This window comes from Cyrtonyx montezumae, unplaced genomic scaffold (genome assembly GCF_038088225.1).
Source record: "Cyrtonyx montezumae isolate F1298 unplaced genomic scaffold, pur_monq_1.0 scaffold_13, whole genome shotgun sequence".
In the NCBI taxonomy this organism is placed as follows: Eukaryota; Metazoa; Chordata; class Aves; order Galliformes; family Odontophoridae; genus Cyrtonyx; species Cyrtonyx montezumae.
Window position 1 is genome coordinate 12,660,564 of NW_027071859.1, and position 72,089 is coordinate 12,732,652.

Consider the following 72,089-nt stretch of genomic DNA (forward strand, 5'->3'; position numbering starts at 1 on the left):
GTCTCCATCAACTGTACAAGATCTAAGATAGCCTTCCTGCAGAAACCTAAAGTTGAGGGGGCTCAGCCTACCCAGGCAAAGTGTTAAAGGAACAGAAAGTACAGAAGTATTTTTTTCCTGTCGTATTTTAAATATACAGATAGCAACACAATTTTTCAGATAGAAAACTTGTATATTTGCATGGGAAAGGATTTTCTGAGAAGATGAAGAAGCTTCCCATCAGCCTACCTCCCAGGCAGCAGTCACAGCAGCTTGCAAACCTGTCTAAAGAACTGCCACTCTTGATGCTTCTTGCCGGAGAAATAAGCTGTGATGCTCTGAAGTAAGTGGAGAATATGTCACTCTTTCCTATTTCAGATTTTTATCCGGATTGGTGCAGAGATGTGTGAGAAGAGCTGTACTGTCCCTATCCCCTCTCCAATTCAGGATTGTTCATTTAAGCATGTGCATGCACACCCTTATGCACACATGCAGGCATACAGACTCATCCATCTCCATCTTTATGTAAGATCCTGTTTGCTGAAGAAAGACAGAGAAAAGGTTCCAAGCCTTTTATGTATTCTGAATATGATTTTGCAACAGTTCTGTGTGTAATTCATCATGGGTGATGGGGTTGCAACATCACCAGTGGAGCAATTTAGGTACTACAATACCGTTGGCTAAATACAAATGGACAGACAAGATTTTGCTTCTATTTTTAAAAGAAGAGAGTACAAGTATATCATTGTTTGGACTTCATATCAGTATCATGTCAGATGCAGTCTTTGATATTCTTCTGATGACAGCTGCTAGTTGTTCCAGGGTAATATAGAGATGAGCATGCACTAAGTGCCAAGCTGGGCTGATAGTAAATGGAAAATTTTCTGTTATTTTAATACTATCATTAGGACTTTCTTCACTGTTGATAGAAGTGCTTTTCCCCAACTGCACAGAAAGGATAAAAAAGGATAAAAAACCCCACATGTGCTTGTGACAGCTATGGGATGGCTCAAGCTGCAAACCTAGCCCTGATCATCAGTTGCAGTCCACACTCATCATGTGTCATGTCCACATGTTTAAATCACAGGAAGCATGTACATGAAAAACTACCATTACAACATTGTTTTCATCTTTGAGGACAGAAAAATTAGTGTTAGATTTTCAGCAAAAATGTAACACCAAATAAAATATTATGTAAGGACAGTGCATAAACGAGTTATAGAAGGGCAGAATAACATCGTTAAGGGAAAGTATTTGTGACTCATTTAACAGTGAGTTTTCCTAATGTGCAGTGTACAATTGAAATAAATGGAAACTTTAAGAAATATTCTACATAAGACAGAGTCCAAAAATGCAGAAGGTTATGCAAGGCTAACAGTAAAAATAAGCAGATGAGTCCTCTAAAATAATATTGCAACATTTTTTGGCTTCCATTTATTGGTTGCCATAGGATTTTTACTCAGTGAGCAACTGCTAAACACAAGGCTGCCTCATACCATATCTTGGCTTTTAAGAGAAGAAAAACATTAACATTGTTTAATGAATACAGTTGTCTGGAGAAGTATTAGCAAATGCTAGTCCTACTGACTGCCTAAACCAGAGAGATTCACAAGTGGTGTGTTTATGCTGCTGTGATTGCTTGATTGGAATTTTTCTCTCTGACAACATGTAGATTTCTCCTTTAAATAAAAAACTACTTGTTTTAGCAGGAAGTTCTGAGGGGAGAAAGTCTGAGAGTAAACAGGTTAAAGAGCCATGTACACAACAGGAAGGATCACAAGGCATCTTTAATGAGTTATTTGAGCTACACTAGATGCTTCTGTAGCCAGAGAACACATCTTCTGGTGGATGCTGTAAGAAAGAAACGGATCTTTTTTTTTTTTCTAAAACCTCTTATTTCTATGCCTAGCAGGTGATAGTTTTTGATTTCACTAGATGCATATCCTACACTGAGGTGCAAGAAGAGGAAAATAAAATAGTGACATGATAAAAAAAGTAAAGAAATGCATTTTTCTCTTAATCTCTTATTTAGTTTCCCAATATAACTTGATATATCAACATCTGTGGCTACCAATTTTTTTTTTATTGTTGATGATATATGCTGTTTCTGCAGTTGGGTTTATTTCTGGGTTTTGTCCAGTGACTGCTTGAGGTAAAAAGCTTAAAGCAGTCCACGTGTGCCCATGGCTGAGCACTTACTCATAGATTACGTAAGGGTCAGGCCTCCAACTGCCTGAAATGCTTCTGGGCCAACAGTATTTGCAATCTTATTTTGCAGTGACCATTTCTGAAGGGGAAAGGAGAGCACTTGTTGGTATAAACTACATGTGAATTTATATTTCTAAAGGTACTCAAGTGTTGACACCTAGACAGCTCTCAAGATAGTAGATGTACTCACCTAGTGCCATCTGAGATGCCCATGGTCATCCAATGGCATCTCCTGCTGTCTCTTCACAAGAGGTTCTTCCATAGCTCACATCTGCAGGCCTTGTGTAGATGTCTTGAATACCTGGTGTGTCTCAAAAGGAACTAAACATTTCTGTGCATGTAAACAAACGGGGGCCCTGGCAAGAAGGGAGGATTAATCCCACCTAACTTTAGACATGTTTGAGTTAGTCACACTGAACTCCTTTTATAGCCAGCAGAGAGAAATATAGTTGTCAACATTTAGGTGGATAAATCCCACCCCTAAATTCCACTTGTGTAAACCATAACTACCTGCTTGAATAGCACTAGTTGGTCTGAATCTTGTCCTTGTTCTTTCTCTGCATGTAAAGCTGGCAGTGGAGTTCTCACTCTACAAGGAACTTAAGAACAGAGAGGCAGAACAAAGCTTGTGTTTGTCTTTAGTGACTCCAGAAGTATGGCCAAACTCTCCTCCTGTGCCCTGACAGGGTAATCTTTTGTTGTGAAAACAACCTTGGAACAAGATTTGAAACTGCCCTAAATATCACAGTCTTCATTCTACTTCTGCAATAAAAGAATGATTTCACCCCAAACAATGAGACCTACAGCCTATCTTCTAACATTGCTAGAGAAGGTTTTCCCTGGATCTCTAGGAATAATATCTGTTATTGATTTTGCTGTTGGGAGCTCACAGTAAATTGATGGTATAAAGAAATCACAATATTCAAACACAAGGTTTGGACACATTTTCTACTCTTCTGAATAACTGGCATCCAACATATACAAGGTTAGTGATATTAATTACGAATGGGAACAGCAATATTCACGTTTTTAATCCTACAGTACCATTTAAAAGATTATGAAAAGCCTTCTATCCTTCAGACAAGTTTGATAATTCCGAGATAGCTTTTGGATATAATCCACACATTTTTCCATTACTTTTACAGTGTGCCATGGTGGCCCTCCAGTGAGTAACCTAACAGCACCAAGGTAGCAAGCATCACTTACATTTACAGTCATCCCAAACAAAAGCAAAATGTATTGGCAGGAAAGAGAAAGAATATAATGCTGATTAGACACATGACCATAGGATTTTTTTCTTTGTTTTGCTGTTTAGGAAAACAGAATGTCTGAAGGCTAAGTTTGCTTGCATAAAATACCACATAACTTCTGCTTTTTTAATAATTGTGTCTTATTTTTAAGCAAGACTAAGACCTAAAAACTTATCTCTCAAAGTATTACAGAAAAATGTCAAAGGAGAATTGTAGAAGAAGCTTGTTAAATTATGGGGGTATTTTATCAATAGCTTTCAAGGCATTTTGCAAGATCAGTTGAAAAATCCCAGTTTACTGAATGGAAAAAATTGTCTTTTTGAAAAGCCTAGACTTTCCCTTGCTCAACTAGCAAATAAGTAGTACTCAAAATATTTTTTTGCAGACCAGGTCAGGATGCAGTCACACTGAAATGAATCAGCTGTGTTGCTTCTACACAAGGGTAAGGGGGATATTACTGCCTTTACACATGCAGACAGACTACTCTGAAAGAAAAAGATAAAGGTCACAATAACTCTGTACATTCTACACTCTAGGGACATAAATGCAACCTTGGCCTTGTCCTGGCTGCCTACATGCAACTCTATTTCTTCTGGCTAAATTTCATCCTGCAGTAAAATGTGGGTCATCTCATGGGCTGATCAATCAGTGGGGATGAAATCAGACTATTCTGACTACTTCAGTTTCATCAGCTGCACTCAGTGGTGAAATGTGGAGTTCTCTGAATCATGGATTTCATGCTGCCTGCTGTTCCTTTTTTGAATTAAAAACAGCACATTGCTAACTTTCTGACAAATCTTGCTTCTGTCCTGAGGTTACATGAGATCACTGGTTATTCATGTTAGCAGCTCCTCAAACACTGCAAAGATTTGATAGTCTACACAGTAACAAGAAAATGAATTTGTCAACATCGCTCATCGGTTTGAAAAGACAAAAAATAAAGATATTCTTTCTCTGCCATAAAGCCTGTGTTGCTATCGTGCTATTGCTCTTCCAAAATGCATTCATTTGACTGAATTATAGTTATTATAAAGTAACTGTTGCTAAAAGATGCATATACTTACTCATCTTGAGCACATTGATTTGATTTGCCTTGAGTAACCAAAGAGAGTGGACACACTATGTAATTTTTGAAGCATGCTAATAGAAAGTTTGTATGCAGTAAAATCTTTTTACTCTAATACAGGTAGAGCCCTGTCAGAAATCTGGTACCCAGCAGGGCTGCAATTTTTACTCACAGATCCATCTTACTTCTGCTCTAAAGGGTGTTCTAGAGGGTGATTAGGCACATTTCTTGCTATTGTGAAAACTAACAATTAGCAATTACGAAGACTTGGAAATTACAAATCATTTCTAATAACCTGCAGTTATGGTGGTTACACATAGGAGGGAGTAGAATGCAACAAAATACAAAGTAATGAAGAGCCCATTGGCATCCAGTAAGTATGAGCTCCCCTTTACCAGGGTGACAATGAGCTCCCAAAGTTAAACTGAAACTGCATAGATGGAACTGTGCTTCAACTCATGGTATTCAAAAGATGTCTAAAATGAATGCTTAAACTTTATCCTTGTATAAAGTGATTGAATTAGACCAAATTTTAACTATAAAGTGTTATGAAAGGAACAACAAGCATAAGGAACTAGTAAATTAGTTAAATTATTTAAACTAGTTTGCACTGGCACAGGCTGCCCAGGGGGGTTGTGGAATCTCCTTCTCAGGCAATATTCAAGACCCGCCTGGACGCCTACCTGTGCGACCTGGTGTAGGGAACCTGCTTTGGCAGGGGGGTTGGACTCGATCTCTTGAGGTCCCTTCTAACCCCTGTGATTCTATGAAATGAAAAAAAATATAAGACTGAAACAGAGCCTGATTGCATCAGGCATGTGGTTGCTAGCTGAGATTCATGGTCCACATGGAGCAACAGGACTTCTAGTGGAAGCACACTCAAGCTTCCAAGGTACTCACTGAACACATCCTTTTAAGGGTAAGCTCAGAACATAAACATGTACTTAAAGACATCTCCATTTAGCACTGGTGTGGGTGTCAGAGTCCAGATGTGCCAGCTCTCAGAATGATGAGTCAGAAATTTGCCTGCTTCTACCTGTAGAGTAAATAACTCCTAATGACGATACTCCACCAGGGAATAGTATAGAAGATGGTATATTTCAAGTAGTTCTATACAAACAGTTATACAGGTAATACAAAAGAGAAGATGGCTCACCTTTAAGATGACAAGGCTCGCAGAGGACTCCACATGGGAGGGATCTCCAAGAAGAGATCCTTCCCTGGTGGTGGTCAGCCCTTAAATGGGGTTTGAGAGAGGAGGAACTAGGCTCCACCCCTTCCACCCACACAGGTATATCACCTTCACCTGTGCCCCCATGGCTGACTTGGTGCTCACCTCAGGTGACCAATCAGTGGTTCAGGCCGTGATTCAGCAGTTCCCATACACTCCACCCCTTCACGACATGAACCACTGATCAAGTAACCATAAGGTGAGTTCCCCTTGATACAGAGACCCAATACATCGCGACGCTTACATAATTGCCCGTCGCAACGCATGCTGATGTAATCTGATATGAGTGATGATCGGCGCATCCGTCGAACTCTTCTTTGGGCCAGTGCTCGGTGGTATCTACTGGAAGCATGTAATCATACAGTGCAGGTCCATCTTACGTGTCATCAGTCCCGGTTAGACCATCACCAGATGCTTCACATGGTCTTATAACAACTCTGGAACACTGCAGTATTGTTTTGATTCCTTCTGGTGATTCATAGACTTATGGGGAGTAATACAAGTGTTTTAGAGGTACCAAGAGGGGAAGATCCGCTTTCCAGGGCAAGATACAGGCCGTATTCCTGTCTTGGGTTAACACTTCAGCTTGTACAGGGGCACGCCCTGGTCGCCTGTACCAAACCCTTTGACCCGATGTCTGTGGCTGTACGACTATATCAGGCACCAAAGGGGGTGTCCTGATCTGCCACAGAGACATGATAGGGGTCCCCTTAGCAATGAAGACTGGAGTGTTAACCATTATTTCAGTAGGCCATGTACCTATAACCGGAGGAGCTACCGAACCCCCCACCTCCAATAATCTCCCCCAAGGTGCAAGTAGGCCGCACCATCGTGGTCCTACCTGCACCTTCCAGGGCCATTTTATTCTATTGGTACCTGGTTCTAGGTCCTCAGGGGCAGGGAGCAGAAGGTTGTTCTCATTGCCAATCTGAGGTTTCACTTCATTATCGGTGCCCGTAATTTGGATCCTAAGTGGGGAGGCCCATATTGTTTGTAACATTTTCAAGGCACTGGGTCTGCCATCTCTAGGTCTTTCATTCAGGTCCCGCAGGGTCTCATGGAGTCTCTTTGTCCACCCCTGCAGGGACTGAGAGTCTGTCTTCAGGGCAGCCTTGAGAATACCATTGTAACGTTCGATAAGGCCTGCCCCCGTTGGATTATATGGCAGGTGGAATCGCCACTCAATATTATTTTCTTCTGCCCAGCGTTGTATCACTGCACCCGTGAAATGACTTCCTTGGTCACTCTCGATGACTTGCGGTGTCCCGTAGGCAGCCATCAACCTTGTGAGTGCCTTTATAGTGTATGCCTGGTTGGCTTTTGGTACTGGATAGGCCTGCATTAGCCCACTCGCGGTGTCGACACAGGTTAGGGCATATCTCGCCCCCTCAGACCGAGGGAGAGGCCCAATATAATCAACCTGCCACCTCTGTAGAGGATTGTGTCCTCTAGCAAGATGGGCTGTAGTTTCAGGCAACGACCTCGGTCTTATCTTAGAGCAGGCGTCACAGTCTCGGCATGCTTGAGCGATGTCCGATAGTTGTACGGGCAGTCCCCACGCTTTAGCGGCTGCCCACATGGTCTTCTGCCCAGCATGCCGCAGCTTTTGATGTAGCCAGTAAGCGATATTCTCAGATGGAGAGTTCTCAACCCATCTAACTCGGGCCAGTGTGTCGGCTTCATCATTTCCTGGTGACTGTAGGGGTTGATGACCAGAAACATGGTAGACACACACAGTTCTGTGTTTGACTGTATTCCATATGTCTAACCACATATCTTTGCCCCAGATCGGTCGGGAGTGGATAGTCCAATCCTGGGTGGCCCACTGTGCGATCCAAAGAGTGAGCCCCCGATACACAGCCCAACTATCTGTGCAAATATTCAGGATACCATCACCAGGTTCTTTGGTTATAACCATCCACACCGCCCGCAGCTCTGCCCACTGGCTGCTTTGACCATCCCCCTCTTCGAACCAGATTGTGTCTGTGGCAGGATGGTACGCTACTGCTCTCCACTTACTTGGGTTGCCCTTGCTGGACCCATCCGTGTACCAGGCATCTTCAGGAATAGGATATTTTCCTTCCTGGACGGGACTCTTCTGTGGTGGAGCAACCAAAGTTTGTTTTGGTGCATCACTATGATACGTTACTGGGCCAAGAATCTTCTGAAGCTCTTCTTTCAACGGTGAGGAAGATAGACTACTCCTCTGACTGAGATAGGCAACCCATCGTGCCACCGTCTGTGCCTGGGCCACCCCCGTCTTAGGAAGGTGGGTCAGATCTCTTACCCACCCCTGGATTGGCAATGTAGTCTTGACTATAACTTCGGCCGTTTGGGTTATTGGCTCTACCGCTTGTAATGCAGAATAGGCAGCCAATAACTGTTTTTCAATCATACTATATCTTTCCTCTGCTCCATGCCACACCTGAGACCAAAATCCAATGGGGGTCCGAACAGAACTCTGACGTTGCCACAGGCCCCAGCCAAAGCCATCTTGAGTTACGTGAACATCTAGCTCAGCTGGAAGGGTAGGATCAAATATACCCAGTGCCTGGGCTTGTTTAACTGCCTGTTTCGCCTGTTGAAAAGCATCCTGTTCTGTTCTCCCCCAGTCCCATAATTGGCCCTTTTTGGTAAGTCTATATAAAGGTCTCAGCAGCTGCGCCAAATGAGGTATAAAGGAACGCCAATATCCCAATATACCCAGGAATTCCTGCAGCTGCTTTGGTGCTGTAGGGACTGGAAATGCCTGAACCTTATCTATGACGGCATCAGGTAATACTTTGGTCTTTCCTGACCAGACTACCCCTAGAAATTTTACGGACAGTCCTGGACCTTGCACTTTTTGAGGATTGATAGCCCATCCTCTTTCACTTAGGTAGGCAGTTAATGAATCTGCTGCCTCCCCTACTGCTTCCAGTGAGTCGGATGTTAACAGGAGGTCATCAATATAGTGGTATAGGTTCACACTGTTTGGTTTCCTCCAATCAGCCAGGTCACGTGCCACCAAATTATGACAGTATGTTGGTGAGTGCACGTACCCCTGTGGCAAGACCTGAAAGGTCCACTGCCTGCCTCCCCACGTAAATGCAAATTGATCTTGTGATTCTTTAGCAATAGGTATGCTAAAAAACGCATTCGCTAAATCCAGGACACAATGGTAGGTTTTAATTTCCCTACTAAGAGTGTCCATTAAGGAGGCAATATTGGGTACGGCCGCATGGATGGGCGGCGTGACCTTATTCAGTTCCCTATAATCCACCGTCATTCTCCATGTTCCATCCGACTTCCGTATTGGCCATATGGGGGAATTATATGGGCTGTGTGCAGGCCTTATAATACCTACTTTCTCTAATTCCTGCACTGTTTTTGATATTTCTTCTTGTCCACCCGGGAGTCTGTACTGTCTTACATTAGTAATCCGGCGTGGTTTTGGCAAACAAATGGGCTCATGTTTCGCATGGCCCCTCAATATTGTCCGTATTGCCCGGATACTAATGTACCTCTGCCGTAGTCTGAACTCTCCCACAGTTGTCTGGAGAGCCAGACCCCATAGAATGTCTATGCCCAAGATATATTCTGGAATTGGGGCAATCGACACCTTATACTCCCGGGGCGGGAGACGCCCAACCCCCAGTTTCAACCACGTCTGGGTGACTGGAATAGTCTGTCCCCCAAACCCACCAATCATCACTCTATTACCCTTAAATTTCGTTGGGTCTCCATATATAATCGATGTTTCTGCGCCAGTATCCACTAGAGCCATCACCTTCTGTACATTTGTCCTGGACCAGAATATTGTTAGTTCTACATAGGGCCTCCGGTCACAGCTAGAGGCCCTATGGGGACCAGAATTTTCCGTTAATCCATGAATTTTGCCAGATCTAAATCTTTTGCCACAGGTGGCTCAGGCACTGTAGCCTGTGACACCTGTGGATATTTTTTCCTTCTGTTCGGTATTATAAAGTCAGCCAAATTCCAGGTTGTTGTTGGTGTTTTTTCTATAATTCGTACTCCCGATTTTCTGGGAGCACTCTGAAATTTCTGATCATTTCTAAGCTGTTTCCACAGCTGTAACAAAACATGGTTGGGTTGCCCATCAATTTTGGTAAATGCAACCCCAGCCCGTATGAGATCATTAAACATAGTCCTCCGGGATACCCGTACGGGGCCTGATCGGGGCATCCGTGGAGCAGGCTTTTTAGTTCTAATAGGGAAGGCCTCAGCATCTTCCACTATACGAACATTACGCCTGGTTCTTACGCGCTCCGTCTCCCCTAAGTCTGCTACTAACTGGGCTGCCTGCTGTACGATGGCTTCTGATGCCACCAATGGATTTAATATGGAAACCAACATCCCATATAGGTGGGAGGGGGCCTGCTGTAGTATTAGATCTCTCATGCCCGCTGTAAATTTTTCCGTATCGGGGCTTTCAAAAGTGTCCGCATACAGAGCCTCCCTCATACCCAGTTCTCTGATATAGGTCTGGAGGTCCTCCATAGAGGACCACAAACCAGTATTAAGAGGGATATCGGTTTTATTGGGCCATGTTAAGCGGCATGCAGCCATCAACCAATCTATAATAGAATGGTTTTCCTCATTATAATGGACAGCTGCATATAATCTTTGTCTTAATGCCGGGTTTATCGTTATAGATGCTAATTTTGACATTTCTGTTCCATTTACTAAAACACTTTCAGCTCCTGCATCCCATAACCTTAGGAGCCATGATGGTATGCTTTCTCTTGGTTTCCGATGGAACCGTTGTACTAGGTCCATCAACTCATTAGCTGTATATGGACGAGCGGTCACATGGAGGCAGGTTTCTGCAGGGGGCCATTGGTCAGGAGGCACCCCTGCTGGTCTATCCTGTACCTTCTTTGTTTTTTGAGTTATAATAGGCCGAATCTCGAATGGGTCCATCATAGATGGAGTTTCGAGATCTGCCTTAGAGATCTTTTCCCCTGTCATATCAGAGTCTTCTTCCTCTGATTTTGGGGTGTCTTCTACCAATATATTCCTTATTTGTCTTGTGGGGACATTTAGGCCAGGCTTTTTGGTTGTTAACGTACCCAGCTGTTGTTCCAGTTTCTCAATACGGTCTCGTAATAACTGATTTTCAGTCTCCATATTAACATTTGCGACATCTAACTTGAGTATGGCCATTACTAATGGCCAGGCTACTGCAGAGGCAGCTAACCGCCGCTCCTTGGTAATAAGTATGTCTTTATCTAATCCTACAAAGTAGTCAGTCAAATAAGATGGAGAAGGAGCGGCAGTCCCTGGAACCCGCATGGGTCCCCATTTCTCAATAACGGATGCCAATCCATAGTAGGGTGACCCCATGAATCCTGGAATTAGACCAGGGATTGTCTGTTCTAGGGGGGTAACGTTCTCCCCCTTGGCCCATTTAAATATACTCCAAATAAACGACATTATGGATTTAGTTAGAGCTGCCTGGCTCGCCAAATGTAGAGTAAATAACTCCTAATGACGATACTCCACCAGGGAATAGTATAGAAGATTGTATATTTCAAGTAGTTCTATACAAACAGTTATACAGGTAATACAAAAGAGAAGATGGCTCACCTTTAAGATGACAAGGCTCGCAGAGGACTCCACATGGGAGGGATCTCCAAGAAGAGATCCTTCCCTGGTGGTGGTCAGCCCTTAAATGGGGTTTGAGAGAGGAGGAACTAGGCTCCACCCCTTCCACCCACACAGGTATATCACCTTCACCTGTGCCCCCATGGCTGACTTGGTGCTCACCTCAGGTGACCAATCAGTGGTTCAGGCCGTGATTCAGCAGTTCCCATACACTACCTCATACTGTGAAGAGCCCGGCTTGACCCATGAAGAACATTAGCCCAAGGTATCCTCACAGATACTGATTTCAATGTGTGTGTCTGTTTCAAGTGTACATTCCATCATAACTGAAGGGGAGAAGGCAACTATCTTCTGCCCTCCACATCTCAAGCGCGTGCCTGGAGACAGCTGGCTACAGCTCTCCTGTCAACTGGTGCCACCTGTGGTAGAGGGATTGCAACCAGATGATCACTGTGGTCCCCACCAACCAAAACAATTCCATAACATGCAGAGGTCAAAAGTCCAGATCTGGATTCCGCTGCAAGACGGGGCTTCCGACACCTAAGTCAGATAAAAGCTATGTTTAAACACTGATGTTTGGAGATTAACACAGAAAAAAGTCAAGCCCAGTGGCACCTCCACAGAATTTTACAGGAACCGTGTTGAGCAGCATGTGTTTCGGTCTTTCCAAGACCTACCACAGTGTAAGAGAGCAAGTGGGAAGCAGGGACAACCACACCATTTCCTCCTGTGAATGCTGGCTGTACAGTATGCATTTTACTAACCTAATCAGATGAAGATAAACACCTTGCAATACAGCGTATAACTGACGTCAACTTCATTTGTGCGCTTGGGATGATGTCAGCACCACCTCTGCAACTGCGTTTTAATCTCTTTGAGTAGCAATAAATGCAGCAGCTAACCTATTACTTTCCACAAGCTGCCACACCAAGATTATTCTATATTTCCCCTGCAGGCTACAGAAGTTGTGCAAAGGAGGTGGGAAAGCCAGAACAATGGGATCTGCTCCTGTACTAAGGTCATTTCTCTTGAGGAATCTAAATGAAATCTAATTGAATACTAACTAGAATAAGTGACACCTCACAGCACACAAGTCAGGCTCATTTAGGCCCTTAAGAAATGAATTTCAGGCTCATTTACATCAGTGCAAATAATATCAAATTATTTTTTAAGGACATACACTGCTATTGCTGAAAGTAACTTTTTACTCTCAATTAAACACACTGACCAATATACTCAAAACTTTCCAAGCCAAATACTGAGAGGGGCTGAGATTCTAAAACTTGCATAAAGCTTCTGAGGGGAAGCAGATATGCTAAATTAGCTTAAAAGAAGAATTAGCTTAGAAGTCAAAAATGCTGAAATGAAGGCATGGAAACTGGTACCAGGAACATAACTCACAAGAATATTTGGAAAGGCAAAAGTTAATGCCAGAACTAGTTTAGTTTCATCTTCCCCCCCCCCCCACCGAGAAATTCTTTTCAGTAGTTTCTCGTGTTCCAGTGGAATTACATTATACTACATTTATACAGGTCATTTATACCCCGCTTCTCTTATACTTTGATTTCAATTTGTCTCATCGTGTTACCAATTTTCAACATTTTCTTCTACTGAGAGAGTTGGAAAGTTACAACTGAACTAAGTTGTTAGCTGTACTCTCTCTTATTAAATTAGCAAGTTTTTCATAGAAACCTTAGACAAAACTTTAAGAACAAAGAACAGATCGATACTAATTCTTTTGGTATTCATTATGCTATTAGTCACAGGGCTCACTCATACATTTCCAAATTTTAACATAATCATTTCAGGATGAAAAGTTGTTTGGTTTTTTTCCCCCTTCCCAGTAATTTTTTCTTGGTATCACATTTCACACTCTTCATCTCTGTCAGGAAAGTGCAGTTCAGGGTTTTAGGATCTCATTTTTTAGTGTTGCTTTTTTTTTTCTTTATATATACAGGTTTATCAAAGTTGCTGCTTCCTTCAGAGGATGTCTTTTTAATGGTTTGTTTATTCCCTTAGAGCATACACACATCAGCAAGGCAAGGGGATCAGGCTATATGACATCATATTGCCAAAGGAATTGTTGTAACTTGTTTGTACCTCCCTGAAGAAGAGCTTGCACCTTGAGTACACTACCATGGTACTGATGAAATTAAAGTCAGATGAATAAAAGACACAGGTTTGTTTTGCATTATTGGTGAGGCTTTGAGCTTTTTTTGTTTTGTTTTCACTGGGGAAAAACACAAGTGTAGAAAAGACATATTTGGAGGAAGCTCTGCTCCTGAAGTCAGCCACAAGGTCATGATCAGGGATGTGGCTCAGTTTGTGGACACCAATACTGCACTCTGTTCAGCTGCAAGGTGCTCAGCCCCTTCCCCCACACCGGAGGAAGGCAGTTGAGTCCGTGCAACAGATAAAGAGGAAAAAAAAAGGACAGAAATGAGCTGTTTGAATCACAGATTCTCCTCTAGGTTTCACTTCAGTGAAGAGGAAATCTCAGGCAACAGGGCACTCCTTCCGCATCAGAAGAAGCTGACTGCAGCTGCCAGAGGATTCCTCTGAAGCAATACTAAGAAAGCTTTTGCCTTCGATATAAAAAGCACTGAATGAGCAATCATTAGTCAGACACATTTTTCATATAATTACTGGCAGTGAAAAAGCAAGCATGCAGGTTGCTGTAAAATAAGGTCTAGCTACTTCCACCCAAACAGAACAGAAGCCGTTCACATAAGTTTTAGTGGAGGAGAGGGAAATCCTCAGCACTTCCCCCTCCCCATCCCTCTATGACTGATTACAATCTGCTTTTTTCTATAAAGCACATTTATTGTGGGAGTTTGATTTGAAAGTGTTTCAAGTAATTTAAACTTTGGCTGCATGCATGCAGATCATTTAAAAACTGATCTCCAAGTGTTTCTGTAAGTTAATAACATTTCTGCTTGGTGCTATAACCAATAGTTAATTTTCAGTCTATCGGTCAAAATACTCACGTGGCAGAAATACCTGGACTGAAATCACAACGCACGAAGCTAGGCAGCCTGATAATACTCCCTGCACAGTTTGGGTGCAATATTCTGCAGTACAGCAGAGTAGGGCAGGGGGCTGTTTCTTCTGGGGGAAGACATCTGCTACCTGTGTTTTTTTCTAACTCGAGAATTGACAAAAACAGACTGCATCCTCATTCAAATCAAAGGCTTACTCAAATTGTCTTTCCATAACGGGCCAAGACTCATCCATTTTATCCCACATGGACAAAGCACTGTGTTACTCCACGTGCATTTCTACATAATCTCACTATGCATCTATAAATTATTATTCAGAGTGAATGAAATTAGCAGAACCTGGCCTTAAATAAAAGGCAGTACAATAGGAGATGTTATTCCAGATCCAACCTTTCTAGAATTGGAAGGCAAGTGCAAGATGCGTGTTTTCCTAGGGCTTTGGCAAGTAAAAATGCCAGTTTGCTCAATTTTCTTCTCTCTCCATCAATGGATGTGCCTCCCATTACCAAAAAGATACAGATCTCACTGCATTTCAGAACCCTCCTGAATAATATTTAATAATGAATAATGATAAATGGTAGGGACAAGTCAAAAAATCTGTTTCCTTCATAGCAGACTGTAAATTTTTTGATGAGAAGGCTCACGGCATTACCTTGTAAATACAAGTGCTAAGCTTCCTCAGATCACAGGTCTGGTAAGGGCACAAAAATAGCAGCAAAGAAAATAGCAGCTAAGTGACCCTAGCAGCTCCTTAAACCTCCAGTAAGAACATGGTTCACAACTGAAATCTAGTTAAATATGCACAATTTTATTTATTGAAGAGATTAGGACAAAAACATTAAACCAAATACATGACAAAGCACCAGAGGCAGTAAAACCCCACCATGCACATCACCAATCTTTCCTCCTATAAGGTATTTATAAAATAAAAAAAGTCCTTCTTGACACAGCACCATCTTCAGAGTGTAAAAACATTACTCCTTTATATTCTTAGTTACCAAAATAGAACCAAGGCAGGTCAGCTGCAGCTAGCTTTGTCTCTTGATAAAGAACTGTGAAACATCCTCTTGAGAGTGGGACCATAACTTTCCTGCAAGGCAGGCAAATAGCATCCATACGTCAAATGCCAAGTAGCTGTACGCACATGCCACATACTATAATTAAGCACAAATTCAAGTAACATTTACATACTACAGAGTCCACATGTACCTACCCAAAAAACATGACCACTTCACAAAACGTATACAGGCAGTAATATCAGAACAACTGAGGTACTGGAAACACAAATATTTATGCCAAGAGATTTCAATATCATACAGCAATATAAAAGCAGTAATAAAAACATTTGCCAGTCTAAATCAAATAAAGCTATCCAGAAAAAAAAAGCTAAATAAAAAGTTATTTAGGGACAGAAATACCTGAACAGAAAAGAAGTGTGTTAACTACAGCATGTAACATGTCATCCCAAGTCAACCCGTAATTGAAGTACTGGCTTAATACATCACTACTGTGACATTTTTCTTCAATAAATAGAATAAGTCTTGACAATACAAAAGGTGCATATTACTGTGTATGTTTCAAGAGGAATATCTGTAATATAAATGTTCAGCTTATTAATACCCTCTTATTTCTTATTCTGGACATAATAATAATAAAAAAAAAATCAAACCCAAACAATTCTTTTCCCAAGCTGAGAGGAATTCAAAGAAAAAAAAACAACAACAACAAAACCCACAATACTCTTCTTCAATAATAAAGAGCCCTCTATTTACATGTGGGCCAGTCAGGTAAAGAAGAGATCGGCTCTCAGATAAAGACACAGTTAAGGGCTTTCTGTCCTCTCTAGTCATATACGTGCAGCATGGCAGATATGGAAGCCAGTATCTCATATCTTTTTTAAAAAACTTACATTTTTTTTCTCTCCTATTATAGCAGTAATGCATCTGGAAGTTCGAGTTATAATAGCTTCCTGCAACAAACCATTTGACACAAAACAGAACAGCTTGTTAAATGACAGTTACTTCCCCTTAAGGGAACAAAGCATTAAAATGTCATTTCCTGACAAGAATATTAAGTAGTTTATTTAGAAGAAATGAGTTGAAAATAGCTATCAAGAGACATGAACTGAAATTTTGTTTGTTTTTAGCACCCACTTTTCATGTCTGTCTTTGTGCACCTAATTTTTTCTTAAATTAATCCCATCAATTATTAGACATCCGATTAAAAAAAAAATTAGCCAATTGTACTTTCCCTGAATAATGGCTGAAGTTAAATATTTAACAGTGCGATGCCAAGATGTGAGCTGAGGCAAAAAGTTTCTATTTGTTGTGAGTTACCACTGTTTTTAATGAAACAGAAACAGGAGTGATATAGCTGCACCAGAATTGGCATGTGCAGTCTCCTTGGCTCCAGAAAGGTGAGAAGCTACAATTGCTCCATGCTGCCTTTTCTCCTCCAAATCAATCTAACCTGATAGCAAGCTCCCCCCCACCCCCCAAGTCTGTCCCCATGCTACATTTGTTATATTAGCTCCTTGTGGAGGTTCCTTCTCAATCCAAGGACCTCCAAGTGTCTTTTGCTACCAAGCTAGGCTGATGCAGGATGTGATTTAACACCATCAGGAAGGGCTCCTTCATGTGTCCATCTCCAGGTCATGTACCTTCTGAACACCAGTCTTTGTGCTCAGTTAAAGAATGGGTCCAAGTCTTCCTCCATGTTGACATCAGGCACCAGCTGATCTGATACTTCCTTAGCACCATATCCTGAATTCGATACATTAAAATCTGTAGAAAACCATGGATGGTCCAGAATTTCCTGTGAAGTCAGCCTTTCTGATGGCTCTCGACGCAGTATGCTACGTATGAGGCATTTTGCCTTGGGGGACAGAGTTTCTGGAATGTTAAATTGCCCACGCCGGATCTTGCTGAAGAGGGAACTAGGCTCAATGTCATGGAAGGGATAGCGTCCGACTAGCATGGTGTAAAGCATGACACCTAGACTCCATACGTCCGCTGCTTTGCCAGAGTAGCTGCCATTTGTGTTCAAGATCTCTGGACTCACATAGGCTGGGCATCCATGCTTATCAGAAAGAGAGTCATCATTTCCTCTTAAAATATAAGCGTCTTCTAAGCTTTCCAATTTCACTCTAGTTCTGCAGGCAAAAAACAAAACAAACAAAACAAATAAGGTAAGCAAACATCAGGAGACATATTCTGGTCTTCTAAAGTTACATGATTGTAATGAAAATACTTTACAAAACTCAACCAGCACTGAAGTACACAAGTTTAGATTCCCACTCACAGTACTTGTTACAGATGACTTGTATAGATACCAGTTAAAAAGACATACGAAGAATACTGTCATATACAGTTACAAGATGTCAACTGCATTTATGTCCAGTAAACACACTGGTGAGGTCTTATAAAAATCTAGAAGTAACTGCCGTATTCACGTGATTGATAAGGCTTCCATAAACATGATTTCCAAAAGGAGACAAGTCTCATGATTATTTGTTGGCTGTACTCCAATCCTGTTCAGGACTCATGTCCAAATTCAAGTTGAGCCCTAAACAGATGCATTCTGACCACCTTCACATTGGTGAACAGCTACTTGCACCTGTAATCCCACAAGGCAAGAGTAGAATAAACATTTCCGCTCTGACCAACCAATTTTTTTTTCTTTATCCTTATATTCATGAAGAACAAGTTTAATCAATTTCAGTCTTCCAAAGCAGACTTTAGTCCAAAGAGAGATCAGATAAACTGAACGCTGAGATGAACAGCAAGCTCAGCTACTTGGCCAAACCAGAAGAACATCTCACACTGGAATGAACAGAAGCTATTGAAGAGTTTGCAGAAGGACGGCAGGGATGCCTTATCATGATTGCAACTCTTTTCTGCCCACAGATTGCTGTGAACTTGTCATTGTGCTGCAGTAATTACCTCTGCAAAAGCGTTTTCTTCCATTACAGACACCACACAGGGACAGAAAAAAAAGGCACCAAAGTTGCTTGTCATGGCATGAGATTAACATAACCCTTCTTTCCTTTTTATTTGGACAGCTAGCATCTGTAACTATATTTAAAAATCCACCCCTTTTACAGGCAACCCAAAGGATTACCAGTTATCCTTTAGACTACTACCAGCAATAGTTGGCTTTAAGAGCAGAATGAGCATCACCGCAATAGGATTTGTCCAGTGCACACAGATGGAAGAGTGACCTAGCAGCACTGCAGACTTTCAGCAACTCAGGGGACAGCTGAGTATTCCTGTCCTCATCCCTTAACCTCATGGTTCTCTGTGATCACCCACAGCCCCATGTCGTGACCATACCCTTCCCTGCATCACACTCACAGGCAGAGCCCGAACTTCATCCCAGAAAGCAGAACTTGTGTCTTTGGACTAAAGCACATCATTTCACAGGCATTAAAAACAGACAAGGAGAGCCCTGTTTCTTAAATGTTTACTGAAGAAAACACAGCTTGGGCTTGAGTAGTAAAAGACAGCTGAGCCAGCTCTGGCTGGAACTTGGTTTCAGGGCAGCTGAGTGCTATCATCTTTGAACCAACAGAAGAGCATTTTACTCTGTGGAGTACTCCAAAGGCAACTGTGCCATAAACTCTCATAATGACACTTGGACCTTTTCAACAGCTAGAGACATTTCCTAGCAGAGGTGAAAGCCCCTTTGGCAAAATGCCTTGGATCAGGAAGTCATAAATACAGAATGCAGGATACCTGGCTCCCAAGCACAGTGTGTCCAAGCAGCTCCTTCCCTCATTAAATAGGCCACTGTTCTCTCCACCAGTGTGGATGCTGAAGGGGTTTGTGCAACACACCTGCGTCCTGATTAAGTACCCATTGCCATCCTAGCAGCACCTCTTCTGGCAATAGACAACAGCTTGTTAGCACACCAACAATGCTTTACAGCAACAATACTTCTTCTCACAGGAAGCTGACTGCAAGGAGAAACTGACTGTAATTGTCAAGATCACAATTCCCTCTGTACACAACTCAAAGGATCCCAAATGAGGGAGCACCTAGAGAAGGGGGGCTGGCAGCATGCTCAGCTTCATCACAATCCTGCACCTGCGTGGCACAGGAAGAGCAGCAAGGGGAAATGCCCAGGGAGAAAAAACACTCCTATAGCAGAGCAGAGAACAGAGAGGAAGAAATGGAAGGCAGAGACACGAGCTGTGGCTCCACTTGCCCTGCCCACCTCAGTTTTTCCATAGAAAAGTATGTGTAGCAACCAAGTAGAGAGGCCAGCTACTCAAATGCACATTAAATCACTGAATAGCCAGCCAGGAAAGCATGGGCTCACTGCTGCTCCCAGAAGCAGAGCACACAGAGGGAATGGGGCAGGGTATGCTATTTATAAACAACTTGCAGGAGAGAAATCACCCACACACACAGTCTTGCCACTGGAGTGTCAACAGTGCAGGGAAGCGGTGTTTACTCTCCTACCCTGTTTTACATTTCTGATCGTTGCCAGAAAAATTTAAAGCAACAGCTCACTGAGCAGCTGTTATACTGAAGAACATTTATTTTAATTCCTAAATCTTTTCCATAACGAATGACACACAAAACTGGAAAAAGCAGACAGCAAGGTGTGTAAAAAATGCTCACAACCCATCTTCTCCCAGAGGGGAAATATATTGCTAATAAACCAGATGCAGCACACAAAGGCCGTATCCCACCCTCGATTTTCATGCAAGGTGCTGCATCCTGCAGCCAGCAGTCCTTTGCACATGCTAAGGCAGGTTTTGTTTAAGCAAGCAAATGGAACAACAGCTGGCCTTTATCTGCCTGCTCCTCCATAATCTGTAACCAAATAAAACAAACACTCAACCAGGTTTTTCATCCCACTGAGCAGTCAGACTTTGAGGAAACAAAAGGTCCCAAACCAAACAAAAAGACAATATTCAGCCCTTCTGCATTTCTAACAAGCCCCCAAACCCTCACGCAATAACACCCTGATGTTCAAGGTAAAAAACAAGGAAATGTCTCCTTCACCTGGCTGCACCCCAGCATGGGTACTAGATGCCCCCTCAGTGCACAAGGATCTCCATCACAAGCTGCCACTCTTCATCTCCTGAGCACCCACCCGCTGGGTACACAGCCCAAGCATGACACTCCCCTTTACCACCAGAAACAACTGGGATGTTCTTGGTTAGCTAAGGGTTGGGATGTTCGGAAGGAGGCAACCACAGCCCATGTATAAAAACAATCATGAAATGTCTTTGCTGAAGGCCCTGGCTGTGCTGTTCTGGGCTGCCTCCTGTGACCTGGAGCCAGGTTAGACCCAAGCCAGCCTGGCTTCTTAAGTGACAGTGACTCCATGCACCTCAGCCTTGCATATAGCACAGAGTCACTGTGCAGTTGGGTGGCACGCTGCTATGAACTGCAAGTATCACTCCACTTTTTACAGCCGTTTAATGGTTTTTCAGGCAATTGAAAAGGAGCAGCCTGGCTTAGGAGCTGCTATTTCCAACTGTACAGCCTCTCCGAGAGAAACAGATATCACTGGCTTCCAGCTCTGGCTAGCCTCCCCTTCCTCCAGATTTCAAGAACTGCCTGAAAGAGCTCTGTTTTCTGCAAGTCTGGGATATTTTTTTTTCCTCTAGAGGGGTGGAAAGGGGGGGGAACAACAGGAAAGACAGAATCTAAAAACAGAGAAATGCTCACAGACACTCTGGACGAGCACTGATTTCTTCCCCTCCACCTCCTCTCTCAGAGGAAGCACTGAAATAAAATATCCAGGAAAAAAAGAATAGAAGCCAACAACAACAAACAGACCCTCAAAACTGCAAGGAGTTGCTGAGAACACAAAACCTCTGTAAAGGCTGGAAGCGCATCCAACAGACAACCCAATCCAATTTAGCCCTTGGCAGGCAGGGGACAGACTTGAAACCAAACACTGAAATGTGAAATCACAATCGGCTTTGAAGCACTTCCTATTACTAAGAAGAGAAGGCACAAACAAAAATAAAATCCTTCTACTTCTTTAAAGTCACATTTCTAGAAAACAAAACAAACACCCAACCTCTCATTCTTTAAATAATTAACTCACATCAGCCAGCTGAAGGACCCCCACAAGAGAAAAGTTTTCCAAAGCATCAACGTTTGAGTTTGACCATTTAAATGGCAGCAAAAAAAAAAAAATTAATCCTGAAGTTGAAACATAAACTACTGCCAAAGCCGGATAAGAATCACTTTGTACATACGCTGTAGGGCAACAAAGACTTTTGTCACGGCTTACGTAATTACAGTACATAATTTCAAGTTTTAATGCAGACCCTGAATAAGCGCTTGGAAAAAGAGCATTATGCATCTATCAGATCACTGATAAAACACTGCATTAGTCTAATGCGTTAAAAAAAAAATAGAGCCCTGAATCATGGCTATTTAAAAAGGGGAAGCTATTCTGCCTATGAATGCTTTCCCATTACTGGTGAATGAAACCACAGAAGTGCAATCAGAGGGCAGCAGCAGCACTCAGACGGGAAATGCGCCTTTGTCCCCATAGAAACCGTCAGGGAAACCCACGAAAAACAATACCACTCTGAATTTCTTATCAATATGCCATTCATTACTTGAATGCATTCAGACTTTGCTCTTCAGTAACGTAACAAAACCTAATCAATTAAACGTCTTCCAGAAGGTTCTTCAATGCAGCCTCCTGAGTTAGCACCCCTTTCTGGCGGACGGCTTTGTTGCACATCCTACACCTTTTTTTTCCAGGGTGATTCACACAATTCCTCCCTGCAGAGCTCAGAGGTTACCAGCAAACTACTCCCCTGCCTTTTGACACCGAAGTCAGAGCTGTAAGAACCAGGCATTCATGCTTGCTCCGCTCTTATTCTCCAAAAGAAAACACAATTTCCATATCAGAATCAGTGGAATAAATTCAGAGGGCTCAAAGCTCATGAGGCAGGGGGAAAAAATATGGAACATTTAAAGCAGAAATACTGACTGGAAGTCTGAGTGTTTCAGAGGAAAATATCTTTACTATTGTTCATTCACTGCAGTGGAGGAATCCATACCTGAATCAATGAAAGCAGCTGCTTCCAGCCTGTCCCCGAAACCATCTGATGGGAAATAGCACCTGAACCACAGCCGAGCCCGTTGTTACCATTTTGGGAATGCCAATTGCAGGCTGAGCCAGAGCATCCAGCATCACCTCCAACGGGACGGCCAAAAATCGGCTGCTCTGAAAGGAAGCACCCAGCTTCAGACTGCAGGCACACCAGCAACCTGCTATTCAGGTAGGATCAAAATGAAACAATCCCGCTTTACAGATCCTATAGAGCAGCCTCATGTCTCCTAAGTTCACAAAACAACCATCGGCTGCATTGGAATTGCCATCCAAATTGCCATTTTACTGATACGGCTGCAGGTAAACATAAAACAGCAACTTCTAAAGAGAAGAGGTGACTCACAGCATTCCCCCCCTAAATCAGCCTACCCATAAAACAAAAACCAAACCAAACAAAGGCACTCGAGCAATCCTCTCTCATATTTCAATATTATTCTGACTGAGGCCAGGAAAGCCTTTCCCTAGGTGAAGGCACTCAAGTCATCAACAGGAACCCGTAACTGCCCGAGAGATCAGGGATTGCTCCTGTGTGGCCAATAACTTACAGGTCATTTAATCAAGGTCAGTTGCTAGCACCCCATCACAAAGATAAGCATGACTGCAATTATGCCATCAGGCAGAAACAAAAAACAAAAAACAAAAAAACAAAACACAAAGCTTGACACTGGAAACAATTCTCTTTTACTAATTGATTATTTTAACTAAGGGAATCTCTCCTAAATAATGCAGAAGCAGGCTGCCTTTGTGGAGGCAATGAGATGGGGATGGCAGGTAATGAAATCCCACACAGATGATTTGCAGCTTGGTGCAAACACACATCCTGAACTTGGGAACCACCCAACCTCCTCCTAGGGCAATGAGGCGCTCAGGATCAGAGGGGAAACATTACACCATCAATTTAAATCCTGTTCCTTTCGCTGCTAAGATCCCTTCCAGCACATAGCAGCACACAGCCTGGAAGTTCACTGCACAACATCCTACGCAACTCCAGGAAAAAAAAAAAACTGCACAGAGGCTGTCAGACAAACTGTCTCTTGCATAATGAAACAGGCTCAAAGATACGTTTCAAAAGGCAACTGGGACTTGCAGGCAGTAAAGGTTTTACAGGATGAACCTTGTTCCTAAGGGAAGATTCCCTCACCGGTACTTCCGTGGAATAAGGAAGCCTCTAAAAATTACACATCCCCCCCACCCTTCCTCCAATGGGATCCTATCCGGCCTCACATCCCCTTGCCTACATGTCAGATTTAGGGCTTTTAACTTGACTTTAGCTGGTTTCCACTTAAAAAAATGCACCCAGACCTACCATCCCTCACGCTGCTCCAGGTAGCGCTGGAGGCCCCATGGCTTTGGTCTTACAACACTCAGACAGGATTGCTGGCAACAGCCCAGCCTGTGCACCATGAACTGAGCTTCTTCCATGTCTTCACTGCCTAAGCTGAGGACAAGCTTCCCAAAAAGTTGATAGGAAGGCAGTGATTGCTACTGTATGTGTGGGGTAAGGGCTGTGAAATCCAATGCAGAGTCTCTCACAGAGGGGCCTGGTTACAGCCTGGCAAGGAGGCCATTATATGATAAGCATCTGGCCCACAGCAGCTACTTCATCTTGCTGTTACTTTTTAAGATAACTTTTAAAGGGCTCTGCTGTCACTTGTGCACCATGTTGGGTTTTTTTGTTTGTTTTTTCCCCTTAGGTCAGTCCAAACAATGCATGGTGAAGGTTCACAGGGAAAAGAGTCAAAACTTTTTTTTTTTTGCTCATGTAACCACATGTTGCAAATAAAGCCCCAGATTTTTTGTTGAGCCTGCAGCAGGACCCCAGCACCTCTAAAGTAAAGCAGACCCATTATTTCACAACTCAGCTTGGAAACCTTCTGCTTAGATGATTGTAGCCTGTCTCTAAGCAATACATATCTACTAAAAAGCATGTGCTAAAAACTAAATTAAAATGCCTGGTTGATACCTGTTTACAGTCTGCTCTTTTCCTTTCTCACTCCCAACCCCGAAGTAATTTCACAGCGTGATGATAAAGACAATATAAAATACATGAACAGAATTTCACCATGGCAGCTGCCACTAGCCAGGTGTCTCCCAGCTCAGAGTCCTGTAAACTTAAAAATCAACACAGTATATATTTTGCACCAAGTCTATAGATGGAGGCTCAAAATGGCCAGATGTTGAACTCTCAGTGCAACATCTCTCAAGAAACATCTTTTTCCAGGGACTGCAGAGAGCATGTCCTCAGAGAGAGCAATCTCACAATAGACATCAAGTGATAGGCACCCAACCATGCCAACCAATACAGCCAACATGCAATGCAGAATTCAGTCAGAGACGACTTTTGGAAAGTCATACAGAAGACCAGAAAGCCAGCATGCAGTTCTCACAATGGGGGGAAAATGTGACAACCGTTGCAAAAAGAGCTTTCCAAAAAGCTAGAGATCATGAGAATGGTGTCATTCAAACACAAATACAGTGCTGAGCTATCAGAAGAAGTGATACAGACACTTGGCAACATAAACCACCCCAGCTCACAGTGAGGAAGGATCGTCAGCAGCAGAGGCAACCTGCAGCCTGAAGTAAATGTAGGCCCCTAGCAGGGCTTTGCTTTGCTCCAGGTTCCCCACAGGGCTGCATTCCACACTGCCCTTCTGAAGGGAGAAAAAGTGTTACGTATCCAGCTACTAATCAAATAACATTAGTTAGCACAGTCCAAAGGCAAAACCTGCTGCAAACTCCTTAGGTACTACATCACATGCTCTAACCACTCATGGTCTCACTGAAGGATGCTGAATGTCTGGACTCAAGGCCCATCTGGAATTTGAGATTCATCCTGGGGCCAACCAGCAGCCAATTCTCTCTGGCTTTTACTTTCATTTATGACCTAAGGCACAACACTTAACCTCTGTGGCTCCGTATGTCCTCAGGAGATTTAAGCACTTCACAAAGCTGATGTGATGTTTGACATCTGCAGATAGCCTCCCACACCCCATCAGGAAAGGCATCGCATCGGCAATAAACCCATAGCACAATGATCTCAGGAACACTAGGAGAAATGAGGAGTTTTGCAACCAAACTCCAAGACGGCAACAGAAAACACAAACCTTTCTGCAAATAACAGTTGTGAAATTTCTCCTACATCCGAAGTTTGACAAGAGTTTGCCTTCCTACCCATATTTCAGAAGAGGCAAAATAGTTTGGGGGGGAGGCGTTGAAATTTTACCTACAATTCTCCGCTATTCAAGAAGTGGTGTTATTAGGGCCCATGGCATCCATTAAGGGTAAGGTGAAGAGCTTAAACAACAAAACAGGTGAAGATTGGCTTTATTGGTAATACTCTTGGCATTTGAAAACCAGAACTTAAGGAAAGCATTAACTTACCTCTTCTTTATTTTATCATCAGTAAATCAAGAGACTCTAACACCACGGGAAAAAAGTGCTGACTGGATTACAGCTTGACAAATACAGGGAAATAAATTTACAGCTAACTATCAGAAAATGAAATTTCTACTTGGAGAAAGGTGGGCATGTGCAAGCATTCTACGTTTTTTGTGGGATCAGGTTTGTACCACTAGGATTGCAGATAACATAACTAGGTCACTAGCATCATCCACTTAAAGCTGAGAAACTCAGGGTGAGGGGAGGAGAAAAAACAATTCCAAGAGCATCAAATAGATGTATTATGCTAATACAATTTGTAAACTGGCAAAAGTACTGGCTGGATTCCCCACATACAGAGCAGAAAGCGTCAAATAATATTATTCATATTAAATCCCACCTGCCTATCAATCACTCTGAATATTTACTCAAAGTATATGGGAAAATTATGATAACTAAATACCAAAATTATTTTAGTTTTCCCCTCAGCAACTATGATGAATGTTCAAGGTCTTTAAGCTTCAAATGTTACGACAGCTAATATTATAATATAATTAAAGGCTTAAAAAAAGCACTAAAGAAATTAATAATTCCCTGACAGCAGAAGCGTTCTTGTATTAAGAAAGCCATTGGAACAAGAAGAGGATAAATGCTTGATTTAATTCCGAGATCTTTGAGGTGGCTCTCTCAAAGCATCTGCTGTACATCACACTGATGAACTGCCTTATTAGCTATACTCCAAATACTGCTATTTTTAGCACAACCTAAAAAGCCCTGCCCATTCTGCAACATCATTATGGGAATGCCAGAAGGGCAAAGATACTCTGCCCAAAGGCCTATGGGAGCAGAATGTAAAACTGTAAATACAAGTAATGGGAATAGAGCAAAAATAATCAAAAGATCACCACAAAGATCAGCAGCAACACTGACCCATCTTCATATCCAGGATGAGAAAAGTGCCTGACAAATATGGAAGTAGAGAACATATAACAGGAAGTTTCATCCTTGCTCATCTCCAATGTATTGGATTCAAATTTCATTTAGAAGCTTAAGGATCCAATTTTTAAATAGTCAATAATCTAATAGGTAATTTTAAAAGTCTGGTGAGACCCAATATGGCAAATTAGTGTTTCCCATGCTTTCAGTATTCTGACGGTCACTGCCCACATTTAATAGATGTACTGCTGCTTGCTAACCCACTCTTAGAAAACATTTCCAGCCATGTGGTAATGTCTTAGATGCTCTGCTTCATCAAGATCAGCTGCAGGTTTAAGAAGTTTAACTCTGATATTTCAATACTTCGCTTATTTTGTCTACAGTTCACAGACAGAAAATCATAGACACACTTTCCCCCAAAGCAACACCTTCCAACATTCTTTCATATGAAACAAGCGAAAACAAAACACAAAAGGCCTAAGATGTTTGCCAATAGCACACATCATTTTCATGGAATATAATCTTCAACATTTCTGCAGTTCAAGATTAAAGTCCTAAGACGAAGCATCTTGAAGCAGATGAACTGTTTGGCCTCCACGGTGTGGAACTTCACATTTAAGTCCTGATATACTTATATACACACAATAGCAAGATGTAACACACCATCACAGTCTAGCTTTGACTTAGCACATCAAGAAAATGCTGCTACTAAGACCAGAACCCCTACAAAACACATAGCACCATCAGCCTCCAACAATTATTTTTTCCACCATCTTACTTTCTTGTTTATTACTATTATCAAAAGGGCACTGTAATTTGCAACATTCAAATAACATGCATTCTTAGCAGTGACATCAGCATGAGCAAAGAGCACTCTTTACTAGATTAAGATCTTGAATCTTTACAAATTCCAGCTGTAGTATAGATAATGGGATAAGTGGGAAGAGATTCAATGCTGTATTCACCTGTCTGCAAAACTCCATAAGCTCTGATTTCATACCCAACTACCAGGGCAACGTTGGGATCAATGGAAGGAGCATGTACTATGAAATCCTTTAATTGATTTTCTTTTTTAAACAAATGGAACTGCCTTCATCTATCCTTCACATTCTTACCAGCTCCTGCACTCAGTCTGGCAACTCTCTCTTTATAAAGGCTGGAGGAAATAGTCAGGAAAGGGACTGCTGAAAAGAAGCTCCACAAAGGAACAAGTGACACACAGCAGCAGAGTTCACAGATATTTCTTAAAAAAAAAAAAAAAAAAAAAAATCGTTTTCTCCTTTTTCTTTCTCCCTGCATCACCACAGGTATCAAAGAAAAGCAGATTCTGCAGCACCCATCTCACAGGCAGTAATTTCTGAACACAAGGCAGCTCAGAATCATTATGGCTGGAAAAGCCCTCTAAAGATCACCTAGCCCAACCGTCAGCACACAAACAATGCCAGCAGGCTCCTGAACTGTGAGCTCAGATGGGTGCGAGCAATGCACCAACACCACTGTGAACCCGGAAGGATCGGGAAGATTTTTCAGCCTAAATATAGCAGCTGACTGAAAGTGATGACTGATTACAGTCTGACGATCAGAGCATGTGAAAAAGCCTGTCGCTGAGTGGTTCTATTTCCATCTCCCACTATTTCATCTCACTGTTTATTTAGCGGAGAAAGGATTGCAATACCTCTCTACATCTAAACCAACACCACATCCAGAAGAAAACCACATTACAGTTACCTTAAAAATATCCGGCAAGTCATATTTGACCTTTAAAGTAAATTACTGTACAATTAGAAGACACTGTTCAAAAGTGAGCAACGGTGTGATTTCGCAGACTAGTTATGCAAAAAGCATTCACGAACGCAAACACTGCTATTATAGTACGCACCACTCTTCTTGGGTGGCTGCAGGACTTGGCCTTGTGCCGTGGGTTGCGTTCAGTTCCTAGTAAGCAGCAGGGTAGGAGTTCAAAAGTATTCAGCACGGGCCTGCACCCGCCCCCACTACACGGCTCTGAGCTCACGCTGCCTTCGCTCACAGTGGAAAGTAAGTCCCAGTCCTGTCCTTCATACAAAACCAGACAAGTTTCTGCATATCCCCAGGAAAAATTCATTTTAATGTTAGGACATTATCAGCTACAATAGAAATCCCCACCTAAGCCACGCAAGTTTCTTTGTTATCTACATCAAAGGTGCTGTAATTGTGTTTAATTATTAAACTCAGAATAAAAGTCATGAAAGTGCAGCCTACATATACTTGCTTTGCATTTGTCTCTGAATGGACATAAAGCCAGCTGCATTTTAAGCTTTCTTATTAGAACGTAAGGAAACTGTAATCATACATATTGGGTCTGCAGCAAGAAAAAGGGAAACAGCTCAGAGTTGCCTGAACTGAACTAAGAAACAATCTTCTACTTTACTCCTTATAATATCTTTACAAGCAGAAGTACATTTTAGAAAACACATATTTTAATAAAATTTAAGTAGAGAATATTTAAACAGGATAGAGATTGTCATTTTTTATTGTAGGGGCAGAAACTTCTCTTTAATGGCTGAACTGTCTATTAGCTTTCTGTCACTTAGACCACGGACTTCTTGAGCCTGCAGAAAACTCTGCTTTTCTTATAACTCTACAAACAGCCCCAAATAGAATTGATGCACATTGGTTATTCTTAATGATGCTCTCCAGAACATCTACTTCTCCCTTCCTGATCTTGAGCAAGCTTTCAGACAACTTGTGGGATTGAGTCAGAAGGGAAAAAGTATCTCCCCATCCTCCACAAGGACATGAAGAAGCACAAAGGCAGGCTCTGTCCCCATTCAGTTTTTCCTTCTGATGGCCTTCTTCCCATTTAATCCCTCTGTGAAAGCCTGACATTACTCTGGTAGGGTTTATTACTCTGATGGTTTTGGTGGAAGTTGCAAGAAAACCATAAGGAAAGAGACAACACTTCCAAAGGTTCAACAGCAGACTTATGGCTCAGAATCAGAAATAGTATTTCAACAGTATACCTGAAGCACCCAGCTCTACTTTATTCCATCTTTCACCTCCTCCCAAAAAAAGTTAACCAGAGAATTAATAGGAAAAGAAAGCATGTAGGGAGAAGATACAAATAGAACCAACAAATTATAAAGGGTAGTTCCCCAAGTACCACAATAGCTGATACTAAAAGCGGGCACCCACAGAGCAGCAAGGCAGTTTTAGTCTTATTCCAGACAGTATCCTTAGCAGCAGCCTCCAGACTCTACCAGGGAAACAAGCAGCTGTCCTCAGTGGTCCTTCAAAGCACTGCTGGCCCTTCCCTCCAACTTTATCTGCTCTAGCCAATCACTGCACTTCCTCTTCATGCCTGCTCACTGGCATGAGCCATTTCAGACTCTAGCCCTACTGAACAGAGCAGATCTTTTAGTCCTTTCCTCTTTGATCACCAGTTGTATTCATGTTAGCGGAGCTCCTACACCAGTCATCCTACACCAGAGCCTTCCTGCAGGAGACATCCTCTCCTCAGGACTGAGGGGGCTCTCAACGGGGAGCTGCAGAGGCAAACAGCACTGTACTTACATTACTCCAAAGCCTAAGTCAGAAGGTCACATGGTATATCCATTCCATGATCGGATTGCAGAGGAAAGTAAGGAAAGTGAAACCCCTCATGCACCACAAATGAACTGTAGGGTGACAAAGAAGTGCACAGGATCCCATAACTCTGAACCACGTGACGTCAGACACCCACACCTGTAACATAAGGGATGCCCTTACCTTTCTTCGTCCTTGAAAATAAACTTTCGCAGCTTCAGATCTCGCAGTACCAGTCCACCATCGTGGCAGTGTGCAACAGCAGAAGCTATTTGATAGAAGAGTTTGGCTGCCTCCTCTTCTTTAAGTTTCTTGCAGGTGCGAACAAATGAATGCATGTCCCCATAGCTCCTTTCAAAGAACACATACGCTTTTGTCTCCCCGAGAATTATTTCAGTAATTTGGTTGATATTTTTATGTGCAGGCAGACAAAAACATGGTGCTAATAACTCCTGGTAGCAGCCAATATCAAATACCTGCAGAAACAACGACAGTAAAGCCAGGGTTAGCACTGTGAAGGACAATGAACGACAGTGTATCTAATTCTGTTAACAGAGCACCTCTGAGCATAGTTTATGCTGTACTGATGCAAACAGGATGTCATAAGCTCATGGCACAGAGGACGAGACAAAAAAGACTGTGTAGCCCCTCACAACACATGCATGGGGCCTCAATGGGAAAGGCAGGCCTCCAGAACTTGTTGCAAGAACAGATTCATTAGCTAATAGCTGATCGAGTTAAAATGTAATCTGAATTAAGCTCTAAAGATCAGGGACATGCAGCTCTCAGACTGAAGCTTATTTATTTTGCATCCAAACAATCTCACAGACAACTTGACTGGTAGTTCTGCCTTGAGAAAAGCTGTCAGATTAAACCCACTCTGATCCACATGCCTCCCTCTTGACTTTATTAACCCATTAAAGCTTGACAGATTTTCAGGTTTAAATATCATCCTCCACCATTCATATTTACTTCCTGCATTTCTTTCCTGTCCTGCAAACAGCAAAGTCACTTTCATTTTCAAAGTCTCAGTTTTACAATGGCTGTTTGTGAGATCAGAGGGACAACTAGGGAAGCAGCCCCAGTGTCAGAGTGCAGACAAACACCCTTCAAAAGGGAAAAAGCAGAACCACCCCGAGCTCTCTGTGCTTCAGTCGAGTGCTCCATTAAAAGAAAAGTGTCCCTTTAATAGCAAGTAAGCTATCACTGATCTTGTGAATGAGCTGTAGGAATTAAAAAGGCTGCTGGGAAACCCAAACATAAAAAGTTACTATAATCTAGTGATGACGAATGAATCAGTATTCGAGTCAATTGAGAAATGCCCACATTACACGAAGAAGAAAGAGTTCATTGAGAATAACAGCAGTCAGTGTGCTGGAGGAGAATATAAGCCAAGTATTGATGGGAGGAATTTTTGTTTTTAATTATACCTGCTCCGGATGTGCTACAAAGCAAAGGATTAGTGTTTCCACCAGCACAAAAATGCTATTAATACGTAACTCGCTCTCCCGTGTTTTGTTACTTGGGTAAAAAGAATTTAAAGTAGTTGTGTCCCATTTTAATTAAACACAGAAAAATGAAAAACTTGGTAAAGCTACCAAACACAACGATTTAAGCCATAGTTTCTTAATTTTTGTACTCTGCCTGGCATTTGTATTGCAGCAGCAGGTATTTGTGTGCTCTCCCAGAAGCAAACCTTTCTCTGAACCTTTACAAAGCTTTCAAAACTGGGCATCAAAGACACAGTTCAATCCAAATTTACCTACGGCTTTGCAACCTACGCCATGTATTGCTTCAAAGCACAATCCTAACCAAGCCCTTCCCCAGAAGAGGACCCAAACCCACACCACTGAGAAAGCCCCTCCTCACCCCACACCTGTGCAGCTGCACTCCAGCACAGCATACACAGCCTTAAGGGCTGCTAGCCAGATCCTACAAATTTTGTAAGGGGGCAGATCAGCATGAAGGTATTCTGGTGACATGGCGAGCCAAGGAAGCAGAACTGAGGAGGGGAGGGGTGCTGCTGAAATCACCCGGGTGTAAATCATTCCAGAGAACTCATTGACATTTATATCTCAGAACTCTAAGTGAATGACCGTGCTACAAAGAGGCTGCTATAAAATAAAATTTAAGTGGGAATATTCACAGAGCTCAAATCCCTTGTGAAGAGTCCAGAACTCCATTCTAACCAGTTTGTCCTGATAGAAATTTGCCACCTTTTGTGGTTGCTGGGCTTCGTTAAGCAGGTAAGGATATATATCAGCCCTACGTTTGAAAAAGGGGAGATGGGAAGCACCATCACACTGCTGCAGGGCAGAATACCTTTTATGAAGGGATTCTTTGTATCCCAGCTCTTAAAATCCCTGGCCTCGATTCAGCAAGTGTCCAATAAGCTGCAGTTTGATTCAGTTCTTGCTGGGAATTGGAAGTGAGAAGTTACCATTGTTTGGATGCCACAGAGCCTTGAAGCAAATAACGGCATCTGTACAGTCAGTGGGTGCAGCCAAATGAATCTTGAGAATCATCAGTATGTGTCTGTTATCCAACCCAATGTTTGTGCAAGCAATCTCTGAGAGCATCTTCAATAAGATACCAGATAGCAGGTCTCTTCGCCGGAAGGCTACTTGACAAATAGCAGTCGTGTTACCGCAGGCATTTCAAAGAAGGCTTTAAATTGAGTTCAGGACTGACAACTGCATATTCACAAACTGGCAATTCGAGCCAGGATTATATTTTTGGAGCCCTGCTAGAAGTAGGGCTTGCACATATGGAAAAAAAAATGGTACTATTGAAATGTCGGGATCAGACTAAAAACATACAGCTTAAAGGGAGGAAAGAAATCAAGTCAAGCCTTTGTGAGCTGCAGCCACGCTGCTTCTGCTGTTACCAAAACACCACCTTAATCCTGCAAACCAAACAGGAAACAAAGGAGAGCAGAGCCTCAGCTTGACCACTTGCCATGCGAGTTCACCTATGATTTCACACAGTGCAGCAGCTTTGTGGGATCTGTTTATTCCATGAAAAGATGCCAGTGTCCTAGAGTGCAGCACTGTGCTGCTGCACCGAGCTGGCTTTCATTCTAGAAATTATCCTGCTCTGTTTCAGTTTAGTAACAAAGCATTCACTTCAGCATGCAATATTAGTCCTTTGCAAAGTCACGGGCTCTTTTTTTTCCCCTGAATAACCACATAAAGTCTGAAGTTGCCTTAACATCAGGTTGTATAACTCAATCAATGAGCGCATTTAAATCGCTTACTCAACTCTGGTCTCTACAAACAGAGAAACAGGAGCAATTATTTTCACTTCCCTGCGACAAGCCTGTCCTGAACTTATGAATTAAGCACAGAAGTATGAAACCATCAGCAACACAAGCTTTAATCCCTGGAATGTGAGCGAGTTACAATACGTCTACTTTTCAGTTTTTGCACTAGTCTGACACCCAAGATTGCCAAAGGGCACAACTCTCTATTTCAGGAACAATGCAAATACTGCAGCGCCTGCTGCAAGGTTGCAATCTGCTCCATAGTTACAAGAACTACTACTGCGGGGCACGAGTCTGGCTCACTACAGACAATGAGATCCGCAGTTTAGGAACAAAGGAAAATATTCCCTCTGCCCGAAAGGAGGATAACATCCTTCGACATACGTGCACACACATGGGGGTCTTCTTCCAGAAGCTCACCTCTAAGGGCAGAGCAAATAGGCAGGAGGCACGGAGAGCAGACCGGCTACAAAGAGCGGGCCAGCTATTTTGTCTGCTCCCCCAAAAGCCGTAGGTGTGCGGCTTTTATTCTTGCTCAGTTGTGCAATGGGGGAGGATGATGTTTGCAAACAAGCTCCATGGTGAGGGAGCTCGGGCTGAATCATTCGATGTGGGTTTTTTTTTTTTTTAAATCACTTTTGAGACAAAGCTGACTGCGACCTTCCCGCTTCCGCATCCTCTTCGGTCCCAGAACAAGGGATGAGGAGAAAAACTGAGGCAGCCGGCAGGTCCCAACACCTCCAAACAAGCTGGCGATTCCCCACTCCATTTTGAGAAGTGAGAGTGTGGAAGACGAGGTTTTCTCCTGCCCTGAACTCCCGCTAAGACCTACTTAAAGGACGGCTCTTTCCAGAACAATGTCCCCGGGGTGAGAGGCAGAGCTGGCTGCGGGCCACCGCTAGAACGTGGCCATTGTCTGGAGAGAGGGAAAAGTTCCAGGATGCGCCCTGAACGCTGCTCGTGTGCCTTTCATTTTTAAAAGTGTTTAATAATTGAAGCCCACGGCTGCACTCGGCCCTCCTGCGAGAGGCGAGAAACTGACACGAGACGTGAGGATAACAAGGAGGAGAGGCATTACCTTGCAAACCAGCTCCTCGCCACTGTGCAGATGTACGGCTCGGAAAACGTGGTCTCCCTCGAGAGGCTCCAACAATAAGTATTTCCCGATGCAAGAAACGCAATGCGACAAGTTCGGGGTCTCCGGCGGGCTCGGCGAGCCTAGATTCGGGCTAAAACTCTGGCTTGGCTCGATGGACCGTATGGACGAAAGCTCCTCAAAATCCTGGGTTTTATTCCGCGGTCTCCCATATCGTGCTATCGTGATAGGGGTTGACCTTTGTATGTTCATGAGTATGGAGAAGCCCAGCCGACACGCTGCACCGGAGCCCTGGCGCGGAGAGAGCGGTCCCTCGCCCGTCCAGCTGCGGCCGCCTTTGTGTGCGCCGGGGGGGCGGGAGCGGGAGCGCGGCGGCGGCGGGCGACCAGCCTCAGCGCCGCGTCCTGGCACGGGGAGAGAGCGCTCAGCCCGCCGCCCTTTGTTCCGCCGGCGGCCGGGCGCGGAGCGGAGCGGGGCGGAGGGGGCGGAGCGGGGCGGCCGGAGCTCGGCGCTGCCGCGGGGCGAAAACAAAAGGTTAAGTCGGGCGCTGCGCGCACGGGGACAGTCCTTTCTCTCTCTTCTACGGCGAGGCTTATCCGCGCTGCCGAGGCCGGACTGTAGATGGCGCGGGAGCTCCGCCGCTAGCGCCCGAGGCGCTCCGAAAATGCCCCGCGAAACAGCGAGGGAGCATTTAACCGGGAGCGGGCAGCGGCCGCCGGGCCGACAAAAGGGAGCGGGGGGGGGAGGGGGGGGCCGCCCCAAAACGCGGCACCGCGAGGGGAAATGGGAGCTGCGGGCCGCCGCTCCGGTAGAACAAAAAAGTGTAAGGGAGGATGCACGCTCCCACCGCACAGCGGGATTTAGGGTTGAGGGCACAAAGAAAAAAAAAAAGGGGAAAAAAAAAAACCAGCTGCGATAAGGGGGCTTAATTCTCACTGTGGGCGCGACAAGCCTTGCAATCGCTTAAAATAATAATAATTACTTATTAGAAAAAAAAGAAAAAAAAATCAGAGCGCAGGTTTTGTTTGGGATTCCCCCCCTCCCACACCCGAGGATTGCACAAGAGGGAAGGAAGGGATGGCCGCGCCGCTCCCCTTCAGCAGGGCGTCCGTCTTCCCTTCGCCGCATCAAAGCTACTTACGTGGCGGGGACGCTGGCTGCTCCGAGCCTCGCTGCCGGCCGCCGCACGCCCGCACGGTGCCCAGCGCGCAGGCTGACTGCCCCGCCGCCGCCGCACGCCCCGGCCCGGCACGGCCCGGCCCGGCCCCACCGCCCACCGCGCCGCGCCCCGCCCCGGTCGCCCGCCGCCCCGCCCCGCCCCGCCCCGCCCCGGCCACCTCCCCCCGCCGCCAGCAGCGCTAGGGGTAAACAAGGTGAAGCGGCCCGGGGGGTGTTCAGCATTCGAATGCTGCCTTACGGAGGGTTGCCCTTGCGGTTGGGGGTGAGATATGTTCACTAATTCATTGTAATTAATAATCACTTTCAAACTCGAGAAAGAATCAACCCTCCTTAAAGGAAGAGCGCGGTCGTTTGTGTGCGGGTGCTTTGAGTGTGCCGGAGCCGCAGCGGGCGTATTTGGTTTCTCTTTTTTGTCAATGAAGAGAGCACTTTTTATTTATTTATTTTCTGACCGGTTTGGGGCTGCGCGTGTGGATCGGGTGCTCCCGGCTCCGAGCTTGCCTTCAGCCGTCCCGAAATTAACGCAGCACCGGGCAGCAGAGGGAGAGGTAAACCCTATTGCCCTGCACAGGGAAAGCCGAGTGGGGGGACTTGATCCTCACTCAGCACCACTGTGTCTGCGTTGTTCTTTTTTTGTACAAACATCCCCAAATGCGGTTATAGTTTCGATTATAGGAATTTGCATCCGTGTTCAAAGTTTGATGAGCAGCTCCCTGAGCTTCCAGCAGACCTGGTGCTTAATCCCTTGGGTTTGGCCGTGTGCTGGTTGTGAGCTCCTTTAAAAAACAACAGGGGGAAAAATAATTAAAAAAAAAAAAAGAAGAGTAAGGAGAAGACAGGGAGGTGTGGAGTCAATGCTCTGCCCCATGGACACTGCCTGGCAGTGCAAGGGAACCCTTCTGCAGGGAAATGCCAAAGGGCAGGCTGTGTCTTGGCCTCCTTGCTCCCACATCAGGATAGGGAAGGGTCAGAAATGGGAGAAGGGAGGTTTGAGGATGGTGGTGGTGGAGTCGCCATCCCTGGAGGTGTTTGGTAAATGTGGAGATGTGGTGCTGACAGGCATGGTTTAGTGGGCATTGCCAGTTGGGCTTAATGATTTTAGCGGTCTTTTCTAACCTTAGTGGTTCTGTGCTTTAGATGACACTGGTGAAACAAAGGAGTCTGCTAATAATGAAAAGGCCCTGGAGGTGAAGTTACCCAGAGGTACTCACTTTGGGTTGAAGAAAAATGCCTCGAAGCAGGGCTGCAGAGAGGCTAAAGGGATTCCCCCACAGTGGACTTGTCTTGGCAGGGAAGGTACAGACATGGATGCAGTGAGGGTAGTTCTCACGGCATCACACTCACCTCATTACTCCACCTCCATGTAAGGGGCTCTCTGTGCCATGTTAGGTATTTATAAGAGGAATGCCACTGAGAAAAGGTTGTAGTCCTGAATTAACCTTGGCTTGGGGCAGGTGAGCCTCAGACAGCAGAGACTACTGAGATTTGGTCTCGGTGAATGTCCCTTAGGCAGTGGAGAAGGACAAAGAAGCAGTGATCTTCAGCAGTTTCTAGGATGATCTGCAGACCCAGTCCTTGCTGTCTGCCTCAAAATGAAAAGGTGTTTCCCCTCATTCCTCAGTCATTTGCTTCACCTCTGAATACCCTGTAACTCTCCAATACCATTTTTAGAAATGGGATGAGCAGTGCCGGATATTGAATCACTGCGAATAAGGACAAGCCATAAAGTTATGCAATGTGTTCTCCAGTCTCACATCCTGTGATCCAAATAAAACATTCTTTTCTTAGTAGATGGCTTTTTGCACAATTTCTCCCTCCCCCCCCCCCCCCCCCTTCATGCTCCTTCTGACTATGACAAAACATGAGAGACCTAAGCTCTTGCACCAACTTTTGTTCTCTCAGCCAGTGTTTTCTGTTTCACTTGCTTAGTTTCCCAGCACTAGCTGGAACCAGAGGCCCTAACAGATCTGGAGAGGGTCCTCAGAGCCTCCAAGCCTTAGCAGGAGAAATGAGTAAAAAGAGATGGATGAAAAAATCTAGATTACTCTAAGACTCCTGTTGGCAACTCATGATTTTTAGTGGAATCTGAAGCAGTGACTCATGGTGGAAGGTGATACACTTTGCTGTAAATGTAACTATTCAGTTTTGGAAGGAAGAAGTTACACATTTCAGTTCCTGAATTTACTCCTACCCCTCCCTGCCTCTTAGAATAGGAATGACGTGTCTATCCATGAGATCAATTTGGCTTTTCCAGTATAATTTAATGATTATATTTTAATTTCTTTGGTATCTTTCCCCACATCTAAGACTTCATAAACATTACTTCTACTCTCAGATATGTCAATGAAAATACTAGCATTTCAGTCTGACATTAAAGGAACAAGCTTTGACTGAAAAGTATATGCCTTACTGAGACATTAGGTGAATATAATTCTGTGTCTGTCTTTATTGATGTAATAATGCCTATCACTCAGCTGAAATTGTAGAGCAAACTCAGCATATAACATGTGAGATATGAAAAGGAATCGAAAGTCAGATCGAAGTCTATAGATCAGCTTATGAGTAAAGCTTTGTCTGTCTGCTGCCTGTCTTGCATAACTTTGGTGCTTATGTAGAAGGCATTAACCAGAAGAGGTGCTCAATTTGAAAACACAATGGCCATAATATCTCGATTAAAAGATGCCATGGGCTGATCCAGTGTCTTACTCCCAGTACTTGGAAATTCTTGTTTATAATTTTTGGTAGTGACATGCATTGTTTCATTATAACTTCTCATTCAATTAACTGAAAGACTTTTTCTGAACATGAAATATAAAACATAGCTTCTGAATCACTGATACCAAAGAGCAAACCAGTAGAATGGCATATGGCAAAGTGATTGTGATATCCTCATGATCTTTCTGAAGATGCTGGTACATGTCAGAATGCTGGTTGCCTTCTTGCCATCAAATGAGCTGGGGAAGATTCCTTTTAAGATTGTTTACTGGATGACTTTTCATCTCTGGACTTCGTTGTGCTAGTCTACCTTGTCTGGAAGTTGTCACCCAGAGAGAGAATCCCATTAGAAGTTTCTTTATCTTTTAAATGCATTCTGCAGTTATCTTTTTCTTTGATGATCATGTCCATTAGTGCTGAGATCATTCTCTGGAATGGCTCTTCCTAAAGGAAATGCAGTTCAGTGTCAGGGCACTGCAACTTATTTTTCCTTTTCCTACTTTTTTGGAGTCCAAACGATGTCTATGGAAGAGGCCTTCCATTTTTGTTATAGAAAGTATGAACCAAGATCTCTTCAATACCCAAGGCTTATCTTTAGGTAAACAGCAAAAACAGATGTAGAAATTGGAGTTTACTATTTCAGAAACTAGGAAAAAATATTAAGTGAAAAGATGTTGAATTGTGTTATAAACATTAACCTTGTGGAAGGGAAAGAGAAGTAGCTTTCCTGTAACTCTAACTTTCAACGTGTTTTATCTTTTAGCATCTGCTTTTGCGTATATGGACTCTGTGTGGACAGGAGCCAGCCCTTCCCCCCAAGCTGACACTAGTCTTTCTTCCATTGATGTCAATGAGCTTAGATCAGAGCACAAGTCATATGAGTGATCAAAGACAGCTCTACATAAGAAAAAGACTTCCTTTTCCAGGTCAGTCTGCTCCTTGTCCCTATACAGAAAATATATTGTCAGCATGCAAACACAAAACAGAACAAAAGGGATAATCATTTTTGAAGTGGTAAAATAAAGACCTTCATTTTAGTTTTTGTTGATTTACAGAGTGCAGGGCTGAGCCTGTTGGGAGCATTAAACAACTATTAAGTGTTGAGAAATGTCTCATTCCAGGAAAATTAATCAAAATACGTCACTCAGAATATGCTTGTGAGTACCTTTCCATCAGTTGTCAAATCTGGATCTCCAACTTGGTTATAATTTTCTTTTTTTAAGAAAAAATTTAATCATTTTCACTGGAACTCTGGTGTGCTAGTAAAGAATGATAAACAAAAAAGTAAACAGTGGGACAGTGGAGGACAAGTCTTTCCTCCATGCATCAGAGAGGGTAATTGAAGTACACGGAAACAAGCATCTGTTCTTTAAAAAGAAGTGTGATTTTTACATGTGGTATATGAGTCCATTTTTTTTTGTCTAAATGAGCCAGCAATGAGAGGCAACTTGACAAGAAACATATCCATTTGCATGAACTGCACGTGTGGAGCTTACGTGCATGTTTAATAAGGATACAACAAAGCATGTTGGGATAAATACCTGTGTGTAATATCTGTAGCCTTAGGCTAAATTCTTCACTCAGATAATAATAAAATAAATCAAAATAAGGTGTTATTGAATAACTCAGTGCAAGATTTACAACTGACTACAGTGCAATTACAAAAAAAAAAATAAATCCACAAACTAATTTCTGTACTGAAGCCAGTTAAATGAGGCAAAGAGGGGCAGGTCCAACATTTCTTCAAGCCACCTTTGTGTTAAGCTGTACAGAAATTGTAAAGAAAAAGAACTGTTAGCTCAAGTGTGAAGTTTGTCTTTGTGTGCTTATTCAGCTAAGAAATGTCTCAGTTATTTGGAAGACAGATCTCTGCATATTGGAGCGTGTTCTGCCTAGGAGGGATACCAGTCCTTGGCTCATGAATCAGTAGTCCTTGTTTCTGTTTCCAGATCCCAGTGACATGTTGGATTTTTCAGTGATACTATCACATAGCCAAGTTTCAGCATGGCCATGATCACAGTATGTTTGCAGCCTACCCAATCCTGCTAGTTTGGAAAGCTCCATCGATATGTTGGATGCAATACCGATGGGTCACGAGGAACAGCAAATCAGCTTTAGAAATCACAACACTGTCCTCCAAATCAGACTGTCAAGACTGTGGGTTGTTGGCTACCCTAGTCAGACCTTACATCTCCCTGTTACCACTAGCTCTGATTATTCAGGGATGGCACCATTCCCAGAAGCTAAAAAGTGGTTCTGTTATGTATATCCATATTAATGTTATCCCTCACTAATTGAAATCAATCTCTTGTGGTGGAATTCTTTTCTGAAAAGCCTTTTTTTAATTTTTTTTTTTTTTTTCTGCACAGGGCTTCCAACCCCCTTTTAGCTGTATGAAAGTACCTGTAGGAAAGGCATACCCTCATCATATGTAATAGTGGCATGCTTTTATATTTCCTGCATTTTAAGTCATGCTATTATTATTGACAAAAAACAAGCAAACAAAAAACTGATGGGTTTGTTTCTTTTAAATGGGCCAAGTGAGTAGAGCACATCCATGGCTGTAAGAACAAGAAGAGGGATGCTAAGTTTTCATATTCTGGGGAATCCTTTACATGCAGAAGGCACTATGAGATATTATGACTAGTTGTTCCTAATCTTTTGGAACTGAGTGGACTCACATGGACTCTGAGTTGCCCTCAAGATCCCCCTTCTTTTAGGGAGACAGAACGCCCATTTGTCTCTTCAAGAATGAGTTGCCATGGGAAGTTATTTTCCAGAAAAGTATACAACCTGAATGTGATTTTTTTTTAGACCACGCTTTGCTACGTCATTTGCACTCATCGGCATGAAGCTGATAGAAGTGAACGTGAGAAGAAAACCTGATAATTGGGTGTCTTTCTAGGAGGTGTTCTCCAAAACCTCATTGCAGTTTTTCATTGCCAGCTTTTTGGGCAGCACTGAAAAAATGAATGGGTTCATTAAAAAGAACTGAAATGAAACACCATCCCTATTATTCAGAAAATACAAGAAACTCCCTCTAGCCAAGTTTGTATCCCATTCCTCACTCAGAATATTTTTATTTTATTTATTTTAAAATAGATGTTGATACAGTTTACACTGTTACATTCACAGATGTTAAGGTTGTAAGCCATCTTATGTCTAATTCTGACTTTTCATCATGGGTCATGAACTTACTTGCAACTGATTCCAACTTGAACAAGAGCAGGGCTTGAGAAAGACTAGTAAATATATTCAGTTCTATCTGTCACACTGTATGGTACATGATTGCAGTTGCTACCCATCCTTAATGCAACTAAAATTATGTACCTTCAGCTTTCTACTGGATTTCCTTGTATATTTTTCCACCAAAGTGAAATGTCTCCTATTAGACAGTTTCTGCTCCACATGAAAGCACTTACAAACCATAATTAAGTTATTCTTCAGCTTTTACTGTGACATACTAAATCTAAATACACTTACACCATGGTTTTGCTCCCTTTTACAACCTTGCATTCTTTTTCATTCATATCCTCATAGTACTTCTCAGATCTACCTCTAGTTTGCCAGCATCCTTCTTAAGTCACTGACATAAGTGCTGACATTATTCCAGTATTTAACCAATGCCAAACACTGAAGTAATACAATTCTTGATTCCCCTTGACACTATCCTCCACACATAGAAAAAGATTACATTGGCTCTTTTCTGAAGCTCAATTTCAGCGGGTCCTTGGGATCAGCTAGCTGTCTAACCTTCTGTTCATTTTTCAGTTTAATTTGCCCAAAGAAAAACCCATCTCATGTAAGAGCCTGTGATTTTTATTCCTAAATGGATACATTGAGTTACATGCAAGATGCATGTTCTCTCTTTAGCACCTCCTCTTCAAACAATGCCTAAAAGTCCTTCATCAAAGAATGCCCACTTCCAGGTTGTGATCTGTTGAAAAATATCACTTGCATTGGCATTACTTTCCCCTGCACTGCCAAAAGCATTATTAATAAGCACAAAGCTGATAAGAAGTTCCATCAGAACCCAGTCTCATATCCCCACATTACATTGGCCTGACAGATTTAGAATTACCTTATTTGAAAGCAATTCAGTTTGACAATTCGGGTTTTTGTTTGTTCTGATTTCTGACAGTCTCTTGTGATACTGTATGGCAAATACATTCAAAGTCGAAATATATGGTATTACCACAATTGCTTTTATCTGCCAAATTTGTACTCTCACAAAAATAGCATATAAATTTGATAAGATCTTTCTTCCATTAATCTGTGTTGCCATTAATTAAATTGCACTGTTTTAATACTTTATTAATTGACTTTCCTATCAGCAGCTCCATCACTCAGCCTGCAATAGACGTCAAACTGACAGGCCTATAATTACCTGGCTGTCCTATTTTTTTCTGTAGAATTATTGGTAAAATTCTAACTTTCTTCCAGACCTTCCTCAGAAAGATGTTGTTTTTAGCCATTGTGGGCTTCTTTCTTAATTGTGGCTTCTTAAGGATCTAGTGAGGTTTTTCTGAGTTGCCCTGAATAACTATTCACATTTTTGTTGGTTTAAATTTTCTTCTCCAGTCTGCCTGACACATCCCTTACTTGTTTTTAGTTTGGAGGAAATGGATCTTTCAAGGCAAAAGCATAAATTTTGCTGGTTAGGACTTTATCCTGCTTACATGTGTAACATGTAAAATGCATTAAAAAAGCACATAAAATGTTAAACCAAGCCATTACCACTTTCACCTAAGCAAACTTTAGATTTTGTGGTTAATATTTCCCTGTCAGAATGAGGTCTAATGCAGAAGTTTCCCATGCCAGATACAGCTCTTTTTGAGTCAGGAAGTTGTTTTGTGTATTTTTTCTTGAAAATCCGAGAATGCTTTAGTACTTGCATCATGAGACATCCTTTTGCTCTCCCTTCAGATTTATCTTGCCAAGACTGAAAATGCCATATATAGTGAAAGGCTTTTGAAAGGCTAATCTGGAAGGTCACCCGAGACCCAGAGGTAGAGATGGTTAGATGAGCCAGTTCTGGGTTGATTGCAATAAAGCCTTCATGGTATATGAGCAGCACTGCTACGCTGCTGGCACTGGAAACTGAAGTCCATGAGAAGGCTAAAACCAGAGTAGTATTCCTTGAGTGCCATACTGACATATAAGTGAGACAGAGTTACTGTCCATCACGCTCCTGGCTCATTGCTGCATTGCTACTGCCCAGGTGTGTCCTAGCTTTCAAAAGATAAGTATCAAAACTGCCATAATTTCAAGGGGGGGGAGGGCGAAATGAGATCATTTCATTGTCTGTCTGCATCTGTGCTTTGGCTGCAGGTAGCAGAGATCCCTTTCAGGTCTCATGGAGCATGAAGACTAGTAGCTCTGCAGGCATCAGCCTGTGACTCTTTGTTTACAGAGTGCTTCCTGTTTGGATTTCCATGAGCATTTATTTTTTTACTTTTAACTTGCTGATCAGACTGACAAAAGGTATGGATCTTTTGTCGTCTTCAAGGAGATATGTATAAAGATTTTAAAGGACATAGAGAGTGACTGTGCAAAGCCAGACCAATGGTCCATCTAGCTCTATATTCTCTTTGTGACATGCAGTAACATTCAGCAAACATTCATGTAAGGGGATAACAGTGCGGGCATATAAGGATACTCCCCCAAAGCAGTCTCTCAGGCTCCTTCCCTGGTGATTTTCTCACAGAACCAGCAGCAATACCTTTCTGTTTGATATACATCAGTGGCATTTTCTTCAGCAAATTCTTCTGATTTGCTTTTGAGCCCTCATATACTATTAGCAACCACAGCATCCTGTGGCCAAGCATTCTATAATTTAATTGTATATATGAAGAAGTAACCCTTTGTTTGAACTTCTGTCATTCAAGCCTCCTAATTTCATTTGATACCGCCTTGTTACTGTGCTAGAGGAGGCAGCAAACAGTAATTCTGTACTTACTTTCTCCCTGCCATTCATGATTTTATAGACCGTGTATTATAACCCATCTCTTTTCCCAGCTGAAGAATCTCAGCCTTTTCAGCAATTCTTTTTATGAAAAATCTCATTTCTCTGCTCCTTTTCTACTTTTTTATATACTTTGGGACAGGAAACCAGAATCCCACACAGTATTCAGGATACAGCAGTGTTATGGATTTATAGTGACGCAGTTGCCTTCTAGATTGTTCTGTATCTGTTTCTAACAGTTGTTGATGTTGACTTGTTTTTCTCACCACTGTTAATTGTTCTGCTGAATGTGACAATCTGTGACTATGGCTGTGTGTCATGACTCCAAGATCTCTGTTTCCTCTTAGTGATTAAGACCAGATCAGAGCTCATTGCATGATCATTATTTATTCCCCCATGCGAACTGCTCTGCATTTGTCAACATTGGTTTGCCTCTGCCATTTTATTACCCAATGATTCCATAGCATAAGGCATCTCTGCAGCTGTTCAGAATCAGATTTCATTTTTATTACACTACATGAGAAACATTGCAGACATTATTTGTTATTTGTTCTCATTTTCTAATCATTGCGAAAACAGCCTACAGAACAATGTATGTGTTAGGTGTTCAGTAAGGGTAGCAGTTGACACCACAGGGTAATGCCAGAGCCAGCCTCCAGGGTAGCATATGGATTGAGCTTCTTAAAAGAGAGAGAGAGAGCTCTGAAGAGAGAGCTCAGCTTCGGAGACAGCTTTGACTCTCTTCTCTTGAAGAAAGTTGAAGTATGTTTACTGAGGTACCTAAATTGAAATCAGTCACCTTGGGCTTCATTGTTAGCTATCGTGATATACCTAAACTGAAATCAGAGTCACCTTGAGCTTCATTGGTAGCCAACAGTGGTGTTCATTGAGGGCAAACCCAATCCTAGGTAAGCTAAAATGAAGTTCTCAGTCTCTTTCCATCAAACAGAAGAGAAAATTCTCCATTCTTAAGCATCCAACTGAGAAATTTACAACAAGATGGGATAGATCCAGACTACAGTGTGTAGGCTTTTTTGGTGAATTGTAGACTGTGCAATTTTACAAGCACAGGGAAAGCAGAGTTATAAGGTATCACCTAGGCTGTAACACAGACTATTTGAAGCATGTTATAGCTGATCTATAATTCACATGCTTATTTTGACAGGCCAGCTCTTGTTAGTTTTCAATGGGTGTGGGAGGAAATAGCAGTGCATAAAACTTGCACATTACTAATACCATTGCCATATAAAACAAATATTTGAATAGGAAGTTTCAGAAATGATTCAGTGCTCTAGCTACAGAATATCCTACAGGATTTTTTTTATAGTAACAGAATTAATGAAAAGCAAATCCTGTTTCCCTACCATGGGCATAGGGTGGTCCCAGTGCCGCAGAGCCAGTGTGATACTGAGTCCCAGGGATAGAAAAAGCAGCCTCTACAGATTGCTTGCCCCTTGGGTAAGCAAAGCTTGCTTTGAAAGGACTCCTTGAGCTGAAGTTGCTATATGCTTTTTACGTGACTATACCAGATCGTGTGTGGGTGCAGCAGACAGGGGCTGAAAGCCCTGAGCTCCAATACAGAAGCAATTGAAAAGCCTCTCTGTTGTTGCTGTTCCACTGACTGCAAAGGAAAACTCTCTTACTACCCCTACAGACTGTTCTAACCACATCCTTTGAAGGTACTGAGGTTATTTCACTCAACACAAAGTTTTCTCAACCTTAAGTCATAACTTGAAAGCTGGGTGAGAAGACAATTGTTACGTCAGTAACAACATTTCTTTCAGATGCTCTCATAAGTGGAGTATTTCTAGGTGCTAAAAAGTGATATGACCACCAGAGAAGCCAAAATATCACTTTAAAAATAACTTTCTTCGCAACATAACTTTTTAGTTCGCCAGGAACAATTTGCAGGAAGTTTAGTTCCAGATCTCTTATCAGAAATACAGATCTTCCACTGGACAGTGCTCGATTGCACATAGGATCAGCCTGCAGTTTGAAGCAGAAATATTGCCTCCAACTTGTGTCTCATGTCTTGCTTGTCATGTCCTGTATTTTGTGCATGCTTTATCACAAAGTTTCTTGGAAATCTCTAATTTTGTGTATCAGATCCCTATTGAAAATTTAGAAAAACAAACCACTACATTGACTCCTGGAGAATTGAGGTTGCTTCTGATGCAACAGTGAAAGGGGATGTGTGCATCCGTGAAGGTGAAACACATTTTACATTGTCTGATCTTCAACAATGTGATCAAGACTTTTTTTTTTTTCAATTTTAAGTTACTTCTATAAAGTTGATGAGTTTATAGTAGTGGAAAATCCACCTCAGACTGGGGAATCCCTTTTTTTATCCTTCTGATATATGGAAAAGCCTGTGTCTCTTATCTGTGCTTTGTTCCTAGAATCATTTTTAAATTGAAATGTAGTATACTACTATTTTTTACTTGCATCTATTTTAATGATCACATATATGTGATACTGCAACAGGTGGGGTTATTTATACACATGGAAAAAGATGTTAGATCTGTAAGTTGTTCAAGATCTTAAAATAACTTGTGTACTACAGGAATCCTTTCTGTTAACCTTAGAAAAGAGTGGAGGTGTGGGGAGGAAATGAACATAAAGTCATTTTATTTCTGTCTCGCAAGACACGAATGAATAACTGTTGTCATCTGATCTTCCAGGCTTGATCCCCTATCTGAGACTTTTGAGCATTTTGTATTACTTGTTTCCCTAGCTTACTCAGCTAAGGTGGGTAAAGGAATATTAAGCAGAGCAACGATGTCATTTTGTGCACTGACATTGTAATAGACTTGTGAAATGTATTTTGTTTTCTCAATGTGTAGGTATGTGGTAATAAATGGAAATAATCCTAAAATAAAAGAGCCATCCCTTAAACTAGAAGTTTGTAACATCCTGCAGCGATGATGCAACAGGCAGTAAGACTGACTGAGTAGCCAAGTGTAATTCTGATCCCTGTGCTTTGCCTGGCTGTGACACTGGCAGATTTCCAGAATAAACCAATTTCAGAACGATGGAGCCTCCAAATATGATCTTATGTCAGTCACAGGGATTTCAGCTCCAGGAAAGGAAAGATTGATCCAGCAGATTATAATCACCACTGTAGGAGACAGTGAAAGCAGCGATCTTCCCTGTAGCGGGACTCATCATCACCTTCAGCTGTGCTGGGAAGTTGTGGCGACTTAGCTCAGGTATCACTGTGTCTCATCCTGCTCCTGTGATGCAAGCTGCTCTTTTTTTTTTCAATAGGTGCTACACTGGCAACACCCAACCCAAGCTTAAATAATGAAATGCTTCAGAGTTTCCAGAGTCATCCTCATTTTGGCCTTTCACTTCCCATAAAAAGAGAAATAAACAGTGAAACTGAGGCTCACACTTCCTCTCTAGGCACTCCTGATTTTTGGACTTTTGCTGTAGGACAGAGCAGCCATCTCTGGACCAGCTCCTGGGGGATGCTCTGCCCTCCCCATGCCATCGTGAGGTAGCAGCTGGGCATCTCCTAACTAGGCCCCATGGCACGTCACAGTCATTGTGGATTTACAGAACTGAGAGGTGCAGCAGAACCTCACAGCTCCCATGTGGTTTCCCTCTCACATGGGACACAGAACAGGGGCAGCATGCAGCAGAAGAGGAGTTTGGACAGAGGCCATAAATTACCAAGGCAAATTTCTCAGTGCTAAGGATGAGGTCAGCACCAGGATGGTTGCCTGAAATTAAATAACTCTGATAGACCAGCTGTAAGAAACAAATTGACCTGAATGTATTTGCTCCAAAGCAATGAGATGGCTCTATCATTTAGCTAAGATATTCTTCATAACCTTTTTCTAATCTAAGTAATCAAAAACCCAAATTCTCTTTCCTTGCTGATCTTAGAAAAACATTTGAAGGAATATACTGTGTCTGTGACATAGATACCAAGGATAGTGCTGATAATGGGATATTTGTTTAGGTGCTAGTTTTGGTGAATTGAATGGCTCCCACCAACACCTGAAGAGGACTACCTCTTCTGATAAGGGTTCAGAACATTAAGGGAAAACTAATTGGGAGCATATTCTTTCAGGAGAATAAACCTGATGTTGTGAGCAGTTGCAATAAGCTACGTCAGCTTTCAGAGATTTACCAGTCAAAACTGTGTAGATTTACCAGTCAAAACTGTGTCATTAGAGATCACATTTTTGCCATCAAAATAAAATGAAGAGGGTTTTGAAAAGTGAAACCTTGTATGTTTGCTCACGAGTAGGAACAAACAACTATGCCTCCACCTACTGCTCATCTGCTGCCTTATATAATGAATGACTACTCATTTTTAAATTTTGTGGCATTTTATCAAAATGAAAAAAGAAGATGAAAGGACAAAATTGATTCAGAAAAACAGCTGTCTTTCTTGATACCTGTAATTATGTATTTATAGCCTAATATCATGGGCAACATTGCAATGCTCTGACATTCAGTAGTTCCTTATTACAGTTATGAGCAAAGTTTGTTCACTGTCTGTCGTTAAGGTTGACTAACTGGGTTAGTCAAGAAGAACATTGTTTTTAGTTGTTTATAACTTTATCAAACTTCAACCAACTGAATTTAAAGTATCCCTGCCAGACATCTGTTATGCCCTTCTTTAATGTGCTTCCTCTTGGAATATTTCAGCTAAAATGATATTTTGAAAAAAAAAATAGAAAAACAAAAAATAGAAAAAGAGAAAGGAGGCTGTATTTTGCCTCGTGTGTCATTGGTAGACTGTTTTAGCCCTGTGCTTGAAAAGTAAAAGATAAAGAGAGGATATTCTCCTACTGCCAGAGAAGTGGTCTACCAAATAGCCCTGGCCTAACCATTAGTCTCTGTGGCATTTTGTAGCTCAGCTTTAGGAAAGGCAAAACTCTTCTAGTTGCCCCTGTTTACCTGAATCACTTGGTAGGAGTGAAAGATTATATTTAGGTGTTATCAGATGTCTGTGTCAGTTGTCAGATAATAGGATTAATATCACAGAATCTCCCAGAAACCTGAGGCAAACAAGCTCTGTAACACTTATCTATGAAGAGAGAACCACAAAAATGTCAAAAGGAGATTAGTATAAATTTTGTAAAAAGTATTGTTTTAGGGTTATTTATTAATAAAACTGGAGACCTTTGAATAAAAAGTCTAAAAAAATCTGTAAAGTTAGCACCCAGTATACAAAATAGAACTGTTGAGGGAGAAAAAAGCTAAACACTATATTAGAATGGATATTAAAAATATTAATATTTATATATGATAGAACTCATTTTTCTTAAAAATTGAGAATGTTAGTGAGTTGCCATTTGGGGTGAGTAGCCTGGCTCACTGTGGGTAATGTTTAGCTTCTTGCTTTTAAATAAGAGGTCACTGTTTCAGTAACAGGAAAAAGGAAGACAGAACATGTAATAAATGTTTGAAGTATTGATTGTATTTGCCAGCAGGTAGGAGAAAAATAGTACATATAGCAGTTAGATCCAGAACAGTCCCTTCAAATTGTAATTACCTCTCTCTCAAATTAAAGGGTCAGATACTTGAATACACACTGGGAAAAGTTTGGATAAAAGATCAAATCTAAGGCAGATTGATCAACAGTAGCAAGGAACTTGCAGTGAAAATTGCAGTGCTTAAGCAGCTCTCAGGGTATTTGGGGCAACAAGGTAAATATTCCAAGAGTGTATTTTTTTTTTTAGGAGGTAACAGAAGAAATTTTGAAAGTTAAATCTTTCAGTTTTCTTATTACATTGTGTTTACATAATCGTATCCAGATGCTTTAGGCAATAGTCGTTTCCTGTGCTTACAGTTCACTGTTGTCTCATCATTCCTTTATTAATCTTTGTAAGGATTAGCAAAACAAACAAGATAACTGTAAGGCTGAATGCAATTTTATGCTGCTTCCTATGAGAAATTGTTTTCCAAGGAGCTGCAATCTTTTTGCCTATCCTGATTTTCCTTACAAAATATATTGGGATTTTTTTTTTGCTTTACGTTCAGTGTCAGAAATAGCAAGGTGCTAGACTTTCCCCTCCTCAGTGTCACATGTAGGTAAGATTCTACATGCCCACAGCTCCAGGCAGGAATGAGGCACTGGTTTTTCAGGCCCTCAGGTCATTCACCCAGCTTTTGTATGTGAGACCATGCACACCTGCAGTGACCTATAAACAACATCCCTTTCACATTATTGTCCAGATAAAAATACACTGTGCATTTACTATAACATGGTATTTAACAAGCAACTATTTCCTCTGCATGTCAGCAGAATAAAATATACATAAATAAAATATGTCCTGTACTCTGGAAATAGCACAGTATAGTCATCACAGTATACGGTTGGAAGTTATTGTGCAATGATAGCACACCTTGTTGAGTGACAGTGCGAGGCTGTTGCCCTTTGCTTAGCAACATACCTAAGCATGTGATCAGAGTCTACACCCTGTCTTATTGCTCAATTAGGATCTGGCATACATCCTTAGATGTTACACTGGCTCATATCCACATATTTTACTTGCGTATGTAACATCATATTGATGTTGTGAAGGGTAGACCTGGTTAGATGTCTGCAGGATCTGGGGCCACACATATCTTGGATTCTCTTGCAGGAATCAGATCCATTGAAGGAGAAGGGCCTTCCTGGTGAATGTCCTCAATTTTCTGTTTAGTATTTCTAATATTGGCTTGAAATAATTTTAAGTTTTCTGTTAGAATTTCACTAGTGATTAAAGTGAAAAATCCTGTATCTTGAAAGTCAAACATATTGTATCCCTATATGTTCTGGGTTATTGAACTGAATTGGATAAGACCTGGAAAAACACAACTGTTATCTGTTGCCCATTTGCCTCCAAACTGAAATGCTTTCTTTCCTGGTCTGAGCAGGAGCCAAACATCATGATTTTTTTTTCCATAAATATTCTCTCAGATTTCAGAAGACTTCTTTGTGTAGGACTCACATGTTTTCAGTGCCTTTTTTATAGTTTCCACTGACTGGTACTACAAGTCCTCTTAATCATGGAATCAACAATGGAGGTCTTAGTTCAGCTGTATCCATTACCTGAATGGAGCTCAAAGCTGGAGTGCTGCCTACCTGAATGCTGAGTTCATTTATTGCAGGTGCATTCATTTGCAAGAGAGACCTAAATCCCTGGAGCAGTAATGTCTGTCATGGTCACAGGAAATAAATTTTTAATAGACAAACTTGTAGGCAATCAAATTGGACATACAGTTAGAATCTCTAGAAAATTATGAAATATTATGTGACAATAAACAATAAACTAAGATAAAGTTATTAACTGAGTTCAGATAAAATTGCAGGGAACTAGTGTAGCCCTCACCCACAGCTCAGTGAAATCACACAGGTGAGACAATATCTGAGAAATGGATCACCCAATCTTGACTAAGGCATGAATGCTTATTAAAATGTATGCAATGGTTGGCACACTTCTGCTTTGCATTTTGAATGCTCTGATGTGTAATCACATTGTACCCTTATACCCAGCGGGGATAATTAACATCATATTTCTGACCTAACCCATTCCATATTTTCAGAACACTTATAGCAACATGATAACTTTGAAGTTTTTATTTCTCTGAAGTTGTCCAAGAAGTTTAAAACCAATTTCTAAAGATGGGCAGATAGAGTAGCAAGAATGATGGACAGTCTGATCATCTTGGCACCTCTAACTTAGAAAGCCAGATTTAAAACAGAAAAGCTATTAAATAAATATTTTTAATGTTTCATAGCTTTAAAGAAGTACACAATTATTATTATATTTGAAAACATTTTACGTAGTGATTCCTTAAATTTCATCTAAAAGAAATATAAGATTTTCAAAAGATTGATCTTGTTGCTACAATCCTGTATAAACAGTCCATACTCACACCAGTATAATCATGACCTCTTAAATGTTTGAATGAAGGACTCTGGCATCTGAGCACCTGGTATTTCCTTAAAAAAATTAAGCATGCTAAACACCAGAGATTTTGAGTACCTCTGTGGTTATATAGACTACAAGCCCGTCACTCTCTCGTGTATGTATCTTTAGTTCAGAATGTGGAAGATGGAGCTTGTTTGCTTCTGTGAATCTGGCCCTTTTTATCTCTGAGTCTCATCAAAGATTCTGCAAGTAGTTGTTGGTGGACAAAGAAAGAAATTGTAAATAACTGTAATCCAAAAAGCTGAGACTGGAAAAACGATTTTCCTCAGTTACAGTTTTATTAAATAACTGAAGTGTTATTCACTCTAGACCAGAATAAGCTTTTTTTTAGGCTTATACACATCAGTGGAGGTTTGGAGAGAAATTAAAGAACATTTTGTATTCTCAGTTGAGTACAACAGTGAGTGATGAGGCCAAGCGTTTCAAAGTTAGTTTTTCAAATACAGATTATTCCATTCATACACAAAACCTCTGTGAGATACATGGGCCTTGGAAAAGATGAATACCTCTGTTTCCCATCAAAACATTGAGACTGATATTATGACTGATAGGCTTTATGTTATATGATCTTCCAGCAAATCTATGCAACAATGTCAGAGTTTTGTTTGCTTTTGCCACCATTACTAGTACAGCCACAGATGCACTGCTGCTCATACCTCTCACACAGGAGCAGATATAAGATCTCTGTTTGAAAACTGTCAGAAAAAGAAGATGGAACAGAAAAAGAATGATAAGAGAGGACATGCCTTGCATATAGCTGTATCAGTTTTGCTGTGTGCTAGGGAAAGCATAGCTGGATTATCACAGCATAACCCTAGAAACCAAATACACACCTTGTGAAAGCTTGTGTCTGCTAAACTGGATGGCTGATCTAGCCTCACTGAGTGTATAATTCATGGCCAGTTTGGGGTGCATAGATTTGTACTACCATAATCTTCTAGGAAAATACTATGGTCCAAACTCTGGTTTTACACTGATAGTTAATGGTATCACAAAGGAGTGCATTCACCATAAGTAAAATTGTCACCTACACTGCAAACTATATGAGGGCTATCATTTATTTCAAGAAGGAGAATATTATGTTAATAATTGAAGGAATCTAATTGTAGCAAGTCATACTCAATTTTCATACAACTTAAGATTGCTATAGCTGCAATTTCAGTACTTTCAATTAGACGGGCATGGGTTTATCTGGAATCTACTTATGTGCAGTTATTCCCTTCATGGGCGATATGTGTTTGTACATCAAGTATTGTGGACGTTTAATACACCCCATTTTCCCTCTTTTAGTCTACATCTGTGTCTCCTTAGGAATCTTGACTTAACTATAATGCCAGTAAATTGTTGAGAAAATATTTAGTCACTGTTATTAATTATAAAGTCTGGGGCCAAATTCTGTAGCTATTTAAACATACAGGTTCATGCTACTGTAAGACATCCTCATGAGTTCAGTGCTACTGTTCATGTTTGTGTAAATTCCCCATGTGCATCCATTTGAAGTATCATGGCTTTAAATAGCATCTTTGTCACATATCAAAGAGAGAAAACTCTTTCAACCTGCATAGATACATCAGTCTTAGAATAATTTAGTGTTTTAAAGAAAAAATTTCCTCGACACCAGGCATTGAAGGATTCCAGAATTTTTGCACTCTGCTAAGATGCAGAAATAGATAAAGGAGTAAGTGTTGGTGTTTTTCTGTTTCATTGTAATCTCAAACTGTTTTTGAAAGCATGTTGCACTTGTTTATGCTCTGAAGAGAGCAATATTTTTAGTCTTACCACTTAACAGTACTGGGATGTATTGCAAACTTTTTGATTAAGAATCATAGGCTTCAATGAAAGCTCAGGGCTGTAATGCCTCTAGCACATTTTTAGGCAGTTACTATGCCAACTGTAAAATGATGAGCAGAATGAATACAAGAAGTTTCTTTGAAAATAGTGCAAAGTTAATGCAATTCCAAAGTTTTGGAACACTTTATTCTGCTGCTGGAAGATTTAACATGATCCACATATAAATCTACCGATGGTACCAGGAATTCATCAGCTGTCACTAGCTTAGTCTTACTGACCTACAGAGGTTTCACTCAAAGACTAAAGCAGCTGTCTTAGCTTGTGTGGAGTTTGGAATTGTTATAAAACTAGAAGCAGACCTTCAAGTAAAGAATCATTCCAGACTTCATGCTAGAGAAGCGAGTGCTTAGTAGTGAAAGAGAAGCATGAGAAACTCTAAAAATCCCTGAGTAAGATCTCCATGATGCTGCATGAAACTTCAGCATACACAGAGAAACACAAATGCAAACAAATCACAAGTATTCCAAAAACAAACTTTACAACATTTGAAAATCAGAAGTGAGGTTAATGTAGAAGTCTTCTAACTCAGTCAGGACTGGCAGCATGGCCAGCCTTGTGTTGTGGTGACATAAAGAACTAGCAATGTAATTAAGATTGGAATGCAGTGCTGTTTGTAGTCACAAAGTTAATGTAACTGAGTTTTAGAAACACATTCAATATTTTTTTCTCATGTGACAAAGTCTACAATATTTACATACCATAATTGCACATTTCTATATATTTATATATTTGAGCCATATTTTCCAGTTATTTTTCAGAAACTGGGGGTAGGGGAATGAAGAGAAAAGCTTCAGTCCCCTGGAAAACAGTAAAAGAAAAAAAATCTATTTGAAAAAAGGAAGTTGTGCATGGAATTCTCTGTGAAAGAGATATCAATTCTGAGTCTGAAGAGAACAGACGTTTAAAAACAAATATTAAAAAAAAAGTCATTAGTAATAATAGTAATATTAAGAATAATATTAACTTATCATTAATATCCTTCTTCTCCCTCTTCCCTTAGTGACAGGAACCATAAGAACTTCATAAATTCTACTGTGTTTACTTCAAAATAAGGACTAAAATTAATATTCAACAGTCAGGCTCCTTTAAATATTAGTTTATCTTTTCAATTTTGGTATACATTACTTGGTCTTGGATGGTGGTCAGTGCAATTACTGAGGTTTCCCTCTACAGGATCAGATCCATGCCACAGATGAGGTGTGGTCTCAGGTGAGTGGGTTTGGAGCAAATTTACATGGTTGCAAAAAATCCAGCTGCCTTTCTTTATTCATAGCTGGAGGTGGAGAAGGAAGAAGAGGAGGCAGTGGTGGTAAGTGGAGGACACCAAATTGTGCAATGTGTGTAGGAAGGCAGCCAACATAAAGAGGAAAAAAATGTGAGTAGCAGCCAGCACACAGGATACTTTACACAAGTTAGATGAATGTTCATCTGTGTCTTGCACCAGATCATATAAAGCAAGACAAGGTTGTTCTAGCCATACCCTTCTGTAAGAGTAGTTGTGGTTTAACAATCCACATATGTGTGACAATTATTAATTAACAGTCAGCCCTTTGTAGTACCCGTAGCCCAGTGCTTCTATGTGTGTGTTTGAAGCCCTCTGTGCATTCATTTACCAAAGTCTCTGAACTTGAAATTCAAAATAATCAGTTCACCCTTTGATGAATTAATCCTCCTTCTCTCTTCTGCATCCCCTCTCCCAGAACCCACAAGACCTCAAAAATTAGGCTTATGTAAAATTGCCAAACTGAATCAATTTAGGCCTGAATTACTGAAGTGATTGTATCCTAGGATTACCTCAGAGCACGGGACGCTGTCCTCTTCTCACACCACACTGTCATCAGTGTGAGTCTGCAGCTCTATTGGTCTAAGCTAAATTTTATCCTCTGACATAGGCCTGTAGAAATGAGAGGAGATTCTGGCCATGGTTTTAAATATTTGAATAGGGTAAAAGCCAAGAAGGGTTGGAAATTATTTAGCCTACTATTAGGGGATATAATTAGACATGCTTGGGTATAATTAGACTTGGATTAAATGAAGGGGAAAAAAATGCAGTGTGAAAAAACAACCTTGCTAACAGTGAGATCCCTTATATGTGGGAATAAGGTGAAAATATGTGAAAATCACAGCAGAAATGGAGTAGGTGACAGGATGGGTCTTTTATCTCTAATACTATGGGCCAGCCTATGCCTTTTGTTTGTGAACTAAGGATGAAGAGATGCCCTTGGAAGCTCACAAGCACAGACCATAGTTTATGGCTGAGGATGCCATCATGCCTACATGTCCCCAGCTGACCGGGGGATGTTAACCAGGATGTGCAATTTCTCTCTAAACCATTGTGGGTTTCCATGCATGAGACACAGTATTATATTAAGTAGGATCAACAATGAGCCTTTTTTTTTTTTTTTACTGCTCCAGGAAAGGTGAGATTATTTATCAGGAGATAGTGTTAGTAGAATGACATAGGAAAGAATGATAGTGCCGCATCAGGCAGTGACCCAGCAGAGAAAGTCCTGAGGCTTTTGTGGGGATACAGTGAGAATTGAGTGTCTTTAGCTCCACACAGCAAGCCATTCACAAGTTAGGCCACAACTTCTCAGTTGTAGTAACAGAGGTTTACAAAGGTCCACTGCAGAGTTTTTCTCAGAATGTTAGCAAAATAAAAGCAGAACTATTGAAAGAAAATTAAGATGGAAAAATCAAGGACTTAAAATGCAGGTGATTCAACTAACTTAAATTCAACTTTCACACAATCCTAATTCTACCCTTTTTTGTGTTTTGATACGGTCTTTAATTGCACAATCACATACTATTTGGTGAATAATTCCAGACCCAGGGCCGATTTGGGATTGTGTGAACTAAATAAAGCATGAGACCACACACAGTGAATAAAGTGGATAGAAAAGAATATTGAACAGCTGCCTTGTTTACTGAGTACCACCCACTAAAAGAAGCAGTGATTCTACAGATATGTTGGGTTTTTTTTGTTTGTTTGTTTGTTTTTTAAGAACATGATCAAAATTATTAAAAAATCTCTGTGCCGAAGTTCAAAGAAGAGCAGTCTACATGGACAAATTGAGCCTCTCTCTCTAAATTTGCTATTTAGTCAAATCACACTTGTTGCTCTATTTTTTTGCAGGTCCCAAGAATGCCTTCTCACAGTCTCTACTTTCATTGACTGCAGTGCATTTCTGATTTAGGTAAGTCTAAACAACCTACCCCCAGTATAACAGCTGGAATTGCTTTCTCAGCCTGTTTTCCTTTCACACAGTGTTATAATGAGGGTGAAATTTCATGACTGCGTGACTAAGGACATATATATTCCGTCTATAGGACAAAGTGCATTTGATCTGGTGTACAGATAATGAATGTCACTTAGCACAAGCAGTTTTTGTGTTAAATGTCAGAATGTCACTGATTGTAAAACCATTATTTTTTCCATCCTCTGAAATACAGCAATCTTATGATGCATCGTCTCCATATGATACGTCACTTAAAATTATCACAGGAAATTTTCCTAATTCCATTTGACCAGGAATGTTTAGGGAGGATATGGAAAAGTTAGCAAATTTCCTACTGACAGTGTAGGAAAAAAAGTAATGTTTTAAAAAGTAAAGAAAAATAGAATTGAAGAATCATGACTTCATCTGAATTGGAAGGGATCCTTAAAGGTCACCTAGTCCAACTCCCTTGCGACGAACAGGGACACCTACAGTTAGATTAGGGTGCTCAGAGACCCATCAAGTCTGACTTTGAATATCTCCAGGGACAGAACATCCACCACCTCTCTGGGCAACCTGTGCCTCAGCAACTTTATTGTAAAAATTTCTTTCTTATATACAGTCTAAATATCCCCTCTTTTAGTTTGAAACCATTTCTCTTCGTTGCAACAGACCATGCAAAATAATCTATACCCTTATTTCCTAAAGCTCTTGTTTAGATACTTGAAAGGCTGCTATCAGATCTCTCCAGAGCTGAACAGCCCCAGCTCTCTCAGCCTATCCTAATAGGTGTGGTGTTCCAACGCTTGGATCATTTTGGTGGCCTTCTTCTGGATGTGCTTCAACAGGTCCACATCTCTCCTGTACTGAGGAATCCACACTGTACTCCAGGTGAGATATCAACAGTGTAGAGAGGCAGGATCACCTCCTTCAACATGCTAGTGACTCTTCTTTAGATGCAGTCCAGGATATGGTTGGATTTCTGGGCCGTGAGGACATACTGCTGGCTCATGTCCTATGTCATGTACCATCCCCAGTACCCCCAAGTTATTTTCAGAAGGGCTGTGCTCATTTTGTCCCCCAGCTTGTAATGTTCATGGAGGTTGCTGTGACCCAGGAACAGGATCTTGCACTCGGATTTGTTGAACATCATGAGGTTCTCCTGGGTCAACTGCTAAAGACTGTCAAGGTCTCTCTGTATGATATCTTGTCTCTCAGATGTGTCAGCTGCACTACACAGCTTTGTGTCACTCACAAACTTGCTGAGGGTACACCCGATCCCATTGTCAACGTCATTAATGAAGATGTTGAAGAGAATCAGTCCTAGTGCAGACCACTGAGGGACACTACTCATCACTGCTATCCATCTGACGTACAACTGCATCAGTCCCAGTACAGCCTGTTGAGGGACACTTCTCCTCATTCATGTCCATCTGGACTCTGAAATGTTGACACAGTTTTTGGGGTATGATCTTGTAATGAGTGGTCCACTTATCAAATTCATGTCTTTCCAACTTGGAGAGAAGAACCATGGGGGACCATGTCAAAAGCCTTACTGAGTCCAGATAAATGACATCAGTGGTCCTTCCCTTACCCACTGCTGCAGTTAGCAATCGTAAAAGGCCACTGGATTGGTCAGGCAGGACTTGCCCTTGATGAAGCCAAGCTGGTTGTCTCGTATCACCTTCCTGTCTTCCAGATGCCTTATCATAGCTCTTAGGACGATCTACTCCATGGTCTTCCCTGGAACAGAAGTAAGGCTGACAGGTTGGTAGTTCCCCATGTTGTCCTTTCTACTCTTCTTAAAAATGGATGTGACATTGATTTATTTATTTTTTTCCAGGCACCATGTCCAATTCCAGTTGGGCCTTGACCTTCCTGACCCCGTCTTTGCACAGGCTAGCAGAATCCCTATGCTTTTCACAGTGGATTCCACTTCCTGTTCAATTTCTTCTTGCTATTGAGTTTGACCAGCAGGTTCTTGTTCAACAATGCCAGTCTCTTATCTTCTTTCTCTGACTTCCTACATCAGGGAATGGAGAGCGCTTCTGCCCTAAGAAAAACTTCCTTAAAGATCTGCCAGCTCTGTTCTGCCCTCTTAACCTTGATGGAAGATTCCCAGGGGATTTTGTTGATTAATTCCCTGAAGAGCTAGAATTTGTCTTTTCTAAAATTTTGCATCCTGATTTTAGTGTCTGTTCCATATCTTTCAGGAGTGTGAACTCTTAATGACGAACCCAAGTCACTACAGCCTAGGCTGCCTCCAGTCCTGATGTCACTTGTGTTGGTGAACAACAGGTCTGGCATTGCATCACCCCTGGTGGGACAGTCTATTACTTGGCTCAAGAAGTTATCTTCAGCGTATTTCAGGAACCTCTTGGTTTGCCTACAGCTCACCATGCCACTTTTCCAGCAGATGTTGGAGTGGTTGAAGTCACCTAGAAGGATGAGAACATCTGATCCTGCAACTGGAGGAAGAAGGCTTTATCAACAGGTTCAAACTGATCAGGAGGCCTGTAGTAGATCCCAGTCACAAGCCTCCCTTTGTTGCTTCCATCTCTAACTCTCACTCAGAAGATTTTGACTTGCTCATGATCATTCTTCAGGGGCAGGTATTCAACTCAATTCCTTCCTTGATGTAGAGAGTAACTCTTCCTCCCCTCCTGCCCTCCTCCCCTCCTTCCTTGCCTGTCCCTTCTGAAGAACTTGTGTATCCCTCAGTAGCCACACTCAATAGCCACTATAGCCATGGGAGTGATCAGTGACGTTCAGTGACAAATACATGGAAAAAACACTCTTGAATAATCAAAACAAATATTTGTTTGAATCTATATGTTTTTACTTTTCAAAATATGTTTGCATCTGTCCTTATGAGATTTTTTGTTTTCTTTTGTTTATAAATCCCAGACCGGAGTTTCCAGCATTAATATTAATGTATATATATTTGCCCAGTTTCTAAAAGTAGCAGACAAGTCTTTCAAAAATGTATATGGAAGAAAGTAGAATCCAGTCTGAAAGGTAGGGCCCAGAAGGCCAGCAGAGTGTTCCTGTTTGTATCATATTAGTTTGTTGCTGACTTTTGTGCAAAGCTTTTTTATTTGTAAAACAGAGACAATGTGCTTCATAAATTTTCTAATCCATATTGAGCTCTCTGATGAAAGCCATGGCAGAATTGCAAAGCATTCCTCTTAAAATTTGTCCATTGCTGAAAGCCTATCCGTGTTTAGCCAGTATTCAGGTCTCACCAACACCTCAGAATCAATTGATTCTGATTTACTAAAATGCTTGGTTCTTTGAGGTATAAAACTGAAGCATTTAGTCATCTGTATTTTAAAAATGAGTAGTTCCAACACATCCACATGTTTAATCTATGTACAAGCGTCAAGCATTTTCTTTGATTTAGGATTATTGTTCTGCATCTTGCAGGACTGAATCAATGTAACAGTACTGTTTAAGAGCAAGCATGAAATACATTGCGTCTCAGAAGAGATACAACACTTCCGGGATATATAAGCCTTATGACTGGTGAAAACATCTCTGGGTATCTCTTGTCTATCTCACAGAGGTGCTGTAAACCTTCATACTTCTGCAATATTCTCTGAGTTTGGATGAAAGATGCTCTGTGAAGAAAAGATATTTTTATGTCTCATTAGACATGAAAAGAAGGATAAAGCGACAATACAAAACAAAACAAATCTGGGAGAGAAAAAATGTGCATATGAAGGAGGGTGTGAGTTAGTGATGTTAGCCATGCCCATTTGTTTAGGTAACTGAAGTTCTTTTTATGTTCTGCAATTTTGCTATATAGCAAAGAATGCTGTACCTGCCGTAAGAGCGTGCATACTGTTTGAAATCCCCTGTCTTTGCTCACTGCCCTCACACACAATATATCTTTGAACTGTTGCTGAATGGATAATATATATTTCATAATTCAGACTGTCAGTATTTCCTTTACATAATTAAACAGCAGGAAATATACAAGGCCTTTGTGGAACTTGAAAACTCTATTGCCTTGGGCCATATTTAATATGTAATAAATTATTCAGCAACAAAGCACTCTTCATTCTATTTACAGTAAGTTAGAGCTAAGTGTATGAGGTATACATAGCTAACATGAAGCAGTATTTACTATTGCTGCCAAGACTGAAGTTTTTTCAGAAGCCATTAGTCTCATATTCAGTGAGCCAGATCTCCGTCAGGTGAAAACTGGCATGGACTCATTGACTTTACCTTGAAAGAAAGGGAAATTCAGAGGTTTAGCTTTCTAGTCCCCAGATAAGAATCAAAAAGTTCAAGGAACAAGTGTTGTGGTAGCTCACATTTAAATAGGTTATAAGCTTACTCCATACACATGTTTTTCTGTCCAGCTGAATACAGTACTCTTGAACAGCAATCTGTCAACAGCAACGTTGTGGAAAGCTTGTTTTAAAATGGAAAAAATATAGACTAATAATATTGGCTTCTCTGAGTTGGATCCACCAATGTGCATCAACATATGCCTGAGCTCTGTCCCCTGACAGCAACCAGAAGGGGAGATGTACTATGTCTAGCCTTTGCTGCTGACAGAAAGGGATTTTTGTTGCATGGAGCATGTGCTTATTGAGATTTAGATTTCAGAAAATTTTTTGGTCCATGCAAGTTTCCAAATAACAGTTGCTTTATTTTCACACCCAGACCTGGCACAAAGCTTTTACTTGTAACAATCAAAGCCATCTATTCTAGCTACCTTAATGTTACTTCGGATGCAGATAGCAAAGGTGCGTGGGCTAGTGCTTGTGAGTTAAAATAATAATAATAATAATAATAATAATAATAGAGGGAAAAAAATGTACTCATCTAACAGGTGAAAGTTAGTTTTATTGAGTAGTGAGATTTCAGGGTAAAAATCAGAGAAGCAAGAATTAAAAGACATGATTCAGTGTTGTCAAGTTTTGAGACAGTCAAGGTTTTTGTGGCAAATTCAGGAAAGGTCAATAAAAGAAAGCAAATGAAAAAATAACAAAACCCACATCTTGTTAGTATTGTCGTACACATGTCAAACATTTACTGATTACTCTGTTCCAAGAGCCTCAGGAAAGAGGAAATCAAACTCTTCCTTATATATATATTCCTAGGTTCACAGTTTTCATCCAATCTCTGCTGAGACACATTATTCAATCTAGTAGAAATTCTGACTTTTGACAGAAACAAAAAGACATGCTTAACCTCTGTCAGGAATAAGGGAAGCCTTTTATTAGTGGCAATTATATCTCCTGTACATTTCAGCATATTATTGTACCTGGCCATCCTCATTAGTGGTCTTAGGAAGAGCTCAGCCTTGCAGGTATTTCACACCAAACATTATGTTTTATGAGGTAATTTCATGTGCCTGATAGTTAAAAAGATTTGAGTTACAGGCAAAGCTGTTAGCTTACAGAACGTAGATTGTGATATCTGAAATCATCAATTCCTAAAGGTTTCAATGGATGAAGAATTAACTTCATCACTACCTGACCATGAAATATAAGAGGTGAAATACAGTTCAGGGTGAAAAAATGACTTTCTCACTTTCAGTGAAGTCAGTTTCTCCAAGTGTATGATCTACAGCCTGGGTTCCTGAGCAGGTAGAGGCAGCCTGGATTGTACTCCTTGCTCCAGTAACTATTTATTTTTTTGGAATAAGAACTTTGTTAATTTCTTCACCATACAGAGTAACTTTATTCTGTTATATTTAGTGGAGCAAGAAACTGAAGAAGGGAGAGGTGTCTGCTATGCAGCCATACTGTTGAAGTCTACAGTTCAGTTGTGTCTTCTCCTAGGAAGCAATGTTGTGAGCTTTAATTTCTTCTTGTGAGCAAAGCATGTCTATTTGTACAGTTGAACACGAAGCGACTTAGAGAAAGTGAAGGTTCTGTCTTTGCTAGAAAGCAAAGAGCAGTGCCCTAGGACATAATAAAGAGTTTGTCTATGTTGTATATCTTAGGCTGAGTCACGTACCAGCTTGCTTAGCACTGAAAGAGAGATGGAGGAGCATGGATAGAAACAGAACTGCCCACAGCTGAACTGGTTGCTGGCTCATACCTCAGGGAGCACAGTCTGAGGTTTTCTGCCCAAATTAAGCTTCTGAATCTTTTTTTTCTCTGTTGCAGCCTAAAGCAGTTTTCCAAAATTAGCCTCATTAGCCCTTTTCTCAGACAGACCATCTAATTTTTCAGAGCTTCTATGGCAGAAAATGGAGAGTCTTGGGCCATATTCTCTCCTTAGGCCATATTCTCTCCTTAAAACTTGACTTGTAAAATTCCAAATTAAACACTTTCTCTTTTCAATGGAATGCTGATGACATGCTGTTTGACTGCTGGTAGAAAGAAACCATTCAGAGCACGTATAACTCTGGTTCTGTCACTCAAATTCTTGCAAAACTTCTATTATTTAAGATGAACTTGCTAGTGTAATGTGTGTAGGAGCAGACCAACTAAAAGGGAAAAAAAAAGGAAAATTTCCTCCGAGGAATGTGTGTAAGTTTTGTGGAATAAACTCAAAAAGTTTTAAATGTACTTGTGGAAATAAATGTCTGTCCTTACCAAGTTAATGGTGGAAACTGAGAATCCTTTGCAGCTGCTGCTGTGTTATTTACAACACAAGTTTGGATCAAAATATGGGTTTTAAAGAATTCCTAATGCTTTGTTCTACTGCCAAATATGTTGAGCTTTTAACAATGTTGAAACAGGCATTTCTACAGTGGCAGTTACTCTAGGGTGATAAATCCCAGTTTATGTTCTACAGACTGAAGGTCTACTTGATCACTTAGTCTGTGTTCATATGCCAGGATTCAAAAAATTGCACAAAAGGAAAGTTCGTATGTTCACAAAGTCATATGTAGGATTTACCCTGATTCCCTTCCATTTCCTCTAATTAAAGAACTGGCACTTTTCCATTAAATGACTTATGTTACGCATTTCATTTTCATTACCAAATGCTCCTTTCTACTCAAATGCTCAACATTACTGATAGCTGTAGCCACCCAATATGATACAGGTTTCATGTGGTTTATTACATATTGAATTGTTTATTTCACTTCTAAATCACTCCGTTTACTTCTGTCTGGTTTAGACAATCCTTTGCAAGGATTTCAAGCATTGGACAGTGTGTTTGCTAAGCTGAGATTAAATATGCAGCTCTCTGAGCTGTTAAAGTTGCACTTTTTAACTCAAATAGAAATAGATCAAATAACTGTCTGCACTATTGTTTTTCTTCTCTACAGCTAAACCCTGTGTCTCAGTGATGCTTTCTATTACACTGATTACAAAACATAGTTTAAAGTCAAACAAGATTAAAAAAAACCATAGTGCTATGACTCCCAACATAATTCCTGACAGACCTGTGATGCACCAGATGTGCTTTTCCTCTGGATGAAATGATATGTGGCTCTCTTTGTATTACCACTGCACAGACATGTTTGCTCCCCCTAATTTGCTCACATGGGCACAAGAAAAGACTGTTTCAGAGAGGCATGCTTTCAAAGGCAGTAAGGAATAGAAAGAGCAGCAAGCAGATTTCTTGCTTCCTCACCTTTAGGTGTTCTTGTTCACATCTATTTCATTTCTGTAGCATTTCAGAGGAAGGAAGTCACTGGCTATGTTATGACTTTTGCTGTTAAATTGTGGGAACTAATGCTCATTCTGCAAGGTAGTCTGTAGATAAATCCCTGTAAACATCAGTTTTTTTTATTGTGATTTTCTTAAAGAAGCCAGGAAGAAATTAAATAGAATTTAAAATAATAATAATCTTTTCCAAGACATCTTTTCAATTCCAAGTGCAAGAAATGATAATTATTTATAAATTTCATTCAATTTAATCTGCTCAGTCTACACCGCTGATAAGCCAAAGCAGATGAGGAGTGCTAGGCTGATTGTCTTGCCACTGGAAGAGCTCCTGGAGGAATGGAGGTTGGCAAGGATGCCATGTGGCATTCTGCAATGAGTGGGCTAGCTAATGTTTCAGGAAACATGATGTGTGCTCACTACAGGCCCAGTCCTGCAACTCTCAGTGTTAGCGGCAATGTTCTAATGATTTCATTAGGAACAGGACCAAGCCTGCTTTCTGAATTAGGTGCTCTCAGCCTTACAAAGGTGTGGAGAGGAATTGCCAGGAAAATTATGAATCGAGAGGTGAGCCTATATCAACAGAAAGAGAGATCTGTCTTGGGCCTCTGTCCCTGTCCATACAGGATATCATCCTTTGCCTGTGTGTAGATACGCAGACCCAGACAGACCTTTTATTTGCCAGCAGGGACTGCTCCTTCAATGTGAGCAACCTTTGCTCAGGCCTCAGCCCCACCTGTCGGGCCTGCAGATGGTGTGTGTGCAGCTGCTTTGCAGGACTGTTACTAATGACAGCAAAAAGAAGAAATCCTCACTGTAGATAAGGCCCAAGGCTGTTTGTGTGACCTGTCAGGGTGATGTTTAATATTTATCACTGACTGTAAACTAAGTAGGCACCAGGAGCCAAGCAGAAGTCTGTTCACCTAATCTACCTGCTACAGCTCTGCAGCCTGGGGCTTTTTCAGTAAAAGCCTGTATGTTAACATCTCTAACTAAGTGGATTAATCATACCCAGGACCTTGCTTACCCCCTCAAAAACAACAAAATAATTTTCAGCAAAAATTTCTTCTGTGTAGATGCATTCACAGAATAAAATTTCAGTCTACACCAATCATCTCAAAAAACAAACAAAACCACTGGGAATAATACATACTAAGACCCTGAGCTACTGTGGTTTCCTCAGTAAAAACATCTTTAATACAAAGTGCATTGAACATAGAAGCCCCTATTAGGCTCTTGCTGCAACCTAAGTGCTATTAATTCATGTCAAAATGTCAGTATTGAACTCACCTCCTCTATGGGTAGCTCTGCACCCTTTCCTCTTTTGACTACGTATGGTTAATCTACATGCTTTAAACTACAGCTGAAAGAATCTCTTAACTTAAAAGAAATGTTTATTTTCCACTTGAGAAGAAAAAAATATCACAAAAATGGTGTACTTGGTACAAACTGCCCCTTTTTCTGAATTTAATTTCAGACCCCAGTCTAATCTAGAAAATATTTCCTGAGCCTATGCTGAGAAGTGGCTGAAAATTGAAGGTCCCCTTAATCAGCACAAGTACAAAGAATCTCCAATTAATTTAACTGACAAAAGTCCTTCAGCACTGGTCATGAAATGTGAGGTTCTGGAACACTGGGCTGAGTTAAAACCTAAATGCATTCATGTGTACTGATACTGATGAAGGAAAAGAAACAGTAATGACACCTTCCCAGGACTAAACAGAAACTGGAGCACTGACAGCCAACAAAATAGAAACAAGGGGAAAAAAGCACCTTAATTGTGCACTACAATAATAAAAGTTAAAAGTTAATATTACTTAGTGTGTGTGGCACACAATAATACACTGACAGCAAGCTATAGAGGTAGAGAAACTGAAAGAAAGCAATCCTTTTCTATAAAGAAAATAAGTGAATACAGAATTGTTTTTCTGAATTTTATTATTATTACTATTATTTTCGGAATGCAGAAATAAGTGTTAACATCAAATATAATGATAGATAGTGCCAAATGCTTCAGAACATATCGGAGTTGATATGGACTGTGAGTAGGCTCTGTATGTAAATGTATCATTGCAAGGGTATGTGAGAACAAACCACTCCGCCTACATAGTGAGGTGTAAATAGATGCACATACTCCACACAGGACATGATGATAGCATGATTCTCATCTATAATCATTAAACTCTCTCAGATTTCAAAATGGATTTCAAATGGAATTCTCCATGTCTTCTGTTGTTTGGTTTTGGGTTTTTTTTTTTTTTTGCTAAAAGTATTGAAGATGCCACTATAAACTGAGACAGTTCTGCAGAATGCCAACATATACTTCAAAGCTTCCTTGTGAGATGGCTGGGGGAGTAGGGAACATGAATAAACCTTCAGATTCACTGATGACACATGGCAGGAAGAGATGGATTGCACTGTAGGTTAAACAAGTGTATTTCCATTGGGGAAAAAAAAAGAAAAACAGCAATTAGAAAACACTTTCCTCCATATTATTGAAAATGTGTGTCTGCCTGCCTTTTAATTACAATGTGTGGAGACACTGTGCTGAATCACCCCACTTGGTATGTTCCAGAGAGCTTATTGTTATCATCTCCCTCCATGGACTCCATCTCGCCTGTTAGAGAGAACAAAAACAAGAGCTATGATCTGGGGCTGATTTAATACCGATTTCACAGGCAGACAATGCTTTATAGAATTTTAATTCATTTATATTGCACACCAAAACATATAACAAAATAAGCTTACCATCAGTTAAGTTGTCTCAGTTTTAAATCAAGCACTTGAAAATCATAGTCTGTTCACAAATTGTATGAGACATAATTTTGTCCATTCCTGTAAGAGGCTAAAATATGATTTCATTTGCCGAGAATTTGTCTTTAATACATGCAAAATTAAATGTGTTTGGAGCTCAACATTTTGTGGACAAAGTCACAGACAAAATTTCCCATTCCCGAAAGACAGCAAGTGTGATGTTAAACTAGTTTAACAGCATTTGATTTAGAGAGTATAATCTGACTCTGTTGTGTCTGTGCTGGAAGATGAATGATGCTTTACACACAGAAAAATGGTTTAGGTATTTTACCAAAAAGAATAACTGAATAGCAGTGATGATGAGTGAATTTATGTTTTGAGTTCTTCGTGTTTAAGATCTGTCTTCTGTATGTTTTTATCTTCTCATGCTCATGTTTGCTCATGGCCATCTCTACAATTTCAATGGAAATGAAGGAGGGAATTGTAACTAACAACTCTGGAATCCTAAGACTTAAAGAAAGAAAGAAATGTTCTCTAGTGTGCCTTATTTCTTAAAAAAAAAAAAAAAAAAAGAATTCTAGTGAAATCTAAGGAGTCTGGAAAGCATGTGTGAATTGAAGGTGTATTTGCTGATATGTAGCAATGTGTTACCTAGAGCAGCCACTTAAAACTTACTCTCCTCTACATGAACCGATATAAATTTTCCTCTATGAAGGTCCAACTTATATGGAATATCAATTTGGATTTCTATTTAAATATGTATATATATATGCATATATATATAGTTTTAATTTGCACATTCTGCCTTGTGTATACAATGGAAATGATCTCTACAATGTATAGGAGGTGTACTTTTGTACTACCTTGTTACAATTACTTTTGTTTGGATGTAATCCAGTACTTTATTCAGACACATTTTTGAAGGTTGAAAGAGCATGACTGTGCCTGTTGACTGTTGAATTTCCTAGCAACCATTGTTCTTTGTTTTTTTTCCTTTTTTTTTCCCCTTTATAAAAACACTGTTACCCCAGTTTCCAGTAATCTGAAAAACATTCCTTTCTTGGGAACTAATGGCAGTATTCTCTCTGAGTGGTGGCATGAGTACATCTCTTCTGCTTGTAGTAAGATACAAGTCACAGGACAATTACAGGTAGTAAGGACAAACTAGTCATCTGCATCACATGGGCTCACCAGCCCAAAGGACATTAGTTTGTTATATTGCCCCTTCACACGTTACAATCTCAATTTTGATGCTATGTTATACTGACTCAGTAGAAAGAACAGTTATATAGGTGAGGTCAACAAAACAAAACAAAAATACAACAAGATGGAATCCAGATTCAGGAAAATACTGTTACAGAAATATGAACTTCTCACAAATTTAGCTGAATGAGCAGTCTAATTACAGTGTTAATAATGTTTTCTTTTAAAAGTAAACCTACCAATGTGATCCAATTCCCTTGTCTTTTGTTCTAACCTGATAACTTCTTACTTGATAGGGCAGGAAGAGATGCTTAAATGGTGTATGTGCATATGAAGATAAGAACAGATAGGCAGAAGCATGTATAAGTGTTTTGTTTCCTTTTTTAAAGCTTTTTAAAATACAAGCAGGTGTAAAACGCCTTTAAGTAGAGCAGGCTCTGATTAGCTGAAAATAGCTAATGCTATTTAAAACCATGGCCTTCTAACTGCAGGTAGTTCTGGAAGGACTCCCAAAGTAGAGTGGAAAGGAGGGCTAGGTACAGCACAGTAGCAGAGGAAGGTTCTGAAAAAGTAACTAAGATTGTCCTTGGTTCAGTTCTGGCTTTGCTAAGAGTTGAGTATGTCCCTAAATGGTTGATAGGCAGTAATGTCACTGTCACTGAAAGAGTGGGGTTGGAAGAGCTTTGTGGGCACTCTTAGTTTTCATTTTTCATCTGTTTTAAACTTCCAGAGGCTCAGTGTCTCGAAGTGATACACTGAACTCTTTAAGATTCCCACTTTCTTCCTATTCCCTTATCTTACTTTCAAATAGTAGCAGCTTTTATGTCATGTTACGTGGTGTTTGCATGGTGAAATCATAAAGCTAGGAGGAACTTGAATAATAGTGGGCTGAATGACCCCTATATGTTAGGCTAAAGAGACAGCACAATCTGGGTAGCTCTGGGCTCTCTCAATTCCACAACAGTGCCATTCTCTCTCACTGTCTATTTCTGGCAATTTGTTTTTAAAAAAATGCTAGCACTCTTAAGTTTCACGTGCCTTATTTTGGCTGCATAGTACTTCTACAAGGTATTGTGAGACATCTTCATTGTTCTGCAGTTGCTGCTCTATTGATTGCCTTGACTTGCAGATGTGCTTCACTGCCCATTGATTGTATCTAATGTTTTCTCTGTTCTTTTTCAATGTTGATATTTTTCCACTTCATACTGTTCTCCTCCATTTACTTGATTCTTGTCTTCAGACCTTATGTCCTCCCTGATATCATCGGAATACATTTCTACTGAAGGATAGGAGCTGTCAGAGCGTTACAGATTAGCTCACCACTTAAAAAAAATAAACAACAACAACAACAACAACAAACTAAGAGCGAGAGAGAGAAAGAATGTGGGATTTGCTTTTAATTCTAACTTATTCTAATGCCTATATGTCAGCTCTGAATCAACATAGTTATTCATGATGATCTCATGGAGTTTTTATTTTTTTGACTGAAAGACCAAGCACTCATGTCCCTTTCTTCCACAATCTCCGTCTCTGACATTGTCTGAAGATGCATTGCTAATTATGACTCCTTCTATAGGCATTTGCAACAGTTAAAACACATCTTTTTTTTTTTTCCTGAAACAAAAACTCACTTACCTGCCAAAGAAAATAACTTTTAAGGCTATGTGTAACAATGCCATCTGGTGACTCCTGCCACAACAAGCTTTCTCCTCTCCCTTTGTGTCCCACTGCTTTCCCCTCCCTTTCCCATCAATGTTATCACTCATATCTTTTCCTAGAGTTTCCTTCTTCTTAATCCCAGTCTTTGTCAGAGCTGTAATATCTCCTTCTCTGTAAAGTCTCCCTTTGATTCACCTTTGTCTCTCATTGTTGATGCCCTTCCACAACCACAGCATAACATCAATCTCTCTCAGTTTAGTCTGGACTGCTGTCTTGATTTGTAGCTTCCTCAGGATTTAGTACTCTGTGTACATATCTACCGCAGATGTTCTGTTTACCACTTTTCCATGCTGTTACTAATAAGACAAAGCAATGAAGGAAGGCTGGTGATAGAAAGTGGGACATGCCTCTACAACGAGAGGTGCAATCTTGGTAGGAAGCAAAGTTCAACAGACTTTAGAAGCTACAGCCATCATATACGAACCCCTGAAGATATGCTGAAAGTATTTTTGAGTCTAAGAATGGGAGAACTTAGAATAGGACAAGGAAATGTTATTGATGAAATACTGTAGACAGTGCTTTGTCAACTTTTTATGAATTGTTTAACTGGAAGAAGTTAAAAAGAACTTTTTTTTTTCATTATTATTAAAAGAGGAGTTGCTTCGTTGGTTTGTATGAGGACCTAATATGGAATAAATTTCTGGAAATAAATAAATTGACTGGAATAAATAAAGATAAACCTAGACTACAAATGTACAGCAAAATATTACTCATGAGTAAAAAAAAAAAAAAAAACCTGCAGTTAGGTATTCAGTTTTGTTGTGCTGAGGATGTACTGCTTATAGAAGTCAAACATGATGATCTGCATGGTCCACTTTAACCCTCAATAGCTGTCCTTGAACTAAGGGTCATTATATGATCGGGGTGTCTGTCAGTAGAAGCTGCAATTCCATTGAAATTAAATGACAGAAGTGCCATTTAGTCTTGCAAGTAGAAATTTAAGAGAAATCTGTAAGTGAGATTGTGAGTGAAGCCCTTTGTTAAAAGTCAGGTTGTGAGAGAGCTCACCTCTCAGGATTTCTCTGTATGCTGTGGTGTTCTTTCTACCCCAATAAATAGAACTACTTTTCCCCTAAATATCCAAAGTTAATCTGCCTTTTGCTCTGTCTTTTATAAATTGTGCCTGATACCACTTTTGCCCCAGCATCTTTGTTCCTCACCAGTCTTTCCTGTTCATATTTCATAAACTCTGTGGTGGTGCCAGCTGGTTTCTCTATGTCCTTGCTATCTCTTGTTTTTCCTTTCATTCAAACTCTGCCAAATGTACTGTCCAATGATCATAGCAGGGTGAAATGGAT

At 41.0% G+C, this 72,089-nt stretch overlaps 1 protein-coding gene across 2 annotated transcripts; it reads right to left on the minus strand.

Annotated features, from left to right (window-relative positions):
- Positions 1–15,129: 15,129 nt before the first annotated feature.
- Positions 15,130–35,844, minus strand: TRIB2 (tribbles pseudokinase 2). Of its 2 annotated transcripts, XM_065730697.1 has the most exons (4): positions 35,812–35,844; positions 34,653–35,074; positions 30,496–30,788; positions 15,130–17,491 (listed from the first exon to the last, which is right to left on the minus strand). In XM_065730697.1, the coding sequence occupies exons 2-4, from the start codon at positions 34,920–34,922 to the stop codon at positions 17,023–17,025; spliced, it is 1,032 nt and encodes a 343-aa protein (XP_065586769.1). In that variant the 5' UTR covers positions 34,923–35,074; positions 35,812–35,844; the 3' UTR covers positions 15,130–17,022. The 2 variants fall into 2 exon arrangements, with proteins under 2 accessions (XP_065586769.1, XP_065586768.1); XM_065730696.1 differs by lacking the exon at positions 35,812–35,844 and having other exon boundaries at positions 34,653–35,503.
- Positions 35,845–72,089: the final 36,245 nt, after the last annotated feature.

What these genes read in the sequence shown, in the direction of transcription:
- TRIB2 (XM_065730697.1), bottom strand. Translation starts at nt 34,922, where the DNA reads ATGAACATACAAAGGTCAACCCCTATCACGATAGCACGATATGGGAGA. An exon ending in GCGAGGAGCTGGTTTGCAAG is followed by an intron (nt 30,789 to 34,652) that starts GTAATGCCTCTC and finishes TTGTTTCTGCAG; the next exon opens with GTATTTGATATTGGCTGCTA. An exon ending in ATTTTCAAGGACGAAGAAAG is followed by an intron (nt 17,492 to 30,495) that starts GTAAGGGCATCC and finishes TTTTGCCTGCAG; the next exon opens with AACTAGAGTGAAATTGGAAA.